The 70809-nt window shown below is 43.2% G+C and overlaps 2 protein-coding genes and 2 long non-coding RNA genes across 5 annotated transcripts; all 4 read left to right on the top strand.

The window, feature by feature from the left end:
* Window positions 1–40699: 40699 nt before the first annotated feature.
* Window positions 40700–43092, top strand: LOC310671555 (uncharacterized protein). The gene is made up of 2 exons (XM_083427814.1): window positions 40700–40824; window positions 41709–43092. Exons 1-2 carry the CDS (start codon window positions 40787–40789, stop codon window positions 42877–42879), a joined length of 1209 nt encoding a protein of 402 aa, XP_083283940.1. The 5' UTR covers window positions 40700–40786; the 3' UTR covers window positions 42880–43092.
* A 1300-nt stretch (window positions 43093–44392) lies between these two features.
* On the top strand, window positions 44393–61706 carry LOC310671849. The gene is made up of 2 exons (XR_014508257.1): window positions 44393–44490; window positions 61346–61706. It is a non-coding gene; the product is annotated as an uncharacterized lncRNA (long non-coding RNA).
* LOC310671730 lies at window positions 47954–51376 on the top strand. Its single transcript, XR_014508120.1, has 2 exons — window positions 47954–48086; window positions 50092–51376. It is a non-coding gene; the product is annotated as an uncharacterized lncRNA (long non-coding RNA).
* Window positions 58283–61179, top strand: LOC310671560 (uncharacterized protein). 2 transcript variants are annotated; one of them, XM_083427822.1, is made up of 2 exons: window positions 58283–58644; window positions 59531–60944. In XM_083427822.1, the coding sequence occupies exons 1-2, from the start codon at window positions 58607–58609 to the stop codon at window positions 60654–60656; spliced, it is 1164 nt and encodes a 387-aa protein (XP_083283948.1). In that variant the 5' UTR covers window positions 58283–58606; the 3' UTR covers window positions 60657–60944. The 2 variants fall into 2 exon arrangements, 1 of the variants encoding a protein (XP_083283948.1); XR_014508065.1 differs by lacking the exon at window positions 58283–58644 and adding an exon at window positions 59024–59146 and having other exon boundaries at window positions 59531–61179.
* Window positions 61707–70809: the final 9103 nt, after the last annotated feature.

Here is a 70809-nt window from a genome sequence, read left to right as displayed (position 1 = left end):
ACATCCCTAAACCGCGCGGTCAGAATTTCAGCAAAAATGTGACGTTCTGCAATTCACTCAAAAATGGCGCCAAACTGTTGCAAACGATCCCGTGAAAGGTTTCTCGGTGGAAACAGATGGGTTTATATCTTCGGAAACAGAATTAGCCCTCGACGTCTGAACAACATTTTTTTTTCAAAAAATCGCGGTCAGAATTTCAGCAAAAATGTGACCTTGTGCAATTCACTCAAAAATGGTGCCAAAGTGTTGCAAACGATCCTCTGAAAGGTTTTTCGATGGAAACAGATGGGTTTTTATCATCGGAAACAGAATTAGCCCTCGACGTCTGAACAACGTTTTTTTTCAAAAAATCGTGGTCAGAATTTCAGCAAAAATGTGACGTTCTGCAATTCACTCAAAAATGGTGCCAAAGTGTTGCAAGCGATCCCCTGAAAGGTTTCTCGGTGGAAAAAGATGGGTTTTTATCATCGGAAACAGAATTACCCTCGACATCTGAACAACTTTTTTTGAAAAAATCCCTAAGCCGCTCGGTCAGAATTTCAGCAAAAATCTGACGTTCTGGAATTAACTCAAAAATGGTGCCAAACTGTTGCAAACGATCCCCTGAAAGGTTTTTCGGTGGAAACAGATGGGTTTATATCATCGGAAACAGAATTAGCCCTCGACGTCTGAACAACTTTTTTTAAAAAAAAATCCCTAAGCCGCGTGGTTAGAATTTCAGCATAAATCTGACGTTCTGGAATTCACTCAAAAATGGTGCCAAAGTGTTGCAAACGATCCTCTGAAAGGTTTTTCGGTGGAAACAGATGGGTTTTTATCATCGGACACAGAATTAGCCCTCGACGTCTGAACACCTTTTTTTGAAAAAATCCCTAAGCCGCGCGGTCAGAATATCAGCAAAAATGTGACGTTAAGGAATTAACTCAAAAATGGTGCCAAAGTGTTGCAAACGATCCTCTAAAAGGTTTTTTGGTAGAAACAGATGGGTTTTTATCATCGGAAATAGAATTAGCCCTCGACCTCTGAATAACTTTTTTTTGAAAAAATCCCTAAGCCGCGCGGTCAAAATTTCAGCAAAAATGTGACGTTAAGGAATTAACTCAAAAATGGTGCCAAACTGTTGGAAACGATCCCCTGAAAGGTTTTTCGGTGGAAACATATGGGTTTTTATCATCGGAAACAGAATTAGCCCTCGACGTCTGAACAACTTTTTTTTTGAAAAAATCCCTAAGCCGCGCGGTCAAAATTTCAGCAAAAATGTGATGTTCCGCAATTCACTCAAAAATGGCGCCAAAGTGTTGCAAGCGATCCCCTGAAAGGTTTCTCGGTGGAAACAGATGGGTTTTTATCATCGGAAACAGAATTAGCCCTCGACCTCTGAACAACTTTTTTTAAAAAAATCCCTAAGGTCAGAATTTCAGCAAAAATTTCACGTTCTGCAATTGATTCAAAAATGGTGCCAAAGTGTTGCAAACGATCCTCTGAAAGGTTTTTCGGTGGAAACAGATGGGTTTTTATCATCGGAAACAGAATTAGCCCACGACGTCTCAACAACATTTCTTTCAAAAAATCCCTAAGCCGCGCGGTCAGAATTTCAGCAAAAATGTGACGTTCTGCAATTCACTCAAGAATGGTGCCAAACTGTTGAAAAAGATCCCCTGAAAGGTTTTTCGGTGGAAACAGATGGATTTTTATCATCGGAAACAGAATTAGCCCTCGACCTCTGAACAACTTTTTTAAAAAAAATACCTAAGCCGCGCGGTCAGAATTTCAGCAAAAATCTGATGTTCTGCAATTCACTCAAAAATGGTGCCAAAGTGTTGCAAGCGATCCCCTGAAAGGTTTTTCGGTGGAAACAGATGGGTTTTTATCATCGGAAACAGAATTAGCCCTCGACGTCTGAACAACTTTTTTTGAAAACATCCCTAAACCGCGCGGTCAGAATTTCAGCAAAAATGTGACGTTCTGCAATTCACTCAAAAATGGCGCCAAACTGTTGCAAACGATCCCGTGAAAGGTTTCTCGGTGGAAACAGATGGGTTTATATCTTCGGAAACAGAATTAGCCCTCGACGTCTGAACAACTTTTTTTTTTCAAAAAATCGCGGTCAGAATTTCAGCAAAAATGTGACCTTGTGCAATTCACTCAAAAATGGTGCCAAAGTGTTGCAAACGATCCTCTGAAAGGTTTTTCGATGGAAACAGATGGGTTTTTATCATCGGAAACAGAATTAGCCCTCGACGTCTGAACAACGTTTTTTTTCAAAAAATCGTGGTCAGAATTTCAGCAAAAATGTGACGTTCTGCAATTCACTCAAAAATGGTGCCAAAGTGTTGCAAGCGATCCCCTGAACGGTTTCTCGGTGGAAACAGATGGGTTTTTATCATCGGAAACAGAATTACCCTCGACATCTAAACAACTTTTTTTGAAAAAATCCCTAAGCCGCTCGGTCAGAATTTCAGCAAAAATCTGACGTTCTGGAATTAACTCAAAAATGGTGCCAAACTGTTGCAAACGATCCCCTGAAAGGTTTTTCGGTGGAAACAGATGGGTTTATATCATCGGAAACAGAATTAGCCCTCGACGTCTGAACAACTTTTTTTTTGAAAAAATCCCTAAGCCGCGCGGTGAGAATTTCAGCAAAAATCTGACGTTCTGCAATTCACTCAAAAATGGTGCCAAAGTGTTGCAAACGATCCTCTGAAAGGTTTTTCGGTGGAAATAGATGGGTTTTTATCATCGGAAACAGAATTAGCCCTCGACTTCTGAACAACTTTTTTTAAAAAAATCCCTAAGGCGCGCGGTCAGAATTTCAGCAAAAATCTGACGTTCTGCAATTCACTCAAAAATGGTGCCAAAGTGTTGCAAGCGATCCCCTGAAAGGTTTTTCAGGGGAAACAAGATGGGTTTTTGTCATCGGAAAGAGAATTAGCCCTCGACCTCTGAACAACTTTTTTTTAAAAAAAAATCCCTAACCCGCGCGGTCAGAATTTCAGCAAAAATCTGACGTTCTGGAATTAACTCAAAAATGGTGCCAAACTGTTGCAAACGATCCCCTGAAAGGTTTCTCGGTGGAAATAGATGGGTTTATATCTTCGGAAACAGAATTAGCCCTCGACGTCTGATCAACATTTTTTTTTCAAAAAATCGCGGTCAGAATTTCAGCAAAAATGTGACCTTGTGCAATTCATTCAAAAATGGTGCCAAAGTGTTGCAAACGATCCTCTGAAAGGTTTTTCGATGGAAACAGATGGGTTTTTATCATCGGAAACAGAATTAGCCCTCGACGTCTGAACAACTTTTTTTTTCAAAAAATCGCGGTCAGAATTTCAGCAAAAATGTGACATTCTGCAATTCACTCAAAAATGGTGCCAAAGTGTTGCAAGCAATCCCCTGAAAGGTTTCTCGGTGGAAACAGATGGGTTTTTATCTTGGGAAACAGAATTAGCCCTCGACATCTAAACAACTTTTTTTGAAAAAATCCCTAAGCCGCTCGGTCAGAATTTCAGCAAAAATCTGACGTTCTGGAATTAACTCAAAAATGGTGCCAAACTGTTGCAAACGATCCCCTGAAAGGTTTCTCGGTGGAAACAGATGGGTTTTTATCATCGGAAACAGAATTAGCCCTCGACATCTGAACAACTTTTTTTTGAAAAAATCCCTAAGCCGCGTGGTCAGAATTTCAGCAAAAAATCTGACGTTCTGGAATTCACTCAAAAATGGTGCCAAAGTGTTGCAAACGATCCCCTGAAAGGTTTCTCAGTGGAAACAGATGGGTTTTTATCATCGGAAACAGAATTAGCCCTCGACGTCTGAACAACTTTTTTTTTGAAAAAATCCCTAAGCCGCGCGGTGAGAATTTCAGCAAAAATGTGACGTTCTGCAATTCACTCAAAAATGGTGCCAAAGTGTTGCAAACGATCCTCTGAAAGGTTTTTCGGTGGAAATAGATGGGTTTTTATCATCGGAAACAGAATTAGCCCTCGACGTCTGAACAACTTTTTTTCTGAAAAAATCCCTAAGCCGCGCAGTCAGAATTTCAGCAAAAATATGACGTTCTGCAATTCACTCAAAAATGGTGCCAAAGTGTTGCAAACGATCCTGTGAAAGGTTTTTCGGTGGAAACAGATGGGTTTTTATCATCGGAAACAGAATTAGCCCTCGACGTCTGAACAACTTTTTTTTAAAAAATCCCTAAGGCCCTCGACGTCTGAACAACATTTTTTAAAAAAATCCCTAATGCGCGAGGTCAGAATTTCAGCAAAAATCTGACGTTCTGCAATTCACTCAAAAATGGCGCCAAACTCTTGCAAACGATCCCGTGAAAGGTTTCTCGGTGGAAACAGATGGGTTTATATCTTCGGAAACAGAATTAGCCCTCGACGTCTGAACAACATTTTTTTTTCAAAAAATCGCGGTCAGAATTTCAGCAAAAATGTGACCTTGTGCAATTCACTCAAAAATGGTGCCAAAGTGTTGCAAACGATCCTCTGAAAGGTTTTTCGATGGAAACAGATGGGTTTTTATCATCGGAAACAGAATTAGCCCTCGACGTCTGAACAACGTTTTTTTTCAAAAAATCGTGGTCAGAATTTCAGCAAAAATGTGACGTTCTGCAATTCACTCAAAAATGGTGCCAAAGTGTTGCAAGCGATCCCCTGAAAGGTTTCTCGGTGGAAACAGATGGGTTTTTATCATCGGAAACAGAATTAGCCCTCCACGTCTGAACAACTTTTTTTAAAAAAACCCCTAAGGTCAGAATTTCAGCAAAAATTTCACGTTCTGCAATTGATTCAAAAATGGTGCCAAAGTGTTGCAAACGATCCTCTGAAAGGTTTTTCGGTGGAAACAGATGGGTTTTTATCATCGGAAACAGAATTAGCCCTCGACTTCTGAACAACTTTTTTTAAAAAAATCCCTAAGCCGCGCGGTCAGAATTTCAGCAAAAATCTGACGTTCTGCAATTCACTCAAAAATGGTGCCAAAGTGTTGCAGGCGATCCCCTGAAAGGTTTCTCGGTGGAAACAGATGGGTTTTTATCATCAGAAAGAGAATTAGCCCACGACGTCTGAACAACATTTCTTTCAAAAAATCCCTAAGCTCCGCGGTCAGAATTTCAGCAAAAATGTGACGTTCTGCAATTCACTCAAAAATGGTGCCAAAGTGTTGCAAGCGATCCCCTGAAAGGTTTATCGGTGGAAACAGATGGGTTTTTATCATCGGAAACAGAATTAGCCCTCGACGTCTGAACAACTTTTTTTTGAAAAAATCCCTAAGCTGCGCGGTCAGAATTTCAGCAAAAATCTGACGTTCTGGAATTAACTCAAAAATGGTGCCAAACTGTTGGAAACGATCCCCTGAAAGGTTTTTCAGTGGAAACAGATGGGTTTTTATCATCGGAAACAGAATTAGCCCTCGACGTCTGAACAACTTTTTTTTGAAAAAATCCCTAAGCCGCGCCGTCAGAATTTCGGCAAAAATCTGACGTTCTGGAACTCACTCAAAAGTGGTGCCAAAGTGTTGCAAACGATCCCCTGAAAGGTTTTTCGGTGGAAACAGATGGGTTTATATCATCGGAAACAGAATTAGCCCTCGACGTCTGAACAACTTTTTTTTCAAAAAATCGCGGTCAGAATTTCAGCAAAAATGTGACATTGTACAATTCACTCAAAAATGGTGCCAAAGTGTTGCAAACGATCCTCTGAAAGGTTTTTCGGTGGAAACAGATGGGTTTTTATCATCGGAAACAGAATTAGCCCTCGACCTCTGAACAACTTTTTTTAAAAAAATACCTAAGCCGCGCGGTCAGAATTTCAGCAAAAATCTGACGTTCTGCAATTCACTCAAAAATGGTGCCAAAGTGTTGCGAGCGATCCCCTGAAAGGTTTTTCGGTGGAAACAGATGGGTTTTTATCATCGGAAACAGAATTAGCCCTCGACGTCTGAACAACTTTTTTTTTAAAAAATCCCTAAGGCGCGCGGTCAGAATTTCAGCAAAAATGTGACATTCTGCAATTCACTCAAAAATGGTGCCAAAGTGTTGCAAGCGATCCCCTGAAAGGTTTCTCGGTGGAAACAGATGGGTTTTTATCATCAGAAACAGAATTAGCCCTCGACGTCTGAAAAACTTTTTTTTAAAAAATCCCTAAGGCTCGCGGTCAGAATTTCAGCAAAAATCTGACGTTCTGCAATTCACTCAAAAATGGTGCCAAAGTGTTGCAAACGATCCCCTGAAAGGTTTTTCGGTGGAAACAGATGGGTTTTTATCATCGGAAACAGAATTAGCCCTCGACGTCTGAACAACGTTTTTTTTCAAAAAATCGTGGTCAGAATTTCAGCAAAAATCTGACGTTCTGGAATTCACTCAAAAATGGTGCCAAAGTGTTGCAAACGATCCTCTGAAAGGTTTTTCGGTGGAAACAGATGGGTTTTTATGATCGGAAACAGAATTAACCCTCGACGTCTGAAGAACTTTTTTTAAAAAAAATGCCTAAGGCGCGCGGTCAGATGTTCAGCAAAAGTCTGACGTTCTGCAATTCACTCAAAAATGGTGCCAAAGTGTTGCAAACGATCCCCTGAAAGGTTTTTCGGTGGAAACAGATGGGTTTTTATCATCGGAAACAGGATTAGCCCTCGACGTCTGAACAACGTTTTTTTTCAAAAAATCGCGGTCAGAATTTCAGCAAAAATGTGACGTTGTGCAATTCACTCAAAAATGGTGCCAAAGTGTTGCAAACGATCCTCTGAAAGGTTTTTCGGTGGAAACAGATGGGTTTTTATCATCGGAAACAGAATTAACCCTCGACGTCTGAACACCTTTTTTTGAAAAAATCCCTAAGCCGCGCGGTCAGAATTTCAGCAAAAATCTGACGTTCTGGAATTAACTCAAAAATGGTGCCAAACTGTTGCAAGCGATCCCATGATAGGTTTCTAGGTGGAAACAGATGGGTTTTTATCATTGGAAACAGAATTAGCCCTTGACGTCTGAACAACTTTTTTTAAAAAAATCCCTAAGCCGCGCGGTCAGAATTTCAGCAAAAATCTGACGTTCTGCAATTCACTCAAAAATGGTGCCAAAGTGTTGCAGGCGATCCCCTGAAAGGTTTCTCGGTGGAAACAGATGGGTTTTTATCATCAGAAAGAGAATTAGCCCACGACGTCTGAACAACATTTCTTTCAAAAAATCCCTAAGCTCCGCGGTCAGAATTTCAGCAAAAATGTGACGTTCTGCAATTCACTCAAAAATGGTGCCAAAGTGTTGCAAGCGATCCCCTGAAAGGTTTATCGGTGGAAACAGATGGGTTTTTATCATCGGAAACAGAATTAGCCCTCGACGTCTGAACAACTTTTTTTTGAAAAAATCCCTAAGCTGCGCGGTCAGAATTTCAGCAAAAATCTGACGTTCTGGAATTAACTCAAAAATGGTGCCAAACTGTTGGAAACGATCCCCTGAAAGGTTTTTCAGTGGAAACAGATGGGTTTTTATCATCGGAAACAGAATTAGCCCTCGACGTCTGAACAACTTTTTTTTGAAAAAATCCCTAAGCCGCGCCGTCAGAATTTCGGCAAAAATCTGACGTTCTGGAATTCACTCAAAAATGGTGCCAAAGTGTTGCAAACGATCCTCTGAAAGGTTTTTCGGTGGAAACAGATGGGTTTTTATCATCGGACACAGAATTAGCCCTCGACCTCTGAATAACTTTTTTTTGAAAAAATCCCTAAGCCGCGCGGTCAAAATTTCAGCAAAAATGTGACGTTAAGGAATTAACTCAAAAATGGTGCCAAACTGTTGGAAACGATCCCCTGAAAGGTTTTTCGGTGGAAACAGATGGGTTTTTATCATCGGAAACAGAATTAGCCCTCGACGTCTGAACAACTTTTTTTTTGAAAAAATCCCTAAGCCGCGCGGTCAAAATTTCAGCAAAAATGTGATGTTCCGCAATTCACTCAAAAATGGCGCCAAAGTGTTGCAAGCGATCCCCTGAAAGGTTTCTCGGTGGAAACAGATGGGTTTTTATCATCGGAAACAGAATTAGCCCTCGACCTCTGAACAACTTTTTTTAAAAAAATCCCTAAGGTCAGAATTTCAGCAAAAATTTCACGTTCTGCAATTGATTCAAAAATGGTGCCAAAGTGTTGCAAACGATCCTCTGAAAGGTTTTTCGGTGGAAACAGATGGGTTTTTATCATCGGAAACAGAATTAGCCCACGACGTCTGAACAACATTTCTTTCAAAAAATCCCTAAGCCGCGCGGTCAGCATTTCAGCAAAAATGTGACGTTCTGCAATTCACTCAAGAATGGTGCCAAACTGTTGAAAAAGATCCCCTGAAAGGTTTTTCGGTGGAAACAGATGGATTTTTATCATCGGAAACAGAATTAGCCCTCGACCTCTGAGCAACTTTTTTTAAAAAAATACCTAAGCCGCGCGGTCAGAATTTCAGCAAAAATCTGATGTTCTGCAATTCACTCAAAAATGGTGCCAAAGTGTTGCAAGCGATCCCCTGAAAGGTTTTTCGGTGGAAACAGATGGGTTTTTATCATCGGAAACAGAATTAGCCCTCGACTTCTGAACAACTTTTTTTAAAAAAATCCCTAAGCCGCGCGGTCAGAATTTCAGCAAAAATCTGACGTTCTGCAATTCACTCAAAAATGGTGCCAAAGTGTTGCAGGCGATCCCCTGAAAGGTTTCTCGGTGGAAACAGATGGGTTTTTATCATCAGAAAGAGAATTAGCCCACGACGTCTGAACAACATTTCTTTCAAAAAATCCCTAAGCTGCGCGGTCAGAATTTCAGCAAAAATGTGACGTTCTGCAATTCACTCAAAAATGGTGCCAAAGTGTTGCAAGCGATCCCCTGAAAGGTTTATCGGTGGAAACAGATGGGTTTTTATCATCGGAAACAGAATTAGCCCTCGACGTCTGAACAACTTTTTTTTGAAAAAATCCCTAAGCTGCGCGGTCAGAATTTCAGCAAAAATCTGACGTTCTGGAATTAACTCAAAAATGGTGCCAAACTGTTGGAAACGATCCCCTGAAAGGTTCTTCAGTGGAAACAGATGGGTTTTTATCATCGGAAACAGAATTAGCCCTCGACGTCTGAACAACTTTTTTTTGAAAAAATCCCTAAGCCGCGCCGTCAGAATTTCGGCAAAAATCTGACGTTCTGGAACTCACTCAAAAGTGGTGCCAAAGTGTTGCAAACGATCCCCTGAAAGGTTTTTCGGTGGAAACAGATGGGTTTATATCATCGGAAACAGAATTAGCCCTCGACGTCTGAACAACTTTTTTTTCAAAAAATCGCGGTCAGAATTTCAGCAAAAATGTGACATTGTACAATTCACTCAAAAATGGTGCCAAAGTGTTGCAAACGATCCTCTGAAAGGTTTTTCGGTGGAAACAGATGGGTTTTTATCATCGGAAACAGAATTAGCCCTCGACCTCTGAACAACTTTTTTTTTAAAAAATCCCTAAGGCGCGCGGTCAGAATTTCAGCAAAAATGTGACATTCTGCAATTCACTCAAAAATGGTGCCAAAGTGTTGCAAGCGATCCCCTGAAAGGTTTCTCGGTGGAAACAGATGGGTTTTTATCATCAGAAACAGAATTAGCCCTCGACGTCTGAAAAACTTTTTTTAAAAAAAATCCCTAAGGCGCGCGGTCAGATGTTCAGCAAAAGTCTGACGTTCTGCAATTAACTCAAAAATGGTGCCAAACTGTTGCAAGCGATCCCATGATAGGTTTCTAGGTGGAAACAGATGGGTTTTTATCATTGGAAACAGAATTAGCCCTCGACGTCTGAACAACTTTTTTAAAAAAAAATCCCTAAGCCGCGCGGTCAGAATTTCAGCAAAAATGTGACATTCTGCAATTCACTCAAAAATGGTCCCAAAATGTTGCAGATGATCCCCTGAAAGGTTTCTCCGTGGAAACAGATGGGTTTATATCATCGGAAACAGAATTAGCCCTCGACTTCTGAACAACTTTTTTTAAAAAAATCCCTAAGCCGCGCGGTCAGAATTTCAGCAAAAATGTGACGTTCTGCAATTCACTCAAAAATGGTGCCAAAGTGTTGCAAGCGATCCCCTGAAAGGTTTATCGGTGGAAACAGATGGGTTTTTATCATCGGAAACAGAATTAGCCCTCGACGTCTGAACAACTTTTTTTTGAAAAAATCCCTAAGCTGCGCGGTCAGAATTTCAGCAAAAATCTGACGTTCTGGAATTAACTCAAAAATGGTGCCAAAGTGTTGCAGGCGATCCCCTGAAAGGTTCTTCAGTGGAAACAGATGGGTTTTTATCATCGGAAACAGAATTAGCCCTCGACGTCTGAACAACTTTTTTTTGAAAAAATCCCTAAGCCGCGCCGTCAGAATTTCGGCAAAAATCTGACGTTCTGGAACTCACTCAAAAGTGGTGCCAAAGTGTTGCAAACGATCCCCTGAAAGGTTTTTCGGTGGAAACAGATGGGTTTATATCATCGGAAACAGAATTAGCCCTCGACGTCTGAACAACTTTTTTTTCAAAAAATCGCGGTCAGAATTTCAGCAAAAATGTGACATTGTACAATTCACTCAAAAATGGTGCCAAAGTGTTGCAAACGATCCTCTGAAAGGTTTTTCGGTGGAAACAGATGGGTTTTTATCATCGGAAACAGAATTAGCCCTCGACCTCTGAACAACTTTTTTTTAAAAAATACCTAAGCCGCGCGGTCAGAATTTCAGCAAAAATCTGACGTTCTGCAATTCACTCAAAAATGGTGCCAAAGTGTTGCGAGCGATCCCCTGAAAGGTTTTTCGGTGGAAACAGATGGGTTTTTATCATCGGAAACAGAATTAGCCCTCGACGTCTGAACAACTTTTTTTTTAAAAAATCCCTAAGGCGCGCGGTCAGAATTTCAGCAAAAATGTGACATTCTGCAATTCACTCAAAAATGGTGCCAAAGTGTTGCAAGCGATCCCCTGAAAGGTTTCTCGGTGGAAACAGATGGGTTTTTATCATCAGAAACAGAATTAGCCCTCGACGTCTGAAAAACTTTTTTTAAAAAAAATCCCTAAGGCGCGCGGTCAGATGTTCAGCAAAAGTCTGACGTTCTGCAATTAACTCAAAAATGGTGCCAAACTGTTGCAAGCGATCCCATGATAGGTTTCTAGGTGGAAACAGATGGGTTTTTATCATTGGAAACAGAATTAGCCCTCGACGTCTGAACAACTTTTTAAAAAAAAAATCCCTAAGCCGCGCGGTCAGAATTTCAGCAAAAATGTGACATTCTGCAATTCACTCAAAAATGGTGCCAAAGTGTTGCAAGCGATCCCCTGAAAGGTTTATCGGTGGAAACAGATGGGTTTTTATCATCGGAAACAGAATTAGCCCTCGACGTCTGAACAACTTTTTTTTGAAAAAATCCCTAAGCTGCGCGGTCAGAATTTCAGCAAAAATCTGACGTTCTGGAATTAACTCAAAAATGGTGCCAAACTGTTGGAAACGATCCCCTGAAAGGTTCTTCAGTGGAAACAGATGGGTTTTTATCATCGGAAACAGAATTAGCCCTCGACGTCTGAACAACTTTTTTTTGAAAAAATCCCTAAGCCGCGCCGTCAGAATTTCGGCAAAAATCTGACGTTCTGGAACTCACTCAAAAGTGGTGCCAAAGTGTTGCAAACGATCCCCTGAAAGGTTTTTCGGTGGAAACAGATGGGTTTTTATCATCGGAAACAGAATTAGCCCTCGACGTCTGAACAACTTTTTTTTAAAAAATCCCTAAGGCCCTCGACGTCTGAACAACATTTTTTAAAAAAATCCCTAATGCGCGAGGTCAGAATTTCAGCAAAAATCTGACGTTCTGCAATTCACTCAAAAATGGCGCCAAACTCTTGCAAACGATCCCGTGAAAGGTTTCTCGGTGGAAACAGATGGGTTTATATCTTCGGAAACAGAATTAGCCCTCGACGTCTGAACAACATTTTTTTTTCAAAAAATCGCGGTCAGAATTTCAGCAAAAATGTGACCTTGTGCAATTCACTCAAAAATGGTGCCAAAGTGTTGCAAACGATCCTCTGAAAGGTTTTTCGATGGAAACAGATGGGTTTTTATCATCGGAAACAGAATTAGCCCTCGACGTCTGAACAACGTTTTTTTTCAAAAAATCGTGGTCAGAATTTCAGCAAAAATGTGACGTTCTGCAATTCACTCAAAAATGGTGCCAAAGTGTTGCAAGCGATCCCCTGAAAGGTTTCTCGGTGGAAACAGATGGGTTTTTATCATCGGAAACAGAATTAGCCCTCGACTTCTGAACAACTTTTTTTAAAAAAATCCCTAAGCCGCGCGGTCAGAATTTCAGCAAAAATCTGACGTTCTGCAATTCACTCAAAAATGGTGCCAAAGTGTTGCAGGCGATCCCCTGAAAGGTTTCTCGGTGGAAACAGATGGGTTTTTATCATCAGAAAGAGAATTAGCCCACGACGTCTGAACAACATTTCTTTCAAAAAATCCCTAAGCTCCGCGGTCAGAATTTCAGCAAAAATGTGACGTTCTGCAATTCACTCAAAAATGGTGCCAAAGTGTTGCAAGCGATCCCCTGAAAGGTTTATCGGTGGAAACAGATGGGTTTTTATCATCGGAAACAGAATTAGCCCTCGACGTCTGAACAACTTTTTTTTGAAAAAATCCCTAAGCTGCGCGGTCAGAATTTCAGCAAAAATCTGACGTTCTGGAATTAACTCAAAAATGGTGCCAAACTGTTGGAAACGATCCCCTGAAAGGTTTTTCAGTGGAAACAGATGGGTTTTTATCATCGGAAACAGAATTAGCCCTCGACGTCTGAACAACTTTTTTTTGAAAAAATCCCTAAGCCGCGCCGTCAGAATTTCGGCAAAAATCTGACGTTCTGGAACTCACTCAAAAGTGGTGCCAAAGTGTTGCAAACGATCCCCTGAAAGGTTTTTCGGTGGAAACAGATGGGTTTATATCATCGGAAACAGAATTAGCCCTCGACGTCTGAACAACTTTTTTTTCAAAAAATCGCGGTCAGAATTTCAGCAAAAATGTGACATTGTACAATTCACTCAAAAATGGTGCCAAAGTGTTGCAAACGATCCTCTGAAAGGTTTTTCGGTGGAAACAGATGGGTTTTTATCATCGGAAACAGAATTAGCCCTCGACCTCTGAACAACTTTTTTTAAAAAAATACCTAAGCCGCGCGGTCAGAATTTCAGCAAAAATCTGACGTTCTGCAATTCACTCAAAAATGGTGCCAAAGTGTTGCGAGCGATCCCCTGAAAGGTTTTTCGGTGGAAACAGATGGGTTTTTATCATCGGAAACAGAATTAGCCCTCGACGTCTGAACAACTTTTTTTTTAAAAAATCCCTAAGGCGCGCGGTCAGAATTACAGCAAAAATGTGACATTCTGCAATTCACTCAAAAATGGTGCCAAAGTGTTGCAAGCGATCCCCTGAAAGGTTTCTCGGTGGAAACAGATGGGTTTTTATCATCAGAAACAGAATTAGCCCTCGACGTCTGAAAAACTTTTTTTTAAAAAATCCCTAAGGCTCGCGGTCAGAATTTCAGCAAAAATCTGACGTTCTGCAATTCACTCAAAAATGGTGCCAAAGTGTTGCAAACGATCCCCTGAAAGGTTTTTCGGTGGAAACAGATGGGTTTTTATCATCGGAAACAGAATTAGCCCTCGACGTCTGAACAACGTTTTTTTTCAAAAAATCGTGGTCAGAATTTCAGCAAAAATCTGACGTTCTGGAATTCACTCAAAAATGGTGCCAAAGTGTTGCAAACGATCCTCTGAAAGGTTTTTCGGTGGAAACAGATGGGTTTTTATGATCGGAAACAGAATTAACCCTCGACGTCTGAAGAACTTTTTTTAAAAAAATCCCTAAGCCGCGCGGTCAGAATTTCAGCAAAAATCTGACGTTCTGCAATTCACTCAAAAATGGTGCCAAAGTGTTGCAGGCGATCCCCTGAAAGGTTTCTCGGTGGAAACAGATGGGTTTTTATCATCGGAAACAGAATTAGCCCTCGACGTCTGAACAACTTTTTTTTGAAAAAATCCCTAAGCTGCGCGGTCAGAATTTCAGCAAAAATCTGACGTTCTGGAATTAACTCAAAAATGGTGCCAAAGTGTTGCAGGCGATCCCCTGAAAGGTTCTTCAGTGGAAACAGATGGGTTTTTATCATCGGAAACAGAATTAGCCCTCGACGTCTGAACAACTTTTTTTTGAAAAAATCCCTAAGCCGCGCCGTCAGAATTTCGGCAAAAATCTGACGTTCTGGAACTCACTCAAAAGTGGTGCCAAAGTGTTGCAAACGATCCCCTGAAAGGTTTTTCGGTGGAAACAGATGGGTTTATATCATCGGAAACAGAATTAGCCCTCGACGTCTGAACAACTTTTTTTTCAAAAAATCGCGGTCAGAATTTCAGCAAAAATGTGACATTGTACAATTCACTCAAAAATGGTGCCAAAGTGTTGCAAACGATCCTCTGAAAGGTTTTTCGGTGGAAACAGATGGGTTTTTATCATCGGAAACAGAATTAGCCCTCGACCTCTGAACAACTTTTTTTTAAAAAATACCTAAGCCGCGCGGTCAGAATTTCAGCAAAAATCTGACGTTCTGCAATTCACTCAAAAATGGTGCCAAAGTGTTGCGAGCGATCCCCTGAAAGGTTTTTCGGTGGAAACAGATGGGTTTTTATCATCGGAAACAGAATTAGCCCTCGACGTCTGAACAACTTTTTTTTTAAAAAATCCCTAAGGCGCGCGGTCAGAATTTCAGCAAAAATGTGACATTCTGCAATTCACTCAAAAATGGTGCCAAAGTGTTGCAAGCGATCCCCTGAAAGGTTTCTCGGTGGAAACAGATGGGTTTTTATCATCAGAAACAGAATTAGCCCTCGACGTCTGAAAAACTTTTTTTAAAAAAAATCCCTAAGGCGCGCGGTCAGATGTTCAGCAAAAGTCTGACGTTCTGCAATTAACTCAAAAATGGTGCCAAACTGTTGCAAGCGATCCCATGATAGGTTTCTAGGTGGAAACAGATGGGTTTTTATCATTGGAAACAGAATTAGCCCTCGACGTCTGAACAACTTTTTTAAAAAAAAATCCCTAAGCCGCGCGGTCAGAATTTCAGCAAAAATGTGACATTCTGCAATTCACTCAAAAATGGTCCCAAAATGTTGCAGATGATCCCCTGAAAGGTTTCTCCGTGGAAACAGATGGGTTTATATCATCGGAAACAGAATTAGCCCTCGACTTCTGAACAACTTTTTTTAAAAAAATCCCTAAGCCGCGCGGTCAGAATTTCAGCAAAAATGTGACGTTCTGCAATTCACTCAAAAATGGTGCCAAAGTGTTGCAAGCGATCCCCTGAAAGGTTTATCGGTGGAAACAGATGGGTTTTTATCATCGGAAACAGAATTAGCCCTCGACGTCTGAACAACTTTTTTTTGAAAAAATCCCTAAGCTGCGCGGTCAGAATTTCAGCAAAAATCTGACGTTCTGGAATTAACTCAAAAATGGTGCCAAAGTGTTGCAGGCGATCCCCTGAAAGGTTCTTCAGTGGAAACAGATGGGTTTTTATCATCGGAAACAGAATTAGCCCTCGACGTCTGAACAACTTTTTTTTGAAAAAATCCCTAAGCCGCGCCGTCAGAATTTCGGCAAAAATCTGACGTTCTGGAACTCACTCAAAAGTGGTGCCAAAGTGTTGCAAACGATCCCCTGAAAGGTTTTTCGGTGGAAACAGATGGGTTTATATCATCGGAAACAGAATTAGCCCTCGACGTCTGAACAACTTTTTTTTCAAAAAATCGCGGTCAGAATTTCAGCAAAAATGTGACATTGTACAATTCACTCAAAAATGGTGCCAAAGTGTTGCAAACGATCCTCTGAAAGGTTTTTCGGTGGAAACAGATGGGTTTTTATCATCGGAAACAGAATTAGCCCTCGACCTCTGAACAACTTTTTTTTAAAAAATACCTAAGCCGCGCGGTCAGAATTTCAGCAAAAATCTGACGTTCTGCAATTCACTCAAAAATGGTGCCAAAGTGTTGCGAGCGATCCCCTGAAAGGTTTTTCGGTGGAAACAGATGGGTTTTTATCATCGGAAACAGAATTAGCCCTCGACGTCTGAACAACTTTTTTTTTAAAAAATCCCTAAGGCGCGCGGTCAGAATTTCAGCAAAAATGTGACATTCTGCAATTCACTCAAAAATGGTGCCAAAGTGTTGCAAGCGATCCCCTGAAAGGTTTCTCGGTGGAAACAGATGGGTTTTTATCATCAGAAACAGAATTAGCCCTCGACGTCTGAAAAACTTTTTTTAAAAAAAATCCCTAAGGCGCGCGGTCAGATGTTCAGCAAAAGTCTGACGTTCTGCAATTAACTCAAAAATGGTGCCAAACTGTTGCAAGCGATCCCATGATAGGTTTCTAGGTGGAAACAGATGGGTTTTTATCATTGGAAACAGAATTAGCCCTCGACGTCTGAACAACTTTTTTAAAAAAAAATCCCTAAGCCGCGCGGTCAGAATTTCAGCAAAAATGTGACATTCTGCAATTCACTCAAAAATGGTCCCAAAATGTTGCAGATGATCCCCTGAAAGGTTTCTCCGTGGAAACAGATGGGTTTATATCATCGGAAACAGAATTAGCCCTCGACTTCTGAACAACTTTTTTTAAAAAAATCCCTAAGCCGCGCGGTCAGAATTTCAGCAAAAATGTGACGTTCTGCAATTCACTCAAAAATGGTGCCAAAGTGTTGCAAGCGATCCCCTGAAAGGTTTATCGGTGGAAACAGATGGGTTTTTATCATCGGAAACAGAATTAGCCCTCGACGTCTGAACAACTTTTTTTTGAAAAAATCCCTAAGCTGCGCGGTCAGAATTTCAGCAAAAATCTGACGTTCTGGAATTAACTCAAAAATGGTGCCAAAGTGTTGCAGGCGATCCCCTGAAAGGTTCTTCAGTGGAAACAGATGGGTTTTTATCATCGGAAACAGAATTAGCCCTCGACGTCTGAACAACTTTTTTTTGAAAAAATCCCTAAGCCGCGCCGTCAGAATTTCGGCAAAAATCTGACGTTCTGGAACTCACTCAAAAGTGGTGCCAAAGTGTTGCAAACGATCCCCTGAAAGGTTTTTCGGTGGAAACAGATGGGTTTATATCATCGGAAACAGAATTAGCCCTCGACGTCTGAACAACTTTTTTTTCAAAAAATCGCGGTCAGAATTTCAGCAAAAATGTGACATTGTACAATTCACTCAAAAATGGTGCCAAAGTGTTGCAAACGATCCTCTGAAAGGTTTTTCGGTGGAAACAGATGGGTTTTTATCATCGGAAACAGAATTAGCCCTCGACGTCTGAACAACTTTTTTTTGAAAAAATCCCTAAGCTGCGCGGTCAGAATTTCAGCAAAAATCTGACGTTCTGGAATTAACTCAAAAATGGTGCCAAACTGTTGGAAACGATCCCCTGAAAGGTTCTTCAGTGGAAACAGATGGGTTTTTATCATCGGAAACAGAATTAGCCCTCGACGTCTGAACAACTTTTTTTTGAAAAAATCCCTAAGCCGCGCCGTCAGAATTTCGGCAAAAATCTGACGTTCTGGAACTCACTCAAAAGTGGTGCCAAAGTGTTGCAAACGATCCCCTGAAAGGTTTTTCGGTGGAAACAGATGGGTTTTTATCATCGGAAACAGAATTAGCCCTCGACGTCTGAACAACTTTTTTTTAAAAAATCCCTAAGGCCCTCGACGTCTGAACAACATTTTTTAAAAAAATCCCTAATGCGCGAGGTCAGAATTTCAGCAAAAATCTGACGTTCTGCAATTCACTCAAAAATGGCGCCAAACTCTTGCAAACGATCCCGTGAAAGGTTTCTCGGTGGAAACAGATGGGTTTATATCTTCGGAAACAGAATTAGCCCTCGACGTCTGAACAACATTTTTTTTTCAAAAAATCGCGGTCAGAATTTCAGCAAAAATGTGACCTTGTGCAATTCACTCAAAAATGGTGCCAAAGTGTTGCAAACGATCCTCTGAAAGGTTTTTCGATGGAAACAGATGGGTTTTTATCATCGGAAACAGAATTAGCCCTCGACGTCTGAACAACGTTTTTTTTCAAAAAATCGTGGTCAGAATTTCAGCAAAAATGTGACGTTCTGCAATTCACTCAAAAATGGTGCCAAAGTGTTGCAAGCGATCCCCTGAAAGGTTTCTCGGTGGAAACAGATGGGTTTTTATCATCGGAAACAGAATTAGCCCTCGACTTCTGAACAACTTTTTTTAAAAAAATCCCTAAGCCGCGCGGTCAGAATTTCAGCAAAAATCTGACGTTCTGCAATTCACTCAAAAATGGTGCCAAAGTGTTGCAGGCGATCCCCTGAAAGGTTTCTCGGTGGAAACAGATGGGTTTTTATCATCAGAAAGAGAATTAGCCCACGACGTCTGAACAACATTTCTTTCAAAAAATCCCTAAGCTCCGCGGTCAGAATTTCAGCAAAAATGTGACGTTCTGCAATTCACTCAAAAATGGTGCCAAAGTGTTGCAAGCGATCCCCTGAAAGGTTTATCGGTGGAAACAGATGGGTTTTTATCATCGGAAACAGAATTAGCCCTCGACGTCTGAACAACTTTTTTTTGAAAAAATCCCTAAGCTGCGCGGTCAGAATTTCAGCAAAAATCTGACGTTCTGGAATTAACTCAAAAATGGTGCCAAACTGTTGGAAACGATCCCCTGAAAGGTTTTTCAGTGGAAACAGATGGGTTTTTATCATCGGAAACAGAATTAGCCCTCGACGTCTGAACAACTTTTTTTTGAAAAAATCCCTAAGCCGCGCCGTCAGAATTTCGGCAAAAATCTGACGTTCTGGAACTCACTCAAAAGTGGTGCCAAAGTGTTGCAAACGATCCCCTGAAAGGTTTTTCGGTGGAAACAGATGGGTTTATATCATCGGAAACAGAATTAGCCCTCGACGTCTGAACAACTTTTTTTTCAAAAAATCGCGGTCAGAATTTCAGCAAAAATGTGACATTGTACAATTCACTCAAAAATGGTGCCAAAGTGTTGCAAACGATCCTCTGAAAGGTTTTTCGGTGGAAACAGATGGGTTTTTATCATCGGAAACAGAATTAGCCCTCGACCTCTGAACAACTTTTTTTAAAAAAATACCTAAGCCGCGCGGTCAGAATTTCAGCAAAAATCTGACGTTCTGCAATTCACTCAAAAATGGTGCCAAAGTGTTGCGAGCGATCCCCTGAAAGGTTTTTCGGTGGAAACAGATGGGTTTTTATCATCGGAAACAGAATTAGCCCTCGACGTCTGAACAACTTTTTTTTTAAAAAATCCCTAAGGCGCGCGGTCAGAATTTCAGCAAAAATGTGACATTCTGCAATTCACTCAAAAATGGTGCCAAAGTGTTGCAAGCGATCCCCTGAAAGGTTTCTCGGTGGAAACAGATGGGTTTTTATCATCAGAAACAGAATTAGCCCTCGACGTCTGAAAAACTTTTTTTTAAAAAATCCCTAAGGCTCGCGGTCAGAATTTCAGCAAAAATCTGACGTTCTGCAATTCACTCAAAAATGGTGCCAAAGTGTTGCAAACGATCCCCTGAAAGGTTTTTCGGTGGAAACAGATGGGTTTTTATCATCGGAAACAGAATTAGCCCTCGACGTCTGAACAACGTTTTTTTTCAAAAAATCGTGGTCAGAATTTCAGCAAAAATCTGACGTTCTGGAATTCACTCAAAAATGGTGCCAAAGTGTTGCAAACGATCCTCTGAAAGGTTTTTCGGTGGAAACAGATGGGTTTTTATGATCGGAAACAGAATTAACCCTCGACGTCTGAAGAACTTTTTTTAAAAAAATCCCTAAGCCGCGCGGTCAGAATTTCAGCAAAAATCTGACGTTCTGCAATTCACTCAAAAATGGTGCCAAAGTGTTGCAGGCGATCCCCTGAAAGGTTTCTCGGTGGAAACAGATGGGTTTTTATCATCAGAAAGAGAATTAGCCCACGACGTCTGAACAACATTTCTTTCAAAAAATCCCTAAGCTCCGCGGTCAGAATTTCAGCAAAAATGTGACGTTCTGCAATTCACTCAAAAATGGTGCCAAAGTGTTGCAAGCGATCCCCTGAAAGGTTTATCGGTGGAAACAGATGGGTTTTTATCATCGGAAACAGAATTAGCCCTCGACGTCTGAACAACTTTTTTTTGAAAAAATCCCTAAGCTGCGCGGTCAGAATTTCAGCAAAAATCTGACGTTCTGGAATTAACTCAAAAATGGTGCCAAACTGTTGGAAACGATCCCCTGAAAGGTTCTTCAGTGGAAACAGATGGGTTTTTATCATCGGAAACAGAATTAGCCCTCGACGTCTGAACAACTTTTTTTTGAAAAAATCCCTAAGCCGCGCCGTCAGAATTTCGGCAAAAATCTGACGTTCTGGAACTCACTCAAAAGTGGTGCCAAAGTGTTGCAAACGATCCCCTGAAAGGTTTTTCGGTGGAAACAGATGGGTTTATATCATCGGAAACAGAATTAGCCCTCGACGTCTGAACAACTTTTTTTTCAAAAAATCGCGGTCAGAATTTCAGCAAAAATGTGACATTGTACAATTCACTCAAAAATGGTGCCAAAGTGTTGCAAACGATCCTCTGAAAGGTTTTTCGGTGGAAACAGATGGGTTTTTATCATCGGAAACAGAATTAGCCCTCGACCTCTGAACAACTTTTTTTAAAAAAATACCTAAGCCGCGCGGTCAGAATTTCAGCAAAAATCTGACGTTCTGCAATTCACTCAAAAATGGTGCCAAAGTGTTGCGAGCGATCCCCTGAAAGGTTTTTCGGTGGAAACAGATGGGTTTTTATCATCGGAAACAGAATTAGCCCTCGACGTCTGAACAACTTTTTTTTTAAAAAATCCCTAAGGCGCGCGGTCAGAATTTCAGCAAAAATGTGACATTCTGCAATTCACTCAAAAATGGTGCCAAAGTGTTGCAAGCGATCCCCTGAAAGGTTTCTCGGTGGAAACAGATGGGTTTTTATCATCAGAAACAGAATTAGCCCTCGACGTCTGAAAAACTTTTTTTTAAAAAATCCCTAAGGCTCGCGGTCAGAATTTCAGCAAAAATCTGACGTTCTGCAATTCACTCAAAAATGGTGCCAAAGTGTTGCAAACGATCCCCTGAAAGGTTTTTCGGTGGAAACAGATGGGTTTTTATCATCGGAAACAGAATTAGCCCTCGACGTCTGAACAACGTTTTTTTTCAAAAAATCGTGGTCAGAATTTCAGCAAAAATCTGACGTTCTGGAATTCACTCAAAAATGGTGCCAAAGTGTTGCAAACGATCCTCTGAAAGGTTTTTCGGTGGAAACAGATGGGTTTTTATGATCGGAAACAGAATTAACCCTCGACGTCTGAAGAACTTTTTTTAAAAAAAATGCCTAAGGCGCGCGGTCAGATGTTCAGCAAAAGTCTGACGTTCTGCAATTCACTCAAAAATGGTGCCAAAGTGTTGCAAACGATCCCCTGAAAGGTTTTTCGGTGGAAACAGATGGGTTTTTATCATCGGAAACAGGATTAGCCCTCGACGTCTGAACAACGTTTTTTTTCAAAAAATCGCGGTCAGAATTTCAGCAAAAATGTGACGTTGTGCAATTCACTCAAAAATGGTGCCAAAGTGTTGCAAACGATCCTCTGAAAGGTTTTTCGGTGGAAACAGATGGGTTTTTATCATCGGAAACAGAATTAACCCTCGACGTCTGAACACCTTTTTTTGAAAAAATCCCTAAGCCGCGCGGTCAGAATTTCAGCAAAAATCTGACGTTCTGGAATTAACTCAAAAATGGTGCCAAACTGTTGCAAGCGATCCCATGATAGGTTTCTAGGTGGAAACAGATGGGTTTTTATCATTGGAAACAGAATTAGCCCTTGACGTCTGAACAACTTTTTAAAAAAAAAATCCCTAAGCCGCGCGGTCAGAATTTCAGCAAAAATGTGACATTCTGCAATTCACTCAAAAATGGTCCCAAAATGTTGCAGATGATCCCCTGAAAGGTTTCTCCGTGGAAACAGATGGGTTTATATCATCGGAAACAGAATTAGCCCTCGACGTCTGAACAACTTTTTTTTTCAAAAAACAACGGTCAGAATTTCAGCAAAAATGTGACGTTCTGCAATTCACTCAAAAATGGTGCCAAACTGTTGCAAGCGATCCCCTAAAAGGTTTTTCGGTGGAAACAGATGGGTTTTTATCATCGGAAACAGAATTAGCCCTCGACGTCTGAACAACTTTTTTTTGAAAAAATCCCTAAGCCGCGCGGTCAGAATTTCAGCAAAAATCTGACGTTCTGGAATTAACTCAAAAATGGTGCCAAACTGTTGCAAACGATCCCCTGAAAGGTTTCTCGGTGCAAACAGATGGGTTTATATCATCGGAAACAGAATTAGCCCTCGACGTCTGAACAACTTTTTTTTAAAAAAAATCCCTAAGCCGCGTGGTTAGAATTTCAGCATAAATCTGACGTTCTGGAATTCACTCAAAAATGGTGCCAAAGTGTTGCAAACGATCCTCTGAAAGGTTTTTCGGTGGAAACAGATGGGTTTTTATCATCGGACACAGAATTAGCCCTCGACGTCTGAACACCTTTTTTTGAAAAAATCCCTAAGCCGCGCGGTCAGAATATCAGCAAAAATGTGACGTTAAGGAATTAACTCAAAAATGGTGCCAAAGTGTTGCAAACGATCCTCTAAAAGGTTTTTTGGTAGAAACAGATGGGTTTTTATCATCGGAAATAGAATTAGCCCTCGACCTCTGAATAACTTTTTTTTGAAAAAATCCCTAAGCCGCGCGGTCAAAATTTCAGCAAAAATGTGACGTTAAGGAATTAACTCAAAAATGGTGCCAAACTGTTGGAAACGATCCCCTGAAAGGTTTTTCGGTGGAAACAGATGGGTTTTTATCATCGGAAACAGAATTAGCCCTCGACGTCTGAACAACTTTTTTTTTGAAAAAATCCCTAAGCCGCGCGGTCAAAATTTCAGCAAAAATGTGATGTTCCGCAATTCACTCAAAAATGGCGCCAAAGTGTTGCAAGCGATCCCCTGAAAGGTTTCTCGGTGGAAACAGATGGGTTTTTATCATCGGAAACAGAATTAGCCCTCGACCTCTGAACAACTTTTTTTAAAAAAATCCCTAAGGTCAGAATTTCAGCAAAAATTTCACGTTCTGCAATTGATTCAAAAATGGTGCCAAAGTGTTGCAAACGATCCTCTGAAAGGTTTTTCGGTGGAAACAGATGGGTTTTTATCATCGGAAACAGAATTAGCCCACGACGTCTGAACAACATTTCTTTCAAAAAATCCCTAAGCCGCGCGGTCAGCATTTCAGCAAAAATGTGACGTTCTGCAATTCACTCAAGAATGGTGCCAAACTGTTGAAAAAGATCCCCTGAAAGGTTTTTCGGTGGAAACAGATGGATTTTTATCATCGGAAACAGAATTAGCCCTCGACCTCTGAACAACTTTTTTTAAAAAAATACCTAAGCCGCGCGGTCAGAATTTCAGCAAAAATCTGATGTTCTGCAATTCACTCAAAAATGGTGCCAAAGTGTTGCAAGCGATCCCCTGAAAGGTTTTTCGGTGGAAACAGATGGGTTTTTATCATCGGAAACAGAATTAGCCCTCGACTTCTGAACAACTTTTTTTAAAAAAATCCCTAAGCCGCGCGGTCAGAATTTCAGCAAAAATCTGACGTTCTGCAATTCACTCAAAAATGGTGCCAAAGTGTTGCAGGCGATCCCCTGAAAGGTTTCTCGGTGGAAACAGATGGGTTTTTATCATCAGAAAGAGAATTAGCCCACGACGTCTGAACAACATTTCTTTCAAAAAATCCCTAAGCTCCGCGGTCAGAATTTCAGCAAAAATGTGACGTTCTGCAATTCACTCAAAAATGGTGCCAAAGTGTTGCAAGCGATCCCCTGAAAGGTTTATCGGTGGAAACAGATGGGTTTTTATCATCGGAAACAGAATTAGCCCTCGACGTCTGAACAACTTTTTTTTGAAAAAATCCCTAAGCTGCGCGGTCAGAATTTCAGCAAAAATCTGACGTTCTGGAATTAACTCAAAAATGGTGCCAAACTGTTGGAAACGATCCCCTGAAAGGTTCTTCAGTGGAAACAGATGGGTTTTTATCATCGGAAACAGAATTAGCCCTCGACGTCTGAACAACTTTTTTTTGAAAAAATCCCTAAGCCGCGCCGTCAGAATTTCGGCAAAAATCTGACGTTCTGGAACTCACTCAAAAGTGGTGCCAAAGTGTTGCAAACGATCCCCTGAAAGGTTTTTCGGTGGAAACAGATGGGTTTATATCATCGGAAACAGAATTAGCCCTCGACGTCTGAACAACTTTTTTTTCAAAAAATCGCGGTCAGAATTTCAGCAAAAATGTGACATTGTACAATTCACTCAAAAATGGTGCCAAAGTGTTGCAAACGATCCTCTGAAAGGTTTTTCGGTGGAAACAGATGGGTTTTTATCATCGGAAACAGAATTAGCCCTCGACCTCTGAACAACTTTTTTTTAAAAAATACCTAAGCCGCGCGGTCAGAATTTCAGCAAAAATCTGACGTTCTGCAATTCACTCAAAAATGGTGCCAAAGTGTTGCGAGCGATCCCCTGAAAGGTTTTTCGGTGGAAACAGATGGGTTTTTATCATCGGAAACAGAATTAGCCCTCGACGTCTGAACAACTTTTTTTTTAAAAAATCCCTAAGGCGCGCGGTCAGAATTTCAGCAAAAATGTGACATTCTGCAATTCACTCAAAAATGGTGCCAAAGTGTTGCAAGCGATCCCCTGAAAGGTTTCTCGGTGGAAACAGATGGGTTTTTATCATCAGAAACAGAATTAGCCCTCGACGTCTGAAAAACTTTTTTTAAAAAAAATCCCTAAGGCGCGCGGTCAGATGTTCAGCAAAAGTCTGACGTTCTGCAATTAACTCAAAAATGGTGCCAAACTGTTGCAAGCGATCCCATGATAGGTTTCTAGGTGGAAACAGATGGGTTTTTATCATTGGAAACAGAATTAGCCCTCGACGTCTGAACAACTTTTTTAAAAAAAAATCCCTAAGCCGCGCGGTCAGAATTTCAGCAAAAATGTGACATTCTGCAATTCACTCAAAAATGGTCCCAAAATGTTGCAGATGATCCCCTGAAAGGTTTCTCCGTGGAAACAGATGGGTTTATATCATCGGAAACAGAATTAGCCCTCGACTTCTGAACAACTTTTTTTAAAAAAATCCCTAAGCCGCGCGGTCAGAATTTCAGCAAAAATGTGACGTTCTGCAATTCACTCAAAAATGGTGCCAAAGTGTTGCAAGCGATCCCCTGAAAGGTTTATCGGTGGAAACAGATGGGTTTTTATCATCGGAAACAGAATTAGCCCTCGACGTCTGAACAACTTTTTTTTGAAAAAATCCCTAAGCTGCGCGGTCAGAATTTCAGCAAAAATCTGACGTTCTGGAATTAACTCAAAAATGGTGCCAAACTGTTGGAAACGATCCCGTGAAAGGTTCTTCAGTGGAAACAGATGGGTTTTTATCATCGGAAACAGAATTAGCCCTCGACGTCTGAACAACTTTTTTTTGAAAAAATCCCTAAGCCGCGCCGTCAGAATTTCGGCAAAAATCTGACGTTCTGGAACTCACTCAAAAGTGGTGCCAAAGTGTTGCAAACGATCCCCTGAAAGGTTTTTCGGTGGAAACAGATGGGTTTATATCATCGGAAACAGAATTAGCCCTCGACGTCTGAACAACTTTTTTTTCAAAAAATCGCGGTCAGAATTTCAGCAAAAATGTGACATTGTACAATTCACTCAAAAATGGTGCCAAAGTGTTGCAAACGATCCTCTGAAAGGTTTTTCGGTGGAAACAGATGGGTTTTTATCATCGGAAACAGAATTAGCCCTCGACCTCTGAACAACTTTTTTTTAAAAAATACCTAAGCCGCGCGGTCAGAATTTCAGCAAAAATCTGACGTTCTGCAATTCACTCAAAAATGGTGCCAAAGTGTTGCGAGCGATCCCCTGAAAGGTTTTTCGGTGGAAACAGATGGGTTTTTATCATCGGAAACAGAATTAGCCCTCGACGTCTGAACAACTTTTTTTTTAAAAAATCCCTAAGGCGCGCGGTCAGAATTTCAGCAAAAATGTGACATTCTGCAATTCACTCAAAAATGGTGCCAAAGTGTTGCAAGCGATCCCCTGAAAGGTTTCTCGGTGGAAACAGATGGGTTTTTATCATCAGAAACAGAATTAGCCCTCGACGTCTGAAAAACTTTTTTTAAAAAAAATCCCTAAGGCGCGCGGTCAGATGTTCAGCAAAAGTCTGACGTTCTGCAATTAACTCAAAAATGGTGCCAAACTGTTGCAAGCGATCCCATGATAGGTTTCTAGGTGGAAACAGATGGGTTTTTATCATTGGAAACAGAATTAGCCCTCGACGTCTGAACAACTTTTTTAAAAAAAAATCCCTAAGCCGCGCGGTCAGAATTTCAGCAAAAATGTGACATTCTGCAATTCACTCAAAAATGGTCCCAAAATGTTGCAGATGATCCCCTGAAAGGTTTCTCCGTGGAAACAGATGGGTTTATATCATCGGAAACAGAATTAGCCCTCGACTTCTGAACAACTTTTTTTAAAAAAATCCCTAAGCCGCGCGGTCAGAATTTCAGCAAAAATCTGACGTTCTGCAATTCACTCAAAAATGGTGCCAAAGTGTTGCAGGCGATCCCCTGAAAGGTTTCTCGGTGGAAACAGATGGGTTTTTATCATCAGAAAGAGAATTAGCCCACGACGTCTGAACAACATTTCTTTCAAAAAATCCCTAAGCTCCGCGGTCAGAATTTCAGCAAAAATGTGACGTTCTGCAATTCACTCAAAAATGGTGCCAAAGTGTTGCAAGCGATCCCCTGAAAGGTTTATCGGTGGAAACAGATGGGTTTTTATCATCGGAAACAGAATTAGCCCTCGACGTCTGAACAACTTTTTTTTGAAAAAATCCCTAAGCTGCGCGGTCAGAATTTCAGCAAAAATCTGACGTTCTGGAATTAACTCAAAAATGGTGCCAAACTGTTGGAAACGATCCCCTGAAAGGTTTTTCAGTGGAAACAGATGGGTTTTTATCATCGGAAACAGAATTAGCCCTCGACGTCTGAACAACTTTTTTTTGAAAAAATCCCTAAGCCGCGCCGTCAGAATTTCGGCAAAAATCTGACGTTCTGGAACTCACTCAAAAGTGGTGCCAAAGTGTTGCAAACGATCCCCTGAAAGGTTTTTCGGTGGAAACAGATGGGTTTATATCATCGGAAACAGAATTAGCCCTCGACGTCTGAACAACTTTTTTTTCAAAAAATCGCGGTCAGAATTTCAGCAAAAATGTGACATTGTACAATTCACTCAAAAATGGTGCCAAAGTGTTGCAAACGATCCTCTGAAAGGTTTTTCGGTGGAAACAGATGGGTTTTTATCATCGGAAACAGAATTAGCCCTCGACCTCTGAACAACTTTTTTTTAAAAAAATCCCTAAGGCGCGCGGTCAGAATTTCAGCAAAAATCTGACGTTCTGCAATTCACTCAAAAATGGTGCCAAAGTGTTGCGAGCGATCCCCTGAAAGGTTTTTCGGTGGAAACAGATGGGTTTTTATCATCGGAAACAGAATTAGCCCTCGACGTCTGAACAACTTTTTTTTAAAAAAATCCCTAAGGCGCGCGGTCAGAATTTCAGCAAAAATGTGACATTCTGCAATTCACTCAAAAATGGTGCCAAAGTGTTGCAAGCGATCCCCTGAAAGGTTTCTCGGTGGAAACAGATGGGTTTTTATCATCAGAAACAGAATTAGCCCTCGACGTCTGAAAAACTTTTTTTTAAAAAATCCCTAAGGCTCGCGGTCAGAATTTCAGCAAAAATCTGACGTTCTGCAATTCACTCAAAAATGGTGCCAAAGTGTTGCAAACGATCCCCTGAAAGGTTTTTCGGTGGAAACAGATGGGTTTTTATCATCGGAAACAGAATTAGCCCTCGACGTCTAAAAAACTTTTTTTTGAAAAAAATCGCAGTCAGAATTCCAGCAAAAATGTGACGTTGTGCAATTCACTCAAAAATGGTGCCAAAGTGTTGCAAACGATCCTCTGAAAGGTTTTTCGGTGGAAACAGATGGGTTTTTATGATCGGAAACAGAATTAACCCTCGACGTCTGAAGAACTTTTTTTAAAAAAAATCCCTAAGGCGCGCGGTCAGATATTCAGCAAAAATCTGACGTTCTGCAATTCACTCAAAAATGGTGCCAAAGTGTTGCAAGCGATCCCCTGAAAGGTTTCTCGGTGGAAACAGATGGGTTTTTATCATCAGAAACAGAATTAGCCCTCGACGTCTGAAAAACTTTTTTAAAAAAAATCCCTAAGGCTCGTCGTCAGAATTTCAGCAAAAATCTGACGTTCTGCAATTCACTCAAAAATGGTGCCAAAGTGTTGCAAACGATCCCCTGAAAGGTTTTTCGGTGGAAACAGATGGGTTTTTATCATCGGAAACAGAATTAGCCCTCGACGTCTGAACAACGTTTTTTTTCAAAAAATCGTGGTCAGAATTTCAGCAAAAATCTGACGTTCTGCAATTCACTCAAAAATGGTGCCAAAGTGTTGCAAACGATCCTCTGAAAGGTTTTTCGGTGGAAACAGATGGGTTTTTATGATCGGAAACAGAATTAACCCTCGACGTCTGAAGAACTTTTTTTAAAAAAAATCCCTAAGGCGCGCGGTCAGATGTTCAGCAAAAGTCTGACGTTCTGCAATTCACTCAAAAATGGTGCCAAAGTGTTGCAAACGATCCCCTGAAAGGTTTTTCGGTGGAAACAGATGGGTTTTTATCATCGGAAACAGGATTAGCCCTCGACGTCTGAACAACGTTTTTTTTCAAAAAATCGCGGTCAGAATTTCAGCAAAAATGTGACGTTGTGCAATTCACTCAAAAATGGTGCCAAAGTGTTGCAAACGATCCTCTGAAAGGTTTTTCGGTGGAAACAGATGGGTTTTTATGATCGGAAACAGAATTAACCCTCGACGTCTGAAGAACTTTTTTTAAAAAAAATCCCTAAGGCGCGCGGTCAGATGTTCAGCAAAAGTCTGACGTTCTGCAATTAACTCAAAAATGGTGCCAAACTGTTGCAAGCGATCCCATGATAGGTTTCTAGGTGGAAACAGATGGGTTTTTATCATTGGAAACAGAATTAGCCCTTGACGTCTGAACAACTTTTTTTAAAAAAAATCCCTAAGCCGCGCGGTCAGAATTTCAGCAAAAATGTGACATTCTGCAATTCACTCAAAAATGGTCCCAAAATGTTGCAGATGATCCCATGAAAGGTTTCTCCGTGGAAACAGATGGGTTTATATCATCGGAAACAGAATTAGCCCTCGACGTCTGAACAACTTTTTTTTTCAAAAAACAACGGTCAGAATTTCAGCAAAAATGTGACGTTCTGCAATTCACTCAAAAATGGTGCCAAACTGTTGCAAGCGATCCCCTAAAAGGTTTTTCGGTGGAAACAGATGGGTTTTTATCATCGGAAACAGAATTAGCCCTCGACGTCTGAACAACTTTTTTTTGAAAAAATCCCTAAGCCGCGCGGTCAGAATTTCAGCAAAAATCTGACGTTCTGGAATTAACTCAAAAATGGTGCCAAACTGTTGCAAACGATCCCCTGAAAGGTTTCTCGGTGCAAACAGATGGGTTTATATCATCGGAAACAGAATTAGCCCTCGACGTCTGAACAACTTTTTTTTAAAAAAAATCCCTAAGCCGCGTGGTTAGAATTTCAGCATAAATCTGACGTTCTGGAATTCACTCAAAAATGGTGCCAAAATGTTGGAAACGATCCCCTGAAAGGTTTTTCGGTGGAAACAGATGGGTTTTTATCATCGGAAACAGAATTAGCCCTCGACGTCTGAACAACTTTTTTTTTGAAAAAATCCCTAAGCCGCGCGGTCAAAATTTCAGCAAAAATGTGATGTTCCGCAATTCACTCAAAAATGGCGCCAAAGTGTTGCAAGCGATCCCCTGAAAGGTTTCTCGGTGGAAACAGATGGGTTTTTATCATCGGAAACAGAATTAGCCCTCGACCTCTGAACAACTTTTTTTAAAAAAATCCCTAAGGTCAGAATTTCAGCAAAAATTTCACGTTCTGCAATTGATTCAAAAATGGTGCCAAAGTGTTGCAAACGATCCTCTGAAAGGTTTTTCGGTGGAAACAGATGGGTTTTTATCATCGGAAACAGAATTAGCCCACGACGTCTGAACAACATTTCTTTCAAAAAATCCCTAAGCCGCGCGGTCAGAATTTCAGCAAAAATCTGACGTTCTGCAATTCACTCAAGAATGGTGCCAAACTGTTGAAAAAGATCCCCTGAAAGGTTTTTCGGTGGAAACAGATGGATTTTTATCATCGGAAACAGAATTAGCCCTCGACCTCTGAACAACTTTTTTTAAAAAAATACCTAAGCCGCGCGGTCAGAATTTCAGCAAAAATCTGATGTTCTGCAATTCACTCAAAAATGGTGCCAAAGTGTTGCAAGCGATCCCCTGAAAGGTTTTTCGGTGGAAACAGATGGGTTTTTATCATCGGAAACAGAATTAGCCCTCGACGTCTGAACAACTTTTTTTGAAAACATCCCTAAACCGCGCGGTCAGAATTTCAGCAAAAATGTGACGTTCTGCAATTCACTCAAAAATGGCGCCAAACTGTTGCAAACGATCCCGTGAAAGGTTTCTCTGTGGAAACAGATGGGTTTATATCTTCGGAAACAGAATTAGCCCTCGACGTCTGAACAACATTTTTTTTTTCAAAAAATCGCGGTCAGAATTTCAGCAAAAATGTGACCTTGTGCAATTCACTCAAAAATGGTGCCAAAGTGTTGCAAACGATCCTCTGAAAGGTTTTTCGATGGAAACAGATGGGTTTTTATCATCGGAAACAGAATTAGCCCTCGACGTCTGAACAACGTTTTTTTTCAAAAAATCGTGGTCAGAATTTCAGCAAAAATGTGACGTTCTGCAATTCACTCAAAAATGGTGCCAAAGTGTTGCAAGCGATCCCCTGAAAGGTTTCTCGGTGGAAACAGATGGGTTTTTATCATCGGAAACAGAATTACCCTCGACATCTAAAGAACTTTTTTTGAAAAAAACCCTAAGCCGCTCGGTCAGAATTTCAGCAAAAATCTGACGTTCTGGAATTAACTCAAAAATGGTGCCAAACTGTTGCAAACGATCCCCTGAAAGGTTTTTCGGTGGAAACAGATGGGTTTATATCATCGGAAACAGAATTAGCCCTCGACGTCTGAACAACTTTTTTTTTGAAAAAATCCCTAAGCCGCGCGGTGAGAATTTCAGCAAAAATGTGACGTTCTGCAATTCACTCAAAAATGGCGCCAAACTGTTGCAAACGATCCCGTGAAAGGTTTCTCTGTGGAAACAGATGGGTTTATATCTTCGGAAACAGAATTAGCCCTCGACGTCTGAACAACATTTTTTTTTTCAAAAAATCGCGGTCAGAATTTCAGCAAAAATGTGACCTTGTGCAATTCACTCAAAAATCGTGCCAAAGTGTTGCAAACGATCCTCTGAAAGGTTTTTCGATGGAAACAGATGGGTTTTTATCATCGGAAACAGAATTAGCCCTCGACGTCTGAACAACGTTTTTTTTCAAAAAATCGTGGTCAGAATTTCAGCAAAAGTGTGACGTTCTGCAATTCACTCAAAAATGGTGCCAAAGTGTTGCAAGCGATCCCCTGAAAGGTTTCTCGGTGGAAACAGATGGGTTTTTATCATCGGAAACAGAATTACCCTCGACATCTAAAGAACTTTTTTTGAAAAAAACCCTAAGCCGCTCGGTCAGAATTTCAGCAAAAATCTGACGTTCTGGAATTAACTCAAAAATGGTGCCAAACTGTTGCAAACGATCCCCTGAAAGGTTTTTCGGTGGAAACAGATGGGTTTATATCATCGGAAACAGAATTAGCCCTCGACGTCTGAACAACTTTTTTTTTGAAAAAATCCCTAAGCCGCGCGGTGAGAATTTCAGCAAAAATCTGACGTTCTGCAATTCACTCAAAAATGGTGCCAAAGTGTTGCAAACGATCCTCTGAAAGGTTTTTTCGGTGGAAATAGATGGGTTTTTATCATCGGAAACAGAATTAGCCCTCGACTTCTGAACAACTTTTTTTAAAAAAATCCCTAAGGCGCGCAGTCAGAATTTCAGCAAAAATCTGACGTTCTGCAATTCACTCAAAAATGGTGCCAAAGTGTTGCAAGCGATCCCCTGAAAGGTTTTTCGGGGAAACAAGATGGGTTTTTGTCATCGGAAAGAGAATTAGCCCTCGACCTCTGAACAACTTTTTTTAAAAAAAAAATCCCTAAGCCGCGCGGTCAGAATTTCAGCAAAAATCTGACGTTCTGGAATTAACTCAAAAATGGTGCCAAACTGTTGCAAACGATCCCCTGAAAGGTTTCTCGGTGGAAATAGATGGGTTTTTATCATCGGAAACAGAATTAGCCCTCGACGTCTGAACAACTTTTTTTCTGAAAAAATCCCTAAGCCGCGCAGTCAGAATTTCAGCAAAAATGTGACGTTCTGGAATTAACTCAAAAATGGTGCCAAAGTGTTGCAAACGATCCTGTGAAAGGTTTTTCGGTGGAAACAGATGGGTTTATATCTTCGGAAACAGAATTAGCCCTCGACGTCTGATCAACATTTTTTTTTCAAAAAATCGCGGTCAGAATTTCAGCAAAAATGTGACCTTGTGCAATTCATTCAAAAATGGTGCCAAAGTGTTGCAAACGATCCTCTGAAAGGTTTTTCGATGGAAACAGATGGGTTTTTATCATCGGAAACAGAATTAGCCCTCGACGTCTGAACAACTTTTTTTTTCAAAAAATCGCGGTCAGAATTTCAGCAAAAATGTGACATTCTGCAATTCACTCAAAAATGGTGCCAAAGTGTTGCAAGCAATCCCCTGAAAGGTTTCTCGGTGGAAACAGATGGGTTTTTATCTTGGGAAACAGAATTAGCCCTCGACATCTAAACAACTTTTTTTGAAAAAATCCCTAAGCCGCTCGGTCAGAATTTCAGCAAAAATCTGACGTTCTGGAATTAACTCAAAAATGGTGCCAAACTGTTGCAAACGATCCCCTGAAAGGTTTCTCGGTGGAAACAGATGGGTTTTTATCATCGGAAACAGAATTAGCCCTCGACATCTGAACAACTTTTTTTTGAAAAAATCCCTAAGCCGCGTGGTCAGAATTTCAGCAAAAAATCTGACGTTCTGGAATTCACTCAAAAATGGTGCCAAAGTGTTGCAAACGATCCCCTGAAAGGTTTCTCAGTGGAAACAGATGGGTTTTTATCATCGGAAACAGAATTAGCCCTCGACGTCTGAACAACTTTTTTTTTGAAAAAATCCCTAAGCCGCGCGGTGAGAATTTCAGCAAAAGTGTGACGTTCTGCAATTCACTCAAAAATGGTGCCAAAGTGTTGCAAACGATCCTCTGAAAGGTTTTTCGGTGGAAATAGATGGGTTTTTATCATCGGAAACAGAATTAGCCCTCGACGTCTGAACAACTTTTTTTCTGAAAAAATCCCTAAGCCGCGCAGTCAGAATTTCAGCAAAAATATGACGTTCTGCAATTCACTCAAAAATGGTGCCAAAGTGTTGCAAACGATCCTGTGAAAGGTTTTTCGGTGGAAACAGATGGGTTTTTATCATCGGAAACAGAATTAGCCCTCGACGTCTGAACAACTTTTTTTTAAAAAATCCCTAAGGCCCTCGACGTCTGAACAACATTTTTTAAAAAAATCCCTAATGCGCGAGGTCAGAATTTCAGCAAAAATCTGACGTTCTGCAATTCACTCAAAAATGGCGCCAAACTGTTGCAAACGATCCCGTGAAAGGTTTCTCGGTGGAAACAGATGGGTTTATATCTTCGGAAACAGAATTAGCCCTCGACGTCTGAACAACATTTTTTTTTCAAAAAATCGCGGTCAGAATTTCAGCAAAAATGTGACCTTGTGCAATTCACTCAAAAATGGTGCCAAAGTGTTGCAAACGATCCTCTGAAAGGTTTTTCGATGGAAACAGATGGGTTTTTATCATCGGAAACAGAATTAGCCCTCGACGTCTGAACGTTTTTTTTCAAAAAATCGTGGTCAGAATTTCAGCAAAAATGTGACGTTCTGCAATTCACTCAAAAATGGTGCCAAAGTGTTGCAAGCGATCCCCTGAAAGGTTTCTCGGTGGAAACAGATGGGTTTTTATCATCGGAAACAGAATTAGCCCTCGACATCTAAACAACTTTTTTTGAAAAAATCCCTAAGCCGCTCGGTCAGAATTTCAGCAAAAATCTGACGTTCTGGAATTAACTCAAAAATGGTGCCAAACTGTTGCAAACGATCCCCTGAAAGGTTTTTCGGTGGAAACAGATGGGTTTATATCATCGGAAACAGAATTAGCCCTCGACGTCTGAACAACTTTTTTTTTGAAAAAATCCCTAAGCCGCGCGGTGAGAATTTCAGCAAAAATCTGACGTTCTGCAATTCACTCAAAAATGGTGCCAAAGTGTTGCAAACGATCCTCTGAAAGGTTTTTCGGTGGAAATAGATGGGTTTTTATCATCGGAAACAGAATTAGCCCTCGACTTCTGAACAACTTTTTTTAAAAAAATCCCTAAGGCGCGCGGTCAGAATTTCAGCAAAAATCTGACGTTCTGGAATTAACTCAAAAATGGTGCCAAACTGTTGCAAACGATCCCCTGAAAGGTTTCTCGGTGGAAATAGATGGGTTTTTATCATCGGAAACAGAATTAGCCCTCGACGTCTGAACAACTTTTTTTCTGAAAAAATCCCTAAGCCGCGCAGTCAGAATTTCAGCAAAAATGTGACGTTCTGGAATTAACTCAAAAATGGTGCCAAAGTGTTGCAAACGATCCTGTGAAAGGTTTTTCGGTGGAAACAGATGGGTTTATATCTTCGGAAACAGAATTAGCCCTCGACGTCTGATCAACATTTTTTTTTCAAAAAATCGCGGTCAGAATTTCAGCAAAAATGTGACCTTGTGCAATTCATTCAAAAATGGTGCCAAAGTGTTGCAAACGATCCTCTGAAAGGTTTTTCGATGGAAACAGATGGGTTTTTATCATCGGAAACAGAATTAGCCCTCGACGTCTGAACAACTTTTTTTTTCAAAAAATCGCGGTCAGAATTTCAGCAAAAATGTGACATTCTGCAATTCACTCAAAAATGGTGCCAAAGTGTTGCAAGCAATCCCCTGAAAGGTTTCTCGGTGGAAACAGATGGGTTTTTATCTTGGGAAACAGAATTAGCCCTCGACATCTAAACAACTTTTTTTGAAAAAATCCCTAAGCCGCTCGGTCAGAATTTCAGCAAAAATCTGACGTTCTGGAATTAACTCAAAAATGGTGCCAAACTGTTGCAAACGATCCCCTGAAAGGTTTCTCGGTGGAAACAGATGGGTTTTTATCATCGGAAACAGAATTAGCCCTCGACATCTGAACAACTTTTTTTTGAAAAAATCCCTAAGCCGCGTGGTCAGAATTTCAGCAAAAAATCTGACGTTCTGGAATTCACTCAAAAATGGTGCCAAAGTGTTGCAAACGATCCCCTGAAAGGTTTCTCAGTGGAAACAGATGGGTTTTTATCATCGGAAACAGAATTAGCCCTCGACTTCTGAACAACTTTTTTAAAAAAAATCCCTAAGGCGCGCGATCAGAATTTCAGCAAAAATCTGACGTTCTACAATTCACTCAAAAATGGTGCCAAAGTGTTGCAAGCGATCGCCTGAAAGGTTTTTCGGTGGAAACAGATGGGTTTTTATCATCGGAAACAGAATTAGCCCTCGACGTCTGAACAACTTTTTTTTAAAAGATCCCTAAGGCGCGCGGTCAGAATTTCAGCAAAAATCTGACGTTCTGCAATTCACTCAAAAATGGTGCCAAAGTGTTGCAAGCGATCCCCTGAAAGGTTTCTCGGTGGAAACAGATGGGTTTTTATCATCGGAAACAGAATTAGCACTCGACGTCTGAACAACTTTTTTTTTGAAAAAATCCCTAAGGCGCGCGGTCAGAATTTCAGCAAAAATCTGACATTCTGCAATTCACTCAAAAATGGTCCCAAAATGTTGCAGATGATCCCCTGAAAGGTTTCTCCGTGGAAACAGATGGGTTTATATCATCGGAAACAGAATTAGCCCTCGACTTCTGAACAACTTTTTTTGAAAAAATCCCTAAGCCGCTCGGTCAGAATTTCAGCAAAAATGTGACGTTCTGGAATTAACTCAAAAATGGTGCCAAACTGTTGCAAACGATCCCCTGAAAGGTTTCTCGGTGGAAACAGATGGGTTTTTATCATCGGAAACAGAATTAGCCCTCGACATCTGAACAACTTTTTTTTGAAAAAATCCCTAAGCCGCGTGGTCAGAATTTCAGCAAAAAATCTGACGTTCTGGAATTCACTCAAAAATGGTGCCAAAGTGTTGCAAACGATCCCCTGAAAGGTTTCTCAGTGGAAACAGATGGGTTTTTATCATCGGAAACAGAATTAGCCCTCGACTTCTGAACAACTTTTTTAAAAAAAATCCCTAAGGCGCGCGATCAGAATTTCAGCAAAAATCTGACGTTCTACAATTCACTCAAAAATGGTGCCAAAGTGTTGCAAGCGATCGCCTGAAAGGTTTTTCGGTGGAAACAGATGGGTTTTTATCATCGGAAACAGAATTAGCCCTCGACGTCTGAACAACTTTTTTTTAAAAGATCCCTAAGGCGCGCGGTCAGAATTTCAGCAAAAATCTGACGTTCTACAATTCACTCAAAAATGGTGCCAAAGTCTTGCAAACGATCCTCTGAAAGGTTTTTCGGTGGAAACAGATGGGTTTTTATCATCGGAAACAGAATTAGCCCTCGACGTCTGAACAACTTTTTTTTAAAAGATCCCTAAGGCGCGCGGTCAGAATTTCAGCAAAAATCTGACGTTCTGCAATTCACTCAAAAATGGTGCCAAAGTGTTGCAAGCGATCCCCTGAAAGGTTTCTCGGTGGAAACAGATGGGTTTTTATCATCGGAAACAGAATTAGCACTCGACGTCTGAACAACTTTTTTTTTGAAAAAATCCCTAAGGCGCGCGGTCAGAATTTCAGCAAAAATCTGACGTTCTGGAATTAACTCAAAAATGGTGCCAAACTGTTGCAAACGATCCCCTGAAAGGTTTCTCGGTGGAAACAGATGGGTTTTTATCATCGGAAACAGAATTAGCCCTCGACGTCCTAACAACTTTTTTTTAAAAAATCCCTAAGCCGCGCGGTCAGAATTTCAGCAAAAATGTGACGTTCTGCAATTCACTCCAAAATGGTGCCAAAGTGTTGCAAATGATCCTCTGAAAGGCTTTTCGGTGGAAACAGATGGGTTTTTATCATCGGAAACAGAATTAGCCCTCGACGTCTAAAAAACTTTTTTTTGAAAAAATCCCTAAGCCGCGCGGTCAGAATTTCAGCAAAAATGTGACGTTCTACAATTCACTCAAAAATGGTGCCAAAGTGTTGCAAACGATCCTCTGAAAGGTTTTTCGGTGGAAACAGATGGATTTTCATCATCGGAAACAGACTTAGCCCTCGACGTCTGAACAACTTTTTTAAAAAAAATCCCTAAGGCGCGCGGTCAGAATTTCAGCAAAAATCTGACGTTCTGCAATTCACTCAAAAACGGTGCCAAAGTGTTGCAAGCGATCCCCTGAAAGGTTTTTCGGTGGAAACAGATGGGTTTTTATCATCGGAAACAGAATTAGCCCTCGACGTCTGAACAACTTTTTTTAAAAAAATCCCTAAGGCGCGCGGTCAGAATTTCAGCAAAAATGTGACGTTCTGCAATTCACTCTTAAATGGTGCCAAAGTGTTGCAAGCGATCCCCTGAAAGGTTTTTCAGTGGAAACTGATGGGTTTTTATAATCGGAAACAGAATCATCCCTCGACGTCTGAACAACTTTTTTTTTTTAAATCCCTAAGTCGCGCGGTCACAATTTCAGGAAAAATCTCATGTTCAGCAATTCACTCAAAAATGGTTCCAAACTGTTGCAAATGCTCCCCTGAAAGGTTTTTCGGTGGAAAGAGAAAAGTTTCTACCATCGGAAAAAGAATTAGCCCTCGACGTCTGAAGTTGTGGGAAAACCTTTTTTTAAAAAAATCCCTAAGCCGCGTGGTCACAATTTCTGCAAAAATCTGACGTTCTGGAATTAACTCAAAAATGGTGCCAAACTGTTACAAACGATCCCCTGAAAGGTTTTTCGATGGAAACAGAAGGGTTACTATCATCGGAAAAAGAATTAGCACTCAACGTCTAAAGTTGCGTACAAACTTTTTTTTGAAAACATCCCTAAGCCGCGCGGTCACAATTTCAGCAAAAATGTGACATTCTGCAATTCACTCAAAAATGGTGCCAAACTGTTGCAAATGCCCCCCTGAAAGCTTTTTGGGCAGAAACAGAAGGGTTTCTATCATGAGAAAAAGAATTAGCGCTCTACGTCTTAACTTGCGGGAAAACTTTTTTTAAAACAAAGTGAGACATATTTGTTCTGAAATCCACTGAGGAGGCATGTGTTGTTGTTATTTTAAGAACCCAACTCATAATCTTCGTTTCTTTTGATTTTTGCCATCCTATATATTCTTGCCCTGCGCAATTAACTTATCCTCCCATCTATTTTCATTATATAAAAATAAATTATCTGCTTAATCTCGTAAATTCCAATTATGGGTGGTTGGTTAGTTAGTTCTTCATGGAAATCTTGAAGCTATGTACAGGAGGAAGTTGGGTGGGAAAAGGGATGAGGCTCCTTCAAATGAAAAGAGAGAGAGAGAGAGAGAGAGAGAGAGAGGGAAGCAGAACTGTCTTCAAAGAACCAAAAATGTCACATTTTGTCATGGGCATTTTTCTTTTTGCACAACAAGGGAGAGAAAGGAAACTTTGGCCAATCTCAGAGCCAGAGAATATGGGGTATCTGTGGCCCTCCAGGCTGTTATAGACTGCAATGGGGGGCAGTGTGGTTTAGTGGTTAGAGCACTGGACTGGGACTGGAGGTTTCGAATCATGCTCCACAACCAGGCCATGTTCCTCTGGCCTCATGAGAGTCGGGACCTAGGCCACGTGGAAAGGGTCTTGCAGGGTGCGGCCTTCACGCCCCACAGCCAGGCAAATTTATTTCATACCACAACATACGGCAGCCATTTTGTCTTTTGCTATGTTCTCATTGGTAGCCAATCGGTGGACTGGCCCATGTAGCACTTTCCCAAAATTGGTCTGGTTCCATATAAAGCAGCTTCCTCTGTTCTTATCGTATGAAATACCCCACTTTGTATATTAATAGGAGCACAGGATGTTCTGCATTTATATCCACGGGGGGATCTCATGAGCGATATGTTCAAATGTGTTTTTACGCTTGGGGGGCTGCTGCGTCGCTTGTTCCTGAACCTTTTCTTCCATTGCACACCTTGACTTGCATGAAACCTCCTCTCTCTTATTTGCTCAGTGAACCAGAGTGGGAGAAGGAGGAATGAAGGAAAACAGAAATCCGGCCTGAGAACGGAGGTCCCTGTCAAGAGAATGGCCAAGATCTCCAAGGATGAAAGGGGAGGCAGGGAAAAGCAAGGAGCCCCCGAAAACATCCCCCCACTCGGGAAGAACTTGTCGGCCAAACCCCTGCACGGAAGTGTATCTGCATGAAGACGATCAGCACTTTTCTATTGGATGGGTGTCACTGAGCAGAGTTTCCAATGGAGATGGTGTATCCGGATTAAGTGGGGGAAACAGAACGGGAGAGCATTTGGGTGTGGATGATGTCATGCAGATCCAGAACTGGACTTGCGTCTTTGACGGGGTGAGCTCCCGTTGCTCGGTCCCTGCTCCAGCCAACCTAGCAGTTCCAAACCACGTCAAAGTGCAAGTAGATAAATAGGTACTGCTTCGGCCGGACGGTAAATGGCGTTTCTATGCGCTGCTCTGGTTTCACCAGAAGCGGCTTAGTCTTGCTGGCCACATGACCCGGAAAAACTGTCTGCGGACCAACATCAGCTCCCTCGGCCAGTAAAGCCAATGAGTGGCGCAACCCCAGAGCCGTGACTGGACTTAACTGTCAGGGGTCCTTTACCTTTTTAAAAGCACTGCACACTGCCATGCGATGTGAAAGTGCTTCATCTTATCAATGGTCACAACTCCTGAAATGAATGGATGGCTCCAATGCTCCATTTGCTGCCTTCCTTCCAACATTAACATTTGTGTATGTTCTAAGATGTTTCAAATAGTCAAAAAGATGACAGCTTTTAATTCCTCTGAATTTGATATCTAGATTTTTAAAGGCTGGCTCCCAAAGTTATTTCAGGTGAAATAGATGGATTTAGGCCCATTGCTTGGCCGAATGTTAATCACACACACACACACACACACACACACACACACTTCAGTGGAAACTGATGCAGCTGAGCAGCTCACATTCGGAGCATCAACACAGAAAGGAACGGAAAGAAAGCAACACAAATATTTTGACGGAAGTGTCTTAGGAAAGCGATTTTAAATCATGGGCACCTGGGTTCTGAAAATGGTGTTGCCCGTATTGGTGTGAGTGATGGGGTCCCATGGCTCAAATTTCATGTAATCCCAGTGCAAAGGAAAAGAGCTAAGATCTTCTCCCTTACTATTATGTCCAAACAAGATGGGATGGGGAAGAAGAATGAGAGGTTTGTAAGGAGTCTTCAATAATTTGGCCAAGACAATTCTTATTGTTCAGGGCCTCATGCTATTAGCCTCTCTTGTACATGGAGATCCTTTATGAAATGCATTCAGGACCATCAAACAAATCTGTACTGAGATACACACATCACCATTTTTACTGCTGGAACTGCTCTGAATCTGACTTTAGGAAGAACGCATTTTAACTGCACAGTGTCCTGGAATAGACACTCTGCATTGGGAAAGAAGGGAACTGAGTTCCCTCCCATTTTCCACTTCCTGATGTCCCAAATGACCAGTACCCTGGAGTTATGATTTGTGTTGTTGTCAGGATTCTAACTGTAACTGACCTAAGAATTCTGCAGAGCAGTTGCTGCTGTGGCTGGCCGGCTGCTCAGGCGAACGTCAGCTCAGTGGCCAACAGCTCAGTCTTCTTGAGGCTCAGGAGCACCTAGCAAATACCTGCGCTGTTCCTGGCACGCTATACTGTAGCTGAGGAAGGCATTTCACGTAAGTTTATGGATTAAACATTCCTCACTATGCCATAGCTGTGTTTATGCTCGGTGGAAAAGGATAGCTGCAGTAGCAGATAGCAGGACAGCGAAACATGAGCAGCTCCCATCCACAACAGGCTGCTGAGGTTCTGGCCATTTTCACATCAACAGTGCAAGAGTATATTAAATCAGTAGCAGTTTGCTGGAAGAAAGTATGTGTGGATCAGATGTCTATACCTAACCGGGGGGGGGGGGGGAGTGAGAGCAGGGGAACTCTTTCTTTTGCTGCTTTTTTCTGTGCATGGAAGGAAGAATTCAGGAGGGAGGATGTCCTTCAGTGACTAGACATGCTTCTTATTCCCTCTCTCACTGCATGTTGTCTTCTCTTTTGTTTCCAGGATGTCTTCCAAGGTCTCCCCTGCTCCCCTCCTCTCCAAACCCCCCCTGGGGGTGAAAGAAGGCTCCCTGGTGGTCAGGTGGCTGAGATTAGTGTCCTGCCACCAGTTGTGTGCGTTCCTGATGGATATTATGGCCTGGATGATGTGCATTGCCTCAACAGCCATTGTCAACTGGCGAGTGTGGCGCGTGGAAAACATAAAGGGAAACATCTGGATTGGAATCTGGCAGGTCTGTTTTTTGAAAGACCCTTCTAACGACGGAAACTATTATTACCATTGTGAGGAGCTCCATGAACAACATCCAAACCTCCCGAGGGAAATTTTTATTGCTCAGGACTTAATGGCCTTAGCTGCCATTATGAATTCAGCCGCCCTTGGATTACAGTCATTTGCCCTCTGCAATGTGTTCGAGGCCAGAAAACATAAGGATTTTCTCTTAACCTTTTTTGGGCTTGGAGCTCTGCTGAACTTACCAGCAGGGATACTCGTCCTGATTTCCGTGATATGGAACATGTCTGCTGTCTTACAAAATGGGGAAATTGACTTCCCTGAAACTTTTGAATTGCCTCAAATTCCCAGCGAGCAGCATATTGGACCTTCTATTTATCTAGGCTTTATCGCTGCAGGTTTCCAGCTGCTGAGTGCAGCATTTGTTGGGATTGAGAGACGTTGCATCAGAACCACCGCAACAGATACATCTCAAATAGAAACTGTAGTGGTGATTACCCCAGGAAGTGCGGTAAAAAGCGAGAGTCTTACTACTTGTTCAAAGTGTGGTTCTCTGCTGGACCTGGTAATTCAAGAGAAATCCTCCGCAGTGGAGATGGAGGAAACCCATGCAGAAGATCTTGTCAAATCCTGCGCAGTTGAGATGGAGGAAGGCTGTGCAAGTGATCTTGCCATTCCAGAGGAATCCTGCATAGTTGAGATGGAGGAAAGCTGTGCAAGTGATCTTGTCATTCCAGAGGAATCCTGCACAGTTGAGATGGAGGAAAGCTGTGCAAGTGATCTTGTCATTCCAGAGGAATCCTGCACAGTTGAGATGGAGGAAAGCTGTGCAAGTGATCTTGTCATTCCAGAGGAATCCTGTGCAGTGGAGACGGAGGAAAGCCATACACCCAAAGCTTACCTGAAGGACATCAAAGGCCACCTGATGTCCCCAAACATATGATTATACATGTGATTCCCTACAACAGGGAGTCGTAAACTATCAGATGCAGATCCACGCAGATCGCTCCATACATGCATAGATCTGCGTGGATCAGGACTTCAGGGATTTGGGGACTTCAGGTGGGCTTTGATGTCCTTCAGGTGAGGAGGCCTCTTTTTATGATTAGTATTTATTTATTTGTTTGTTTATTAAATATTTTGTTGATTTACAAAAGTGTGCAATGTCTCTCTCTCATGTTTTTTCCCCCCACGTAAAATTTTTACAAATCGTTTTCATTTGTTGAGACATTAGGAACGAAAGGGGAAAGAGGTGGAGGGGGGGAAGATGGGGGGGGGTCGGGTGGCCTAGGGTGTGGTTCTTCATTTGTAGTTGGCTGTGGTGGTCTTTGTTTTCAATGTGTGAGTGGGGTGGGTGGGTGTTTTGGATCAGCAACAAATCTACTTATTCCAAGACCTCCCTTAAAGCAGTAGTGGATCACCATGAAGAAGGCGCCACCACTGAGAAGGCCTCTGCCTGGTTCCCTGTAACTTGGCTGCTCCCAGAGATGGGGGGGGGGTCATATTTTTTTCCTTGATTTCCCCCTCTGAAAACTAGGTGCGCCCTATAGAGCGAAAAATACCATAATAATAATTTAGTTAGACCCCTCCCATCCGGCTGGGTTTCCCCCTCTTTTAATTCTAATAGCGCATTAAAGTTCTGATATAAAAAAGGTTTGTCCTGGAATATCAGTTCTGGGAGGGGGGAAGAGCTAAGTGCCTTCATGCCCTGCATGGAAGCTTCCTTGAATCATCCGTCCGGTTTTTGTGGACATCAGTGCATTGGAACAGAATGGGCAATTGGTCTGTTTGCATGACCCTAAGTAATTGTGAGGTTTGGGTAACTTGCGATCTGAACAGCAGTGCCATATCCTAGAAAGTCAAACATCTTTTCTGTTTCTTTGAAATTAAGCATTCCTTAGAATAAGATACATTCTCCCCAAATCGCAGTCTCCCTCTGACCTCATCTGCCACAGCCCACAAAAGTCTGGGTGTCTTTTTCTGTCGACCTTGTGCTTTCCAAACAACTGGCCTCCTCCCAAACCGTAGTGCTTATATACTGGGATGGATCTCGTACACGGAAAACCACAAGAAGAATTCATTTCCGCAGCATCTGTTAACAGCTCCCCCCCCCCCCCAATCTCTGAGAATTCCAAAGAGCTCAATATGGTTTCCAGAACCCTGAGAAAGCTGCAGTTCCCAGCACCTTTAACAAACTACAGTTCCCAGGATTCTTGGTGGGGGCGCCTTAAGTGTACGGTGCGGCTACCAGTGTTGCAAAGCAAAGTTTGCAGTCCTAAAAAGAAAGCTGGTTTAAGCAGGAATATAGGTACCCAATTAAGGGCTGCTTATGCAGGAAGGTGGAGAGGCAGTGCGGCCTAGTGGTTAGACTGCCAAACTAGGACCTGGGAGGCACCGGGGCTCAAATCCCCCACTCGGCTATGAAGCCACATCTAAAAGAGCATAGAAATAAACAAGACGAACATGTCCCCCTGCTTTGCAGCCACCTTTGAACAGATGTGAGGAGGCTCGGTGTGCCATCCTGCCCAGGGCCGGGCGATGTCTGGTTTTCAATGTCAGCCGATGAGCAGGGCTTAAATTCTTCTCAGTTGGGCAGGATTCCAAGCAAACCCATTCCTGATTCAGAAGTGGGTTTGTCTGGATCTATCTCCTAAACAGCCCCCCTTCTTTGTTTTAGCAGGGAATCCAGTCTCATTCAGGCAGGGGGCTGCCTTGAATTTCCTGCTGAAACGCCCAAGTTGCCCAACTCTTCTTTTAGCAGAAATCCCATCTTGATTGAGGAAGGGGGTTTGCATTAGAAGTGGGACGGGCGGGGAGGTGGAATAGTTTCTAGCAGCAGTACCTCCCCAGGTGTTTAGAGGACCTATTAGTAATTGATTGATTGATTTTCTAGACATACCTTTTGCAAACAGATCTTTTTTAAAAAAGAAACACAGTAAGCCACACATTTCCTGCAAATTATCCCCCATGACCATTGCAAAGCTCACAATAATAACAGTAATAGCAGCGTATTGGACCTTAACTCTGCATAGGAAGGAAACAGGGGTGAGCTGTCTAAAATAATTGTGCCCAGAAAAGGGTGGTGGTGGACAGGAGAGGTTTAGGAGAGAGAGAGTGACCCCTCCCTTCCCCCAGCTTAATCTGCAGCTAAATTTGATGTGAAATGTGCTTTTCTTAAAAAACCAAAAAGCCAGCCACAGGGACAGTCTAAGGAACAATATTTTTGGGGGGAGTGGGGAGATAGCTCCATTAGAGGTTCCACACTGTTAAGGAAAATTCCGGGTTGAGAGACTACTCAACAGCCCAGCTTGTTGGGGTACAGGTCCCCCCACAGGTCCATGTGGTCAGTAAAATAAGGAAATTCCAGCAAGCAAGCAATTTGGAGCAAAGCAGCAGTCAGTAGCCTCAGAGCCTTTATTGTTGCGCAACAGGTTCAACAGCAGCCAGTGAACCCAGAGCATGGGGCCACATTGACTTTGAAAACTTTCCCACCATATGTCAGAATACAGTTTGCACAGCATCATCAATACATCATTGCCACATTACTAACATGTCACAAAAGGGGAGGGTTGCACAAGATTAGCATAGACAGCTCTGTCAGGGCAACACCCAAGTACAGTATAAGCTTAGCATCATCGGCAAACATGTCTTAAGTACCCACCACCCAAAGTATAACAGAAATTCCTTGGCATGTCTGGAGCTGGAGGCAAGTCTGGGGATGAGATTTGGCTTCCCTTGGAGAACAAGGAGCCCAGCAATTGTCACCTCTGGGCATTTCCTGGGGCAGGAGGTGTGTACACATGTCTTCAAGCTTGGGGAGTTGGAAGGGGAAAGAGTCTTTTTTCCAAGGGCAAAATGGTGCTGGAATGGAAGAACTTGGCAAAGGGGTTGATTTTATAGGATTCATAAAGCTTGGTATCTTCCCTGAGCTGTCAAGTCGAAAGGATACATTCAGGCCTAATTTTTGTAACATTTAACAACTTTAAAGATGCCCCCCCCCCCCCGGTAGTTTCCAGAGGAACTGCAAATATTTTCCACCCGTTTAACTACAGTTCAGCTTTTTCGGTGGAAACAGATGGGTTTTTATCATCGGAAACAGAATTAGAGCTCGACCTCTGAACAACTTTTTCTGCAAAAAACCCTAAGCCGTGCGGTCAGAATTTGAGCAAAAATGTGACGTTCGGCAATTCACTCAAAAATGGTGCCAAACTGTTGCAAACGATCCCCTGAAAGGTTTTTCGGTGGAAACAGATGGGTTTTTATCATCAGAAACAGAGTTAGCCCTCGACGTCTGAACAACTTTTTAAAAAAAAAATCCCTAAGCCGCGCGGTCACAATTTCAGCAAAAATGTGACATTCTGCAATTCACTCAAAAATGGTGCCAAACTGTTGCAAATGCCCCCCTGAAAGCTTTTTGGGCAGAAACAGAAGGGTTTCTATCATGAGAAAAAGAATTAGCGCTCTACGTCTTAACTTGCGGGAAAACTTTTTTTAAAAAAAAGTGAGACATATTTGTTCTGAAATCCACTGAGGTGGCATGTGTTGTTGTTATTTTAAGAACCCAACTCATAATCTTCGTTTCTTTTGATTTTTGCCATCCTATATATTCTTGCCTTGCGCAATTAACTTATCCTCCCATCTATTTTCATTATATAAAAATAAATTATCTGCTTAATCTCGTAAATTCCAATTATGGGTGGTTGGTTAGTTAGTTCTTCATGGAAATCTTGAAGCTGTGTGCAGGAGGAAGTTGGGTGGGAAAAGGGATGAGGCTCCTTCAAATGAAGAGAGAGAGAGAGGGAGAGAGAGAGAGAGAGAGAGAGAGAGAGAGAGAGAGAGAGAGAGAAAAGCAGAACTGTGTCCAAAGAACCAAAAATGTCACATTTTGTCATGGGCATTTTTCTTTTTGCACAACAAGGGAGAGAAAGGAAACTGGACAATCTCAGAGCCAGAGAATATGGGGCATCTGTGGCCCTCCAGGCTGTTATAGACTGCAATGGGGGGGGGCAGTGTGGTTTAGTGGTTAGAGCAGTGGACTGGGACTGGAGGTTTCGAATCATGCCCCACAGCCAGGCCATGTTCCTCTGGCCTCATGAGGAGCCTCTTTTGTGGGGCTAGCGAGTCTGGACCTAGGCCATGTGGAAAGGGTCTTGCAGGGTGCAGCCTTCACGCCCCACAGCCAGGCAAATTTATTTCATACCACACCATATGGCAGCCATTTTGTCTTTTGCTATGTTCTCATTGGTAGCCAATCGGTGGACTGGCCCATGTAGCACTTTCCCAAAATTGGTCTGGCTCCGTATAAGGCAGCTTCCTCTGTTCTTATCATATGAAATATGATATATTATATATTATATACTTTGTATATTAATAGGAGCACGGGATGTTCTGCATTTATATCCACGGGGGGGGGGGCGAATCTCATGAGCGATATGTCCAAATGTGTTTTTACACTTGGGGGGGCTGCTGCGTCGCTTCTTCCTGAACCTTTTCTTCCTCCCAAATGCCCTGAAGTAGAATTAGCCCTCGACGTCTGAAAACTTTTTTTAAAAAAAATCCCTGAGCCGCGCGGTCAGAATTTCAGCAAAAATGTGACGTTCTGCAATTCACTCAACAATGGTGCCAAACTGTTGCATACCATCCCCTGAAAGCTTTTTTGGTGGAAACAAATGGGTTTTTATCATCGGGAACAGAATTAGCCCTCGACGTCTGAACAACTTTTTTTTGAAAAAATCCCTAAGCAGTGCGGTCAGAATTTCAGCAAAAATCTGACATTCTGCAATTACCTCTAAAATGGTGCCAAACTGTTGCAAACGATCCGCTGAAAGGTTTTTCGGTGGAAACAGATGGGTTTTTATCATCGGAAACAGAATTAGCCCTCAACGTCTGAGCAACTTTTTTTTGAAAAAATCCCTAAGGGGGGGGGGGCGAATCTCATGAGCGATATGTCCAAATGTGTTTTTACGCTTGGGGGGCTGCTGCGTCGCTTGTTCCTGAACCTTTTCTTCCATTGCACACCTTGACTTGCATGAAACCTCCTCTCTCTTATTTGCTCAGTGAACCAGACCGGGAGAAGGAGGAATGAAGGAAAACAGAAATCCGGCCTGATTACGGAGGTCCCTGTCAAGAGAATGGCCAAGATCTCCTCAGGCGAGGATGAAAGGGGAGGCAGGGAAAAGCAAAGAGCCCCTGAAAACATCCCCCTACTCGGGAAGAACTTGTCGGCCAAACCCCTGCACGGAAGTGTATCTGCATGAAGACGATCAGCACTTTTCTATTGGATGGGTGTCACTGAGCAGAGTTTCCAATGGAGATGGTGTATCCGGATTAAGTGGGGGAAACAGAACGGGAGAGCATTTGGGTGTGGATGATGTCATGCAGATACAGAACTGGACTTGCGTCTTTGACGGGGTGAGCTCCCGTTGCTCGGTCCCTGCTCCTGCCCACCTAGCAGTTCCAAACCACGTCAAAGTGCAAGTAGATAAATAGGTACTGCTTCGGCGGGACGGTAAATGGCGTTTCTGTGCGCTGCTCTGGTTTCACCAGAAGCGGCTTAGTCTTGCTGGCCACATGACCCGGAAAAACTGTCTGCGGACCAACATCAGCTCCCTCGGCCAGTAAAGCCAATGAGTGGTGCAACCCCAGAGCCGTGACTGGACTTAACTGTCAGGGGTCCTTTACCTTTTTAAAAGCACTGCACACTGCCATGCGATGTGAAAGTGCTTCATCTTATCAATGGTCACAACTCCTGAAATGAATGGATGGCTCCAATGCTCCATTTGCTGCCTTCCTTCCAACATTAACATTTGTGTATGTTCTAAGATGTTTCAAATAGTCAAAAAGATGACAGCTTTTAATTCCTCTGAATTTGATATCTAGATTTTTAAAGGCTGGCTCCCAAAGTTATTTCAGGTGAAATATATGGATTTAGGCCCATTGCTTGGCCGAATGTTAATCACACACACACACACACACACACTTCAGTGGAAACTGCATGCAGCTGAGCAGCTCACATTCGGAGCATCAACACAGAAAGGAACGGAAAGAAAGCAACACAAATATTTTGACGGAAGTGTCTTAGGAAAGCGATTTTAAATCATGGGCACCTGGGTTCTGAAAATGGTGTTGCCCGTATTGGTGTGAGTGATGGGGTCCCATGGCTCAAATTTCATGTAATCCCAGTGCAAAGGAAAAGAGCTAAGATCTTCTCCCTTACTATTATGTCCAAACAAGATGGGATGGGGAAGAAGAATGAGAGGTTTGTAAGGAGTCTTCAATAATTTGGCCAAGACAATTCTTATTGTTCAGGGCCTCATGCTATTAGCCTCTCTTGTACATGGAGATCCTTTATGAAATGCATTCAGGACCATCAAACAAATCTGTACTGAGATACACACATCACCATTTTTACTGCTGGAACTGCTCTGAATCTGACTTCAGGAAGAACGCGTTTTAACTGCACAGTGTCCTGGAATAGACACTCTGCATTGGGAAAGAAGGGAACTGAGTTCCCTCCCATTTTCCACTTTCCTGATGTTCCAAATGACCAGTACCCTGGAGTTATGATTTGTGTTGTTGTCAGGATTCTAACTGGCCTGTAACTGTAACTGACCTAAGAATTCTGCAAAGCAGTTGCTGCTGTGGCTGGCCGGCTGCTCAGGCAAACGTCAGCTCAGTGGCCAACAGCTCAGTCTTCTTGAGGCTCAGGAGCACCTAGCAAATACCTGCGCTGTTCCTGGCACGCTATACTGTAGCTGAGGAAGGCATTTCACGTAAGTTTATGGATTAAACATTCCTCACTATGCCATAGCTGTGTTTATGCTCGGTGGAAAAGGATAGCTGCAGTAGCAGATAGCAGGACAGCGAAACATGAGCAGCTCCCATCCACAACAGGTTGCTGAGGTTCTGGCCATTTTCACATCAACAGTGCAAGAGTATATTAAATCAGTAGCAGTTTGCTGGAAGAAAGTATGTGTGGATCAGATGTCTCTACCTAACCGGGGGAGGGGGGGGGAGAGAGAGCAAGGGAACTCTTTCTTTTGCTGCTTCTTTCTGTGCATGGAAGGAAGAATGCAGGAGGGAGGATGTCCTTCAATGACTAGACATGCTTCTTATTCCCTCTCTCACTGCATGTTGTCTTCTCTTTTGTTTCCAGGATGTCTTCCAAGGTCTCCCCTGCTCCCCTCCTCTCCAAACCCCCCCTGCGGGTGAAAGAAGGCTCCCTGGTGGTCAGGTGGCTGAGATTAGTGTCCTGCCTCCAGTTGTGTGCATTCCTGATGGATATTATGGCCTGGATGATGTGCATTGCCTCAACAGCCATTGTCAACTGGCGAGTGTGGCGCGTGGAAAACATAAAGGGAAACATCTGGATTGGAATCTGGCAGGTCTGTTTTTTGAAAGACCCTTCTAACGACGGAAACTATTATTACCATTGTGAGGAGCTCCATGAACAACATCCAAACCTCCCGAGGGAAATTTTTATTGCTCAGGACTTAATGGCCTTAGCTGCCATTATGAATTCAGCGGCCCTTGGATTACAGTCATTTGCCCTCTGCAATGTGTTCGAGGCCAGAAAACATAAGGATTTTCTCTTAACCTTTTTTGGGCTTGGAGCTCTGCTGAACTTACCAGCAGGGATACTCGTCCTGATTTCCGTGATATGGAACATGTCTGCTGTCTTACAAAATGGGGAAATTGACTTCCCTGAAACTTTTGAATTGCCTCAAATTCCCAGCGAGCAGCATATTGGACCTTCTATTTATCTAGGCTTTATCGCTGCAGGTTTCCAGCTGCTGAGTGCAGCATTGGTTGGGATGGAGAGATGTTGCATCAAGACCACCGCAACAGATACATCTCAAATAGAAACTGTAGTGGTGATTCCCCCAGGAAGTGCAGTGAATAGCGAGAGTCTAACTACTTGTTCGAAGTGTGGTTCTCTGCTGGACCTGGTAATTCAAGAGAAATCCTCCGCAGTGGAGATGGAGGAAACCCATGCGGAAGATCTTGTCACATCCTGCGCAGTTGAGATGGAGGAAGGCTGTGCAAGTGATCTTGTCATTCCAGAGGAATCCTGCACAGTTGAGATGGAGGAAAACTCTGCAAGTGATCCTGTCATTCCAGAGGAATCCTGCGCAGTGGAGATGGAGGAAAGCCATACACCCAAAGCTTACCTGAAGGACATCAAAGGCCACCTGATGTCCCCAAACATACGATTATACATGTGATTCCCTACAACAGGGAGTCCTAAACTATCAGATGCAGATCCACGCAGATCGCTCCATACACGCATAGATCTGCGTGGATCAGGACTTCAGGGATTTTGGGACTTCAGGTGGGCTTTGATGTCCTTCAGGTGAGGAGGCCTCTTTTTATGTTTTTTTTTTTTTTTAGTATTTATTTATTTATTTGTTTATTAAAGATTTTGTTGATTTACAAAAGTGTGCAATGTCTCTCTCTCATGTTTTTCCCCCCATGTAACATTTTTACAAATCATTTTCATTTGTTGAGACATTAGGAAGGAAAGGGGAAAGAGGTGGAGTGGGGGAAAGATGGGTGGGGGTGGGGTCGGGTGGCCTAGGGTGTGGTTCTTCATTTGTAGTTGGCTGTGGTGGTCTTTGTTTTCATGTGTGAGTGGGGTGGGTGGGTGTTTTGGATCAGCAACAAATCTACTTATTCCAAGACCTCCCTTAAAGCAGTAGTGGATCACCACGAAGAAGGCGCCACCACTGAGAAGGCCTCTGCCTGGTTCCCTGTAACTTGGCTGCTCCCAGAGATGGGGGGGGGGGAATCATATTTTTTTCCTTGATTTCCCCCTCTGAAAACTAGGTGCGCCCTATGGTCAGGTGCGCCCTATAGAGCGAAAAATACCGGAATAATAATTTAGTTAGACCCCGCCCATCCGGCTGGGTTTTCCCCTCTTTTAATTCTAATAGCGCATTAAAGTTCTGATATAAAAAAGGTTTGTCCTGGAGGGGGGAAGAGCTAAGTGCCTTCATGCCCTGCCTGGAAGTTTCCTTGAATCATCCGTCCGGTTTTTGTGGACATCAGTGCATTGGACTAGCATGGGCTATCGGTCTGTTTGCATGACCCTAAGTAATTGTGAGGTTGGGTAACTTGCGATCTGAACAGCAGTGCCATATCCTAGAAAGTCAAACATCTTTTCTGTTTCTTTGGAATTAAGCATTCCTTAGAATAAGATACATTCTCCCCAAATCGCAGTCTCCCTCTGACCTCATCTGCCACAGCCCACAAAAGTCTCGGTGTCTTTTTCTGTCGACCTTGTGCTTTCCAAACAACTGGCCTCCTCCCAAACCGTAGTGCTTATATACTGGGATGGATCTCGTACACGGAAAACCACAAGAAGAATTCATTTCCGCAGCATCTGTTAACAGCCCCCCCATCTCTGAAAATTCCAAAGAGCTCAATATTTCCAGAATCCTGAGAAAGCTGCAGTTCCCAGCACCTTTAGCAAACTACAGTTCCCAGGATTCTTGGTGGGGGTGCCTTAAATGTACGGTGCGGCTACCAGTGTTGCAAAGCCAAGTTCACAGTCCTAAAAAGAAAGCTGGTTTAAGCAGGAATATAGGTCCCCAATTAAGGGCTGCTTCAAGCAGGAAGGTGGAGAGGCAGTGCGGCCTAGTGGTTAGACTGCCAAACTAGGACCTGGGAGGCACCAGGGCTCAAATCCCCCACTCTGCTATGAAGCCACATCTAAAAGAGCATGGAAATCAACAAGACAACGAAATGATACAAGCATGTCCCCCCGCTTTGCAGCCTCCTTTGAACAGATGTGAGGAGGTTCGGTGTGCCATCCTGCCCAGGGCTGGGCGATGTCTGGTTTTCAACGTCAGCCGATGAGCAGGACTTAAATTCTGCTCAGTTGGGCGGGATTCCAAGCAAACCCATTCCTGATTTAGAAGCGGGTTTGTCTGGATCTCTCTCCTAAACAGCCCCCCTTCTTTGTTTTAGCAGGGGAATCCAGTCTCATTCAGGCAGGGGGCTGCCTTGAATTTCCTGCTGAAACCCCCAAGTTGTCCAACTCTCTTTTAGCAGAAATCCCATCTTGACTGAGGAAGGGGGTTTGCATTAGAAGTGGGACGGGTGGGGAGGTGGAATAGTTTCTAGCAGCAGTACCTCCCCAGGTGTTTTGAGGACCTATTAGTGATTGATTGATTGATTGATTGATTGATTGATTTTCTATACATACCCTTGCAAACAGATCTTTTTAAAAAAAGAAACACAGTAAGCCACACATTTCCTGCAAATTATCCCCCATGACCATTGCAAAGCTCACAATAATAACAGTAATAGCAGCGTATTGGACCTTAACTCTGCATAGGAAGGAAACAGGGGTGAGCTGTCTAAAATAATTGTGCCCAGAAAAGGGTGGTGGTGGACAGGAGAGGTTTAGGAGAGGGAGAGTGACCCCTCCCTTCCTCCACCTTAATCTGCAGCTAAATTTGATGTGAAATGTGCTTTTCTTAAAAAACCAAAAAGCCAGCCACAGGGACAGTCTAAGGAACAATATTTTGGGGGGGAGTGGGGAGATAGCTCCATTTGAGGTTGCACACTGGTAAGGAAAATTCCGGGTTGAGAGACTACTCAACAGCCCAGCTTGTCGGGGTACAGGTTCCCCCCCCCCCGCCCCCGCAGGTCCATGTGGTCAGTAAAAGAAGGAAATTCCAGCAAGCAAGTGTTACTGGAAAAATCTGAGGGCTCCCTTGGACAAAAAGTAAAGACACCAACCAGAGTAAATTGGAGCAAATCAGCAGCCTGTAGGCTTGGCCTTTATTGAACTGTTGCAACCGGGTGTTCCCCTCACTTGCAAGAGAGAGGAAAGACACAGAAAATGGTGTGCAAAACCTTATAAAAACTTTTGAAATTCCCATCCCCTAGGTCAAGCCCACCCCCAGAAACATCATGCATACATTACAGAAAGGAGGGGTTGAGGGAGGAGTTGTGGTGGTAACCTGAGTGTCCTGTCACCTGGCTGGTTCCCTTCTACCCCTCCCCATGAGTCATTTTCTGAAGACAAAAGGTAGTCGCAGTTTCCTGCCCCCTGAGGGAAGATCTGATCATTGTCCTTTGTTCCAGTCCATGCTGAATCCACTCCCATATGCAAGTTCTTTGTGATCTTGATTGTCTTCTGTCTGGGATCATCAGGGTTGGCATAGCAACTGGGCAGGGCTCCTGTGGATGTGCTGGTATGGTGAAGGGATTATGGCGCCCTGTATCAAACCTTCCCCATTTTGTAGTCTTTCCTTTATGGAGTAAAATAAAAGTGGAACAGTGCAAATCCGATGTATGGTTGATTTTCTATGAATTTATAACAGAAGTGTAGCGTATGTAGTGTGTGAGTGTGAGTGTGTGTGAAGTTTGTACAAACTGAATGATGGGGGGGGTTCCTGCTACACAAGCAATTTGGAGCAAAGCAGCAGTCAGTAGCCTCAGAGCCTTTATTGTTGCACAACAGGTTCAACAGCAGCCAGTGAACCCAGAGCATGGGGCCACATTGACTTTGAAAACTTTCCCACCATATGTCAGAATACAGTTTGCACAGCATCATCAATACATCATTGCCACATTACTAACATGTCACAAAAGGGGAGGGTTGCACAAGATTAGCATAGACAGCTCTGTCAGGGCAACACCCAAGTACAGTATAAGCTTAGCATCATCGGCAAACATGTCTTAAGTACCCACCACCCAAAATATAACAGAAATTCCTTGGCATGTCTGGAGCCGGAGGCAAGTCTGGGGATGAGATTTGGCTTCCCTTGGAGAACAAGGAGCCCAGCAATTGTCACCTCTGGGCATTTCCTGGGGCAGGAGGTGTGCACACATGTCTTCAAGCTTGGGGAGTTGGAAGGGGAAAGAGTCTTTTTTCCAAGGGCAAAATGGTGCTGGAATGGAAGAACTTGGCAAAGGGGTTGATTTTATAGGATTCATAAAGCTTGGTATCTTCCCTGAGCTGTCAAGTCGAAAGGATACGTTCAGGCCTAATTTTTGTAACGTTTAACAACTTTAAAGATGCCCCTCCCCCGGTATTTTCCGTAGGAACTGCAAATATTTTCTCCCCATTTAACTACAGTTCAGACATGGACATATTTCCCACCCCCTTTGGTCCCATATGTTATATAGATATGCACTTAAAAACAACCTGGTACATAACAACACTCAAGTCCCTTCCAAGCAAACCTACACTTTCAATTTTTACAAAATATAAAAACCAAGGGTTTTGTAAGTTCATTTCCGTGCACAAGAGTGTAATCCTCATGATAAACCTTCTTTTGGGTTGCGGAATTGCGTTTAAAGCAATCACCTGCATATGCACATCCCGGGAGCTACAGGTCCCAGCACCCTTAAACTACAGTTCCCAGCTCCCTTGGCACACTGCGCTTTCCAGAGCCCCGAAGAAACTACAGTTCCTGATGCCCTTCACAAACTGTAGAGATCTGCGCGGATCTGGATCTGATAGTTTACTCTTGAAAGTTGAAGGGAATCACGTGGAGGCCTCTTTTACGTGTTCTCTAGCATTTGTGTCCTTGTTCCCTTTAGCTTGTCCCTCGTCTGGATTTCCTTCCTATGTACAGTGGTGCCCCGCAAGACGAATGCCTCGCAAGACGGAAAACCCGCTAGACAAAAGGGTTTTCCGTTTTTCGATGCGCTTCGCAGGACGAATTTCCCTATGGGCTTGCTTCGCAAGACGAAAATATCTTGCGAGTCTTGAGATTTTTTTTCGCTCCCCACCCCCTTTTTCTAAGCCGCTAAACCGCTAATAGCCTTTTAGCAGCTAATCCGCTAATCCGCTAAGCCTTTAATAGCCGCTAATAGCCCCAATAGCCGCTAAACCGCTAATAGCGCTAATCCGCTAAGCCGCTAATAGGCTTGCTTCGCAAGACGAAAAAGCCGCTAGACGAAGAGACTCGCAGAATGAATTAATTTCACCCTGCGAGGCACCACTGTATACTCATAGATTTACATTTTTTGTCAGCTCTTTCATTTCTCTGGAGGAATGTTTATTGGTAGTACCTTGAATAAATAGTCAAATTTGGGATTTTTTCCTTTTAATATTATAGGATATCATCTTGGAAGTCAAGAGATGTGGAAAAATTAATCTCAATTCAAGATTGTGGCACTCTCCTCCCTGGGTCCATGCAACCAGCTGTTTTGGCACCGCTCAATAACAACAGCCAAAACTGAGCCTGCAAGCTCTCAGGTAGCAAGCGTGCACACATTTATTGAAATTGACAAGGGCTCCAAAAAATGGGCTTCCAGGAAGCAGTTGTTCAAGAGGCAATGTCCCAAAGAGAAAAGCAGGAAGCTTCAAGGTTGGTGGAGCTTGAGAGCATTAGTCAAGTGTGGGCATGCCTTGGTGCAGGGGGTGAAATGGTGAGTATCAGGCCCTGAAGTCGTAGTACAGACACCACCTTGCAGCAACAAGAAGCTGGACTTTTTGCGAGCAAAAGAATTAGCTCTCGACGTCTGAACTTGCGGGAAAACTTTTTTTTAAAAAAAGTGAGACATATTTATTCTGAAATCCAATGAGGAGGCATGTGTTGTTGTTATTTTAAGAACCCAACTCATAATCTTTGTTTCTTTTGATTTTTGCCATCCTATATATTCTTGCCCTGCGCAATTAACTTATCCTCCCATCTATTTTCATTATATAAAAATAAATTATCTGCTTAATCGCGTAAATTCCAATTATGGGTGGTTGGTTAGTTAGTTCTTCATGGAAATCTTGAAGCTGTGCGCAGGAGGAAGTTGGGTGGGAAAAGGGATGAGGCTCCTTCAAATTAAGAGAGAGAGAGAGAGAGAGAGAGAGAGAGAGAGAGAGAGAAGCAGAACTGTCTCCAAAGAACCAAAAATGTCACATTTTGTCATGGGCATTTTTCTTTTTGCACAACAAGGGAGAGAAAGGAAACTTTGGCCAATCTCAGAGCCAGAGAATATGGGGTATCTGTGGCCCTCCAGGCTGTTATAGACTGCAATGGGGGGCAGTGTGGTTTAGTGGTTAGAGCACTGGACTGGGACTGGAGGTTTCGAATCATGCTCCACAACCAGGCCATGTTCCTCTGGCCTCATGGGGAGCCTCTTTTGTGGGGCCAGAGAGTCGGGACCTAGGCCACGTGGAAAGGGTCTTGCAGGGTGCGGCCTTCACGCCCCACAGCCAGGCAAATTTATTTCATACCACAACATACGGCAGCCATTTTGTCTTTTGCTATGTTCTCATTGGTAGCCAATCGGTGGACTGGCCCATGTAGCACTTTCCCAAAATTGGTCTGGTTCCATATAAAGCAGCTTCCTCTGTTCTTATCGTATGAAATACCCCACTTTGTATATTAATAGGAGCACAGGATGTTCTGCATTTATATCCACGGGGGGATCTCATGAGCGATATGTTCAAATGTGTTTTTACGCTTGGGGGGCTGCTGCGTCGCTTGTTCCTGAACCTTTTCTTCCATTGCACACCTTGACTTGCATGAAACCTCCTCTCTCTTAGTTGCTCAGTGAACCAGACCGGGAGAAGGAGGAATGAAGGAAAACAGAAATCCGGCCTGAGAACGGAGGTCCCTGTTAAGAGAATGGCCAAGATCTCCAAGGATGAAAGGGGAGGCAGGGAAAAGCAAGGAGCCCCCGAAAACATCCCCCCACTCGGGAAGAACTTGTCGGCCAAACCCCTGCACGGAAGTGTATCTGCATGAAGACGATCAGCACTTTTCTATTGGATGGGTGTCACTGAGCAGAGTTTCCAATGGAGATGGTGTATCCGGATTAAGTGGGGGAAACAGAACAGGAGAGCATTTGGGTGTGGAGGATGTCATGCAGATAAAGAACTGGACTTGCGTCTTTGACGGGGTGAGCTCCCGTTGCTCGGTCCCTGCTCCAGCCAACCTAGCAGTTCCAAACCACGTCAAAGTGCAAGTAGATAAATAGGTACTGCTTCGGTGGGACAGTAAATGGCGTTTCTGTGCGCTGCTCTGGTTTCACCAGAAGCGGCTTAGTCTTGCTGGCCACATGACCCGGAAAAACTGTCTGCGGACCAACATCAGCTCCCTCGGCCAGTAAAGCCAATGAGTGGTGCAACCCCAGAGCCGTGACTGGACTTAACTGTCAGGGGTCCTTTACCTTTTTAAAAGCACTGCACACTGCCATGCGATGTGAAAGTGCTTCATCTTATCAATGGTCACAACTCCTGAAATGAATGGATGGCTCCAATGCTCCATTTGCTGCCTTCCTTCCAACATTAACATTTGTGTATGTTCTAAGATGTTTCAAATAGTCAAAAAGATGACAGCTTTTAATTCCTCTGAATTTGATATCTAGATTTTTAAAGGCTGGCTCCCAAAGTTATTTCAGGTGAAATATATGGATTTAGGCCCATTGCTTGGCCGAATGTTAATCACACACACACACACACACACACTTCAGTGGAAACTGCATGCAGCTGAGCAGCTCACATTCGGAGCATCAACACAGAAAGGAACGGAAAGAAAGCAACACAAATATTTTGACGGAAGTGTCTTAGGAAAGCGATTTTAAATCATGGGCACCTGGGTTCTGAAAATGGTGTTGCCCGTATTGGTGTGAGTGATGGGGTCCCATGGCTCAAATTTCATGTAATCCCAGTGCAAAGGAAAAGAGCTAAGATCTTCTCCCTTACTATTATGTCCAAACAAGATGGGATGGGGAAGAAGAATGAGAGGTTTGTAAGGAGTCTTCAATAATTTGGCCAAGACAATTCTTATTGTTCAGGGCCTCATGCTATTAGCCTCTCTTGTACATGGAGATCCTTTATGAAATGCATTCAGGACCATCAAACAAATCTGTACTGAGATACACACATCCCCATTTTTACTGCTGGAACTGCTCTGAATCTGACTTCAGGAAGAACGCGTTTTAACTGCACAGTGTCCTGGAATAGACACTCTGCATTGGGAAAGAAGGGAACTGAGTTCCCTCCCATTTTCCACTTCCTGATCTTCCAAATGACCAGTACCCTGGAGTTATGATTTGTGTTGTTGCCAGGATTCTAACTGTAACTGACCTAAGAATTCTGCAGAGCAGTTGCTGCTGTGGCTGGCCGGCTGCTCAGGCAAACGTCAGCTCAGTGGCCAACAGCTCAGTCTTCTTGAGGCTCAGGAGCACCTAGCAAATACCTGCGCTGTTCCTGGCACGCTATACTGTAGCTGAGGAAGGCATTTCACGTAAGTTTATGGATTAAACATTCCTCACTATGCCATAGCTGTGTTTATGCTCGGTGGAAAAGGATAGCTGCAGTAGCAGATAGCAGGACAGCGAAACATGAGCAGCTCCCATCCACAACAGGTTGCTGAGGTTCTGGCCATTTTCACATCAACAGTGCAAGAGTATATTAAATCAGTAGCAGTTTGCTGGAAGAAAGTATGTGTGGATCAGATGTCTCTACCTAACCGGGGGAGGGGGGGGGGAGAGAGAGCAAGGGAACTCTTTCTTTTGCTGCTTCTTTCTGTGCATGGAAGGAAGAATGCAGGAGGGAGGATGTCCTTCAATGACTAGACATGCTTCTTATTCCCTCTCTCACTGCATGTTGTCTTCTCTTTTGTTTCCAGGATGTCTTCCAAGGTCTCCCCTGCTCCCCTCCTCTCCAAACCCCCCCTGCGGGTGAAAGAAGGCTCCCTGGTGGTCAGGTGGCTGAGATTAGTGTCCTGCCTCCAGTTGTGTGCATTCCTGATGGATATTATGGCCTGGATGATGTGCATTGCCTCAACAGCCATTGTCAACTGGCGAGTGTGGCGCGTGGAAAACATAAAGGGAAACATCTGGATTGGAATCTGGCAGGTCTGTTTTTTGAAAGACCCTTCTAACGACGGAAACTATTATTACCATTGTGAGGAGCTCCATGAACAACATCCAAACCTCCCGAGGGAAATTTTTATTGCTCAGGACTTAATGGCCTTAGCTGCCATTATGAATTCAGCGGCCCTTGGATTACAGTCATTTGCCCTCTGCAATGTCTTCGAGGCCAGAAAACATAAGGATTTTCTCTTAACCTTTTTTGGGCTTGGAGCTCTGCTGAACTTACCAGCAGGGATACTCGTCCTGATTTCCGTGATATGGAACATGTCTGCTGTCTTACAAAATGGGGAAATTGACTTCCCTGAAACTTTTGAATTGCCTCAAATTCCCAGCGAGCAGCATATTGGACCTTCTATTTATCTAGGCTTTATCGCTGCAGGTTTCCAGCTGCTGAGTGCAGCATTGGTTGGGATTGAGAGACGTTGCATCAGGACCACCGCAACAGATACATCTCAAATAGAAACTGTAGTGGTGATTACCCCAGGCAGTGCGGCGAAAAGCGAGAGTCTTACTACTTGTTCAAAGTGTGGTTCTCTGCTGGACCTGGTAATTCAAGAGAAATCCTCCGCAGTGGAGATGGAGGAAACCCATGCGGAAGATCTTGTCAAATCCTGCGCAGTTGAGATGGAGGAAGGCTGTGCAAGTGATCTTGTCATTCCAGAGGAATCCTGCACAGTTGAGATGGAGGAAAACTCTGCAAGTGATCTTGTCATTCCAGAGGAATCCTGCACAGTTGAGATGGAGGAAAGCTGTGCAAGTGATCTTGTCATTCCAGAGGAATCCTGCGCAGTGGAGATGGAGGAAAGCCATACACCCAAAGCTTACCTGAAGGACATCAAAGGCCACCTGATGTCCCCAAACATACGATTATACATGTGATTCCCTACAACAGGGAGTCCTAAACTATCAGATGCAGATCCACGCAGATCGCTCCATACACGCATAGATCTGCGTGGATCAGGACTTCAGGGATTTTGGGACTTCAGGTGGGCTTTGATGTCCTTCAGGTGAGGAGGCCTCTTTTTATGATTTATTTATTTATTTATTAAAGATTTTGTTGATTTACAAAAGTGTGCAATGTCTCTCTCTCATGTTTTTTCCCCCATGTAACATTTTTACAAATCATTTTCATTTGTTGAGACATTAGGAAGGAAAGGGGAAAGAGGTGGAGTGGGGGAAAGATGGGTGGGGGTGGGGTCGGGTGGCCTAGGGTGTGGTTATTCATTTGTAGTTGGCTGTGGTGGTCTTTGTTTTCATGTGTGAGTGGGGTGGGTGGGTGTTTTGGATCAGCAACAAATCTACTTATTCCAAGACCTCCCTTAAAGCAGTAGTGGATCACCATGAAGAAGGCGCCACCACTGAGAAGGCCTCTGCCTGGTTCCCTGTAACTTGGCTGCTCCCAGAGATGAAGCCACATCTAAAAGAGCATAGAAATAAACAAGACGACGAAATGATACAAACATGTCCCCCCGCTTTGCAGCCTCCTTTGAACAGATGTGAGGAGTCTCGGTGTGCCATCCTGCCCAGGGCCGGGTGATGTCTGGTTTTCAACGGCAGCCGATGGGCAGGGCCTAAATTCTGCTCAGTTGGGCAGGATTCCAAGCAAACCCCTTCCTGATTCAGAAGCGGGTTTGTCTGGATCTATCTCCTAAACAGCCCCCCTTCTTTGTTTTAGCAGGGGAATCCAGTCTCATTCAGGCAGGGGGCTGCCTTGAATTTCCTGCCGAAACCCCCAAGTTGTCCAACTCTCTTTTAGCAGAAATCCCATCTTGACTGCGGAAGGGGGTTTGCATTAGAAGTGGGACGGGCGGGGAGGTGGAATAGTTTCTAGCGGCAGTACCTCCCCAGGTGTTTTGAGGACCTATTAGTAATCGATTGATTGATTTTCTATATAAACCTTTTGCAAACAGATCTTTTTTAAAAAAGAAACACAGTAAGCCACACATTTCCTGCAAATTATCCCCCATGACCATTGCAAAGCTCACAATAATAACAGTAATAGCAGCGTATTGGACCTTAACTCTGCATAGGAAGGAAACAGGGGTGAGCTGTCTAAAATAATTGTGCCCAGAAAAGGGTGGTGGTGGACAGGAGAGGTTTAGGAGAGAGAGAGTGACCCCTCCCTTCCCCCAGCTTAATCTGCAGCTAAATTTGATGTGAAATGTGCTTTTCTTAGAAAACCAAAAAGTCAGCCACAGGGACAGTCTAAGGAACAATATTGGGGGGGGGGAGTGGGGCGATAGCTCCATTAGAGGTTCCACACTGGTAAGGAAAATTCCGGGTTGAGAGACTACTCAACAGCCCAGCTTGTCGGGGTACAGGTCCCCCCACCCCCACCCCCGCAGGTCCATGTGGTCAGTAAAAGAAGGAAATTCCAGCAAGCGTTACCGGAAAAATCCAAGGGCTCCCTTGGACAAAAAGTAAAGACACCAACCAGAGTAAATTGGAGCAAATCAGCATCCTGTAGGCTTGGCCTTTATTGAACTGTTGCAACCGGGTGTTCCTCTCACTTGCAGGAGAGAGGAAAGACACAGAAAATGGTGTGCAAAACCTTATAAAAACTTTTGAAATTCCCATCCTCTAGGTCAAGCCCACCCCCAGAAACATCATGCATACATTACAGAAAAGAGGGGTTGAGGGAGGAGTTGTGGTGGTAACCTGAGTGTCCTGTCACCTGGCTGGTTCCCTTCTACCCCTCCCCATGAGTCATTTTCTGAAGACAAAAGGTAGTCGCAGTTTCCTGCCCCCTGAGGGAAGATCTGATCATTGTCCTTTGTTCCAGTCCATGCTGAATCCACTCCCATATGCAAGTTCTTTGTGATCTTGATTGTCTTCTGTCTGGGATCATCAGGGTTGGCATAGCAACTGGGCAGGGCTCCTGTGGATGTGCTGGTATGGTGAAGGGATTATGGCGCCCTGTATCAAACCTTCCCCATTTTGTAGTCTTTCCTTCATGGAGTAAAATAAAAATGGAACAGTGCAAATCCGATGTATGGTTGATTTTCTATTAATTTATAACAGAAGTGTAGCGTATGTAGTGTGTGAGTGTGTGTGAAGTTTGTACAAACTGAATGATGGGGGGGGGGGTTTCCTGCTACACAAGCAATTTGGAGCAAAGCAGCAGTCAGTAGCCTCAGAGCCTTTATTGTTGCGCAACAGGTTCAACAGCAGCCAGTGAACCCAGAGCATGGGGCCACATTGACTTTGAAAACTTTCCCACCATATGTCAGGATACAGATTGCACAGCATCATCAATACATCATTGCCACATCACTAACATGTCACAAAAGGGGAGGGTTGCACAAGATTAGCATAGACAGCTCTGTCAGGGCAACACCCAAGTACAGTATAAGCTTAGCATCATCGGCAAACATGTCTTAAGTACCCACCACCCAAAGTATAACAGAAGTTCCTTGGCATGTCTGGAGCCGGAGGCAAGTCTGGGGATGAGATTTGGCTTCACTTGGAGAACAAGGAGCCCAGCAATTGTCACCTCTGGGCATTTCCTGGGGCAGGAGGTGTGTACACATGTCTTCAAGCTTGGGGAGTTGGAAGGGGAAAGAGTCTTTTTTCCAAGGGCAAAATGGTGCTGGAATGGAAGAACTTGGCAAAGGGGTTGATTTTATAGGATTCATAAAGCTTGGTATCTTCCCTGAGCTGTCAAGTCGAAAGGATACGTTCAGGCCTAATTTTTGTAACATTTAACAACTTTAAAGATGCCCCCCCCCCCCGGTATTTTCCGTAGGAACTGCAAATATTTTCTCCCCATTTAACTACAGTTCAGACATGGACATATTTCCCACCCCCTTTGGTCCCATATGTTATACAGTGGTGCCCCTCAAGACGAATGCCTTGCAAGACGGAAAACCCGCTAGACGAAAGGGTTTTCCGTTTTGGAGTTGCTTCGCAAAACGAATTTGCTATGGGCTTGCTTTGCAAGACGAAAATGTCTTGCGAGTTCCTGCGGGGGTTTTTTCCTCCCCCCCCCCCTTTTTCCCAAGCCGCTAAGCTGCTTAACAGCTGATCCGCTAAGCCCGCTAAGCCGCTAATAGCGCTAATCCGCTAAGCCGCTAATGGGCTTGCTTCGCAAGACGAAAAAAACCGCAAGACGAAGAGACTCGCGGAACGGATTCTTTTCGTCTTGCGAGGCACCACTGTATAGATATGCACTTAAAAACAACCTGGTACATAACAACACTCAAGTCCCTTCCAAGCAAACCTACACTTTCAATTTTTACAAAATATAAAAACCAAGGGTTTTGTATGTTCATTTCCGTGCAGAAGAGTGTAGTCCTCATGATAAACCTTCTTTTGGGTTGCGGAATTGCGTTTAAAGCAAACGCCTGCATACGCACATCCCGGGAGCTACAGGTCCCAGCACCCTTAAACTACAGTTCCCAGCTCCCTTGGCACACTGCGCTTTCCAGAGCCCCGAAGAAACTATAGTTCCTGATGCCCTTCACAAACTGTAGAGATCTGCGTAGATCTGGATCTGATAGTTTACTCTTGAAAGTTGAAGGGAATCACATGGAGGCCTCTTTTACGTGTTCTCTAGCATTTGTGTCCTTGTTCCCTTTAGCTTGTCCCTCGTCTGGATTTCCTTCCTATGTATACTCATAGATTTACATTTTTTGTCAGCTCTTTCATTTCTCTGGAGGAGTGTTTATTGGTAGTACCTTGAATAAATAGACAAATTTGGGATTTTTTTCCTTTTAATATTATAGGATATCATCTTTTAATGCTGTAGACCTTCCTATTTTTTATCATTTTCTGCATACAATTGTTTTATAATTCCTAACAGATTATCTTCAATGTTTTGAAATTAACTCCAGTACGTTTGTCCATTGATCTTCATTGTATTCTTTAGTAGTATTTAATGCGATTATAGGTAGAGGAATTTAAGGATTTTGTTGTGGTTTACTATGATTATTGGCTAAATTTCCCAATCTATTACCTAATAAATTTGTATTAAAAAGTGATCTTGGATGATATGGACCACAAGCAAACAAAGAAAAACTTGGAAGTCAAGAGATGTGGAAAAATTAATCTCAATTCAAGATTGTGGCACTCTCCTCCCTGGGTCCATGCAACCAGCTGTTTTGGCACCGCTCAATAACAACAGCCAAAACTGAGCCTGCAAGCTCTCAGGTAGCAAGCGTGCACACATTTATTGAAATTGACAACGGCTCCAAAAAATGGGCTTCCAGGAAGCAGTTGTTCAAGAGGCAATGTCCCAAAGAGAAAAGCAGGAAGCTTCAAGGTTGGTGGAGCTTGAGAGCATTAGTCAAGTGTGGGCATGCCTTGGTGCAGGGGGTGAAATGGTGAGTATCAGGCCCTGAAGTCGTAGTACAGACACCACCTTGCAGCAACAAGAAGCTGGACTTTTTGCGAGCAAAAGAATTAGCTCTCGACGTCTGAACTTGCGGGAAAACTTTTTTTTAAAAAAAGTGAGACATATTTATTCTGAAATCCAATGAGGAGGCATGTGTTGTTGTTATTTTAAGAACCCAACTCATAATCTTTGTTTCTTTTGATTTTTGCCATCCTATATATTCTTGCCCTGCGCAATTAACTTATCCTCCCATCTATTTTCATTATATAAAAATAAATTATCTGCTTAATCGCGTAAATTCCAATTATGGGTGGTTGGTTAGTTAGTTCTTCATGGAAATCTTGAAGCTGTGTGCAGGAGGAAGTTGGGTGGGAAAAGGGATGAGGCTCCTTCAAATGAAGAGAGAGAGAGAGAGAGAGAGAGAGAGAGAGAGAGAGAGAGAGAGAGAAGCAGAACTGTCTTCAAAGAACCAAAAATGTCACATTTTGTCATGGGCATTTTTCTTTTTGCACAACAAGGGAGAGAAAGGAAACTTTGGCCAATCTCAGAGCCAGAGAATATGGGGTATCTGTGGCCCTCCAGGCTGTTATAGACTGCAATGGGGGGCAGTGTGGTTTAGTGGTTAGAGCACTGGACTGGGACTGGAGGTTTCGAATCATGCTCCACAACCAGGCCATGTTCCTCTGGCCTCATGGGGAGCCTCTTTTGTGGGGCCAGAGAGTCGGGACCTAGGCCACGTGGAAAGGGTCTTGCAGGGTGCGGCCTTCACGCCCCACAGCCAGGCAAATTTATTTCATACCACAACATACGGCAGCCATTTTGTCTTTTGCTATGTTCTCATTGGTAGCCAATCGGTGGACTGGCCCATGTAGCACTTTCCCAAAATTGGTCTGGTTCCATATAAAGCAGCTTCCTCTGTTCTTATCGTATGAAATACCCCACTTTGTATATTAATAGGAGCACAGGATGTTCTGCATTTATATCCACGGGGGGATCTCATGAGCGATATGTTCAAATGTGTTTTTACGCTTGGGGGGCTGCTGCGTCGCTTGTTCCTGAACCTTTTCTTCCATTGCACACCTTGACTTGCATGAAACCTCCTCTCTCTTATTTGCTCAGTGAACCAGAGTGGGAGAAGGAGGAATGAAGGAAAACAGAAATCCGGCCTGAGAACGGAGGTCCCTGTCAAGAGAATGGCCAAGATCTCCAAAGATGAAAGGGGAGGCAGGGAAAAGCAAGGAGCCCCCGAAAACATCCCCCCACTCGGGAAGAACTTGTCGGCCAAACCCCTGCACGGAAGTGTATCTGCATGAAGACGATCAGCACTTTTCTATTGGATGGGTGTCACTGAGCAGAGTTTCCAATGGAGATGGTGTATCCGGATTAAGTGGGGGAAACAGAACAGGAGAGCATTTGGGTGTGGAGGATGTCATGCAGATAAAGAACTGGACTTGCGTCTTTGACGGGGTGAGCTCCCGTTGCTCGGTCCCTGCTCCAGCCAACCTAGCAGTTCCAAACCACGTCAAAGTGCAAGTAGATAAATAGGTACTGCTTCGGCGGGACGGTAAATGGCGTTTCTGTGCGCTGCTCTGGTTTCACCAGAAGCGGCTTAGTCTTGCTGGCCACATGACCCGGAAAAACTGTCTGCGGACCAACATCAGCTCCCTCGGCCAGTAAAGCCAATGAGTGGCGCAACCCCAGAGCCGTGACTGGACTTAACTGTCAGGGGTCCTTTACCTTTTTAAAAGCACTGCACACTGCCATGCGATGTGAAAGTGCTTCATCTTATCAATGGTCACAACTCCTGAAATGAATGGATGGCTCCAATGCTCCATTTGCTGCCTTCCTTCCAACATTAACATTTGTGTATGTTCTAAGATGTTTCAAATAGTCAAAAAGATGACAGCTTTTAATTCCTCTGAATTTGATATCTAGATTTTTAAAGGCTGGCTCCCAAAGTTATTTCAGGTGAAATATATGGATTTAGGCCCATTGCTTGGCCGAATGTTAATCACACACACACACACACACACACTTCAGTGGAAACTGCATGCAGCTGAGCAGCTCACATTCGGAGCATCAACACAGAAAGGAACGGAAAGAAAGCAACACAAATATTTTGACGGAAGTGTCTTAGGAAAGCGATTTTAAATCATGGGCACCTGGGTTCTGAAAATGGTGTTGCCCGTATTGGTGTGAGTGATGGGGTCCCATGGCTCAAATTTCATGTAATCCCAGTGCAAAGGAAAAGAGCTAAGATCTTCTCCCTTACTATTATGTCCAAACAAGATGGGATGGGGAAGAAGAATGAGAGGTTTGTAAGGAGTCTTCAATAATTTGGCCAAGACAATTCTTATTGTTCAGGGCCTCATGCTATTAGCCTCTCTTGTACATGGAGATCCTTTATGAAATGCATTCAGGACCATCAAACAAATCTGTACTGAGATACACACATCACCATTTTTACTGCTGGAACTGCTCTGAATCTGACTTCAGGAAGAACGCGTTTTAACTGCACAGTGTCCTGGAATAGACACTCTGCATTGGGAAAGAAGGGAACTGAGTTCCCTCCCATTTTCCACTTCCTGATCTTCCAAATGACCAGTACCCTGGAGTTATGATTTGTGTTGTTGTCAGGATTCTAACTGGACTGTAACTGACCTAAGAATTCTGCAGAGCAGTTGCTGCTGTGGCTGGCCGGCTGCTCAGGCGAACGTCAGCTCAGTGGCCAACAGCTCAGTCTTCTTGAGGCTCAGGAGCACCTAGCAAATACCTGCGCTGTTCCTGGCACGCTAGACTGTAGCTGAGGAAGGCATTTCACGTAAGTTTATGGATTAAACATTCCTCACTATGCCATAGCTGTGTTTATGCTCGGTGGAAAAGGATAGCTGCAGTAGCAGATAGCAGGACAGCGAAACATGAGCAGCTCCCATCCACAACAGGTTGCTGAGGTTCTGGCCATTTTCACATCAACAGTGCAAGAGTATATTAAATCAGTAGCAGTTTGCTGGAAGAAAGTATGTGTGGATCAGATGTCTCTACCTAACCGGGGGAGGGGGGGGGAGAGAGAGCAAGGGAACTCTTTCTTTTGCTGCTTCTTTCTGTGCATGGAAGGAAGAATGCAGGAGGGAGGATGTCCTTCAATGACTAGACATGCTTCTTATTCCCTCTCTCACTGCATGTTGTCTTCTCTTTTGTTTCCAGGATGTCTTCCAAGGTCTCCCCTGCTCCCCTCCTCTCCAAACCCCCCCTGCGGGTGAAAGAAGGCTCCCTGGTGGTCAGGTGGCTGAGATTAGTGTCCTGCCTCCAGTTGTGTGCATTCCTGATGGATATTATGGCCTGGATGATGTGCATTGCCTCAACAGCCATTGTCAACTGGCGAGTGTGGCGCGTGGAAAACATAAAGGGAAACATCTGGATTGGAATCTGGCAGGTCTGTTTTTTGAAAGACCCTTCTAACGACGGAAACTATTATTACCATTGTGAGGAGCTCCATGAACAACATCCAAACCTCCCGAGGGAAATTTTTATTGCTCAGGACTTAATGGCCTTAGCTGCCATTATGAATTCAGCCGCCCTTGGATTACAGTCATTTGCCCTCTGCAATGTGTTCGAGGCCAGAAAACATAAGGATTTTCTCTTAACCTTTTTTGGGCTTGGAGCTCTGCTGAACTTACCAGCAGGGATACTCGTCCTGATTTCCGTGATATGGAACATGTCTGCTGTCTTACAAAATGGGGAAATTGACTTCCCTGAAACTTTTGAATTGCCTCAAATTCCCAGCGAGCAGCATATTGGACCTTCTATTTATCTAGGCTTTATCGCTGCAGGTTTCCAGCTGCTGAGTGCAGCATTTGTTGGGATTGAGAGACGTTGCATCAGGACCACCGCAACAGATACATCTCAAATAGAAACTGTAGTGGTGATTACCCCAGGCAGTGCGGTGAAAAGCGAGAGTCTTACTACTTGTTCAAAGTGTGGTTCTCTGCTGGACCTGGTAATTCAAGAGAAATCCTCCGCAGTGGAGATGGAGGAAACCCATGCGGAAGATCTTGTCAAATCCTGCGCAGTTGAGATGGAGGAAGGCTGTGCAAGTGATCTTGTCATTCCAGAGGAATCCTGCGCAGTTGAGATGGAGGAAGGCTGTGCAAGTGATCTTGTCATTCCAGAGGAATCCTGCACAGTTGAGATGGAGGAAAGCTGTGCAAGTGATCTTGTCATTCCAGAGGAATCCTGCGCAGTGGAGATGGAGGAAAGCCATACACCCAAAGCTTACCTGAAGGACATCAAAGGCCACCTGATGTCCCCAAACATACGATTATACATGTGATTCCCTACAACAGGGAGTCCTAAACTATCAGATGCAGATCCACGCAGATCGCTCCATACACGCATAGATCTGCGTGGATCAGGACTTCAGGGATTTTGGGACTTCAGGTGGGCTTTGATGTCCTTCAGGTGAGGAGGCCTCTTTTTATGATTTATTTATTTATTTATTAAAGATTTTGTTGATTTACAAAAGTGTGCAATGTCTCTCTCTCATGTTTTTTCCCCCATGTAACATTTTTACAAATCATTTTCATTTGTTGAGACATTAGGAAGGAAAGGGGAAAGAGGTGGAGTGGGGGAAAGATGGGTGGGGGTGGGGTCGGGTGGCCTAGGGTGTGGTTATTCATTTGTAGTTGGCTGTGGTGGTCTTTGTTTTCATGTGTGAGTGGGGTGGGTGGGTGTTTTGGATCAGCAACAAATCTACTTATTCCAAGACCTCCCTTAAAGCAGTAGTGGATCACCATGAAGAAGGCGCCACCACTGAGAAGGCCTCTGCCTGGTTCCCTGTAACTTGGCTGCTCCCAGAGATGAAGCCACATCTAAAAGAGCATAGAAATAAACAAGACGACGAAATGATACAAACATGTCCCCCCGCTTTGCAGCCTCCTTTGAACAGATGTGAGGAGTCTCGGTGTGCCATCCTGCCCAGGGCCGGGTGATGTCTGGTTTTCAACGGCAGCCGATGGGCAGGGCCTAAATTCTGCTCAGTTGGGCAGGATTCCAAGCAAACCCCTTCCTGATTCAGAAGCGGGTTTGTCTGGATCTATCTCCTAAACAGCCCCCCTTCTTTGTTTTAGCAGGGGAATCCAGTCTCATTCAGGCAGGGGGCTGCCTTGAATTTCCTGCCGAAACCCCCAAGTTGTCCAACTCTCTTTTAGCAGAAATCCCATCTTGACTGCGGAAGGGGGTTTGCATTAGAAGTGGGACGGGCGGGGAGGTGGAATAGTTTCTAGCGGCAGTACCTCCCCAGGTGTTTTGAGGACCTATTAGTAATCGATTGATTGATTTTCTATATAAACCTTTTGCAAACAGATCTTTTTTAAAAAAGAAACACAGTAAGCCACACATTTCCTGCAAATTATCCCCCATGACCATTGCAAAGCTCACAATAATAACAGTAATAGCAGCGTATTGGACCTTAACTCTGCATAGGAAGGAAACAGGGGTGAGCTGTCTAAAATAATTGTGCCCAGAAAAGGGTGGTGGTGGACAGGAGAGGTTTAGGAGAGAGAGAGTGACCCCTCCCTTCCCCCAGCTTAATCTGCAGCTAAATTTGATGTGAAATGTGCTTTTCTTAGAAAACCAAAAAGTCAGCCACAGGGACAGTCTAAGGAACAATATTGGGGGGGGGGAGTGGGGCGATAGCTCCAT

The sequence above is a fragment of the Podarcis tiliguerta genome (assembly GCF_965153285.1).
Source record: "Podarcis tiliguerta genome assembly, chromosome: 2".
Classification (NCBI taxonomy): domain Eukaryota; kingdom Metazoa; phylum Chordata; class Lepidosauria; order Squamata; family Lacertidae; genus Podarcis; species Podarcis tiliguerta.
This window is presented reverse-complemented; position numbering and strand designations above follow the sequence as displayed.

Bases quoted from the DNA above. Each gene is read 5' to 3' on its own strand.
- LOC310671555 (XM_083427814.1), top strand. From the start codon at position 40,787: ATGTCCAAACAAGATGGGATGGGGAAGAAGAATGAGAG. The intron at 40,825-41,708 runs GTTTGTAAGGAG...TTTTGTTTCCAG, and splicing joins ATGGGGAAGAAGAATGAGAG to GATGTCTTCCAAGGTCTCCC.
- LOC310671560 (XM_083427822.1), top strand. From the start codon at position 58,607: ATGTCCAAACAAGATGGGATGGGGAAGAAGAATGAGAG. The intron at 58,645-59,530 runs GTTTGTAAGGAG...TTTTGTTTCCAG, and splicing joins ATGGGGAAGAAGAATGAGAG to GATGTCTTCCAAGGTCTCCC.